Source organism: Arachis hypogaea, chromosome 2 (genome assembly GCF_003086295.3).
Source record: "Arachis hypogaea cultivar Tifrunner chromosome 2, arahy.Tifrunner.gnm2.J5K5, whole genome shotgun sequence".
NCBI classification, from domain to species: Eukaryota; Viridiplantae; Streptophyta; class Magnoliopsida; order Fabales; family Fabaceae; genus Arachis; species Arachis hypogaea.
Genome location: NC_092037.1, coordinates 28,063,749 through 28,135,837, shown reverse-complemented (window position 1 = coordinate 28,135,837; position 72,089 = coordinate 28,063,749). Strand labels below are relative to the sequence as shown.

The following is a 72,089-nucleotide window of genomic DNA, read 5'->3' as shown; positions in this document are numbered from 1 at the left end:
GATGCATGGAATGGATAACATAAAAGAAAATGCTTCAAAAAGAAAAAAATGCATCTTAGAAGGTATACCATATTTCAGACATACATCTTCTTTATTTAATAAAACATAAAGACAAACAAGAACTTCACCACTTTAGTCTCATGTCCTTTTCCTTGCTTGATTCTCCTTGCTTTCCTTTGCCCTTTGGATCTTCTTTCTTTTTCTTTCTCAACTTCCTTGTTGCTTTTTGTTGCATCTCCTTTGGATCTTCTTTCTTTTTGCTTCTCCGTTTCCTTGTTGTTGTGTCGTTGCATCCTCTCTTCTCTTTGCCACACTCCTTGGCTTATCATTGTCTCATTTAGCCTTTGTTGATTAAATCTCACCCTTGCAAGTTCCTGCTCTTCAAATATCTTGCGAGCTTCATTAAAGGTTTTAATTTGTGGGTTGAGTAATGGGGGGTGTGGAGCAGAGGTAACTGAGCTTTTCTTGGGTGCATATATCATATTCAAGTCTGTCCTTGTGCCTGGCTTCCCTGAACATTCTGCTTTCATTGAAATCTTTGTGAAATGCATTATGTCTAGCATCCAATCTATGGAGAAGTTCTCTTTGCTGAGCTTGCTCTATCCTTAGTTGAGCTTGTTCTTGTATTACTTTCTCCATGGCTCTTTCATGTTCCATAGTTGAATTGTTGATGGCTTCCTGCATCTTGGCATATTGTTCTTGTTGTAACTCCATCATGTGTGCTTGGTATTCATTTTGTTGGTTCATCCATTGAACTTGAACCCCTCTTTGTTGGTCCATCAACTGCCAAAGGTCCCTTTGTTGTTGAGCTTGCTCCTCTTGGCTTCTTTGAATTTGTGAGTACTGCCCAGAGATTCCTTCCAAGGCGGCTTGGAGTTGATTCATGTTCAAGGTGTGGGGTTCATCCATTTCTTGAGGCTCCTCCTCTTGTCTTACTTCTTTCCTTTTCTTCCTTCTTGCTAAAGGTTGCCTTTCCAATTGGGTTGTGGTGATAAACTCCAACCTTTCTCGGGTGAGAGGCTTTCCAATAGAGACCAAATCAGTTTCTCCAAATTCTTCAAGAGGCACTCCAGCTTCTTCACATAGGCGCAGAATAGTACTAGGATATCCTAGCCAGCTGTCTGTTTGACTTTTTGAGCTATGTCAATTATGTTCTTGGCTATAATGTCTCCAACATTGATTTCCCCTCCTTTCATTATGCAATGGATCATTATTGCTCTATTCACCGTTACCTCAGAATTATTTGAAGTGGACATCAATGATCTCCTCACTATGTCATGCCATCCTTTTGTTTGAGGTATGAGATCACCTCTCCGAAGCTTGAGTGGTTGTCCATGTGAATCCAACACCCAATCCGTGCCTATTCTGCATAAGTCACTCACCACATCCACATATCTTGGGTTATTTTCAACCCTTTCTTCATAGCTAGCTCGTTTGAACTGTTTTGCCTTGACCTTTAGCACCCTGTTGATGGTGTCCGGGCTGAAATCAACACTCACACCTCTTACATAACTCATGTATGGTTCTTCATCATCATATTCTCTTATCACATTAGTGTAGAACTCATGGATGAGAAGCATGCTCACTTCTTGAGGTTGGTCACAGAGAAGCTCCCATCCCCTTTTTCTGATTATTTTTTGTATCTCAGGGTATTCATCTTTCTTTAGCTTGAAAGGTAACTCCGGAACAACATCTTTGCTTGACATCCAACTAAAGATGCGCTCATTATGCTTGGATTTGAATCTTCTTTCATCAAAGGTGTCTTGTCCTTCATCTCCTCTCCTATCCCTTGATGATGAGGCTATTGACATTCACTTGCAAGGGTTGAATCTTCCACACCAAACTTAGATGAATGCTTGTCCTCAAGCACAAGGAAAATGGTTGTGAATGGGAGAGATGTATGGCCACAACGTGACTTAGGCAAGCTAGACAATGATGGTGAGGGGAGGTGGAGTGTTTCGGTTATGTGAGGGGGTGTAGTGCTTCATGAGTTTTGTTGGGTAAAGATGAGGTTTAAGGCTAGAATTTGTGAAACATGGAATAGGTTGGAGGTTGAGTATGAGTTCGGGTAGTGAAATGAGGTTATGGGGGTAGAAGAATGAGTGATGAAGAATGAGGTTTGATGAATGTGGTTGAAGTATTTAAAGTGAACTTTGGTGAGGATGTATGGTTTTAATGGCATTTAAGGCTCGGTCATGGCGTGGGGAGAATGCTTCCTTGTGCCCAATGCATGTTAAGTTCACATCTTTCCAATGCACAATGTTCAAAACTCATGTGACTTCCCTTCCTTGTGTATCCGTGACTTCACTCACCAAGATTCCCCATCATTTCTTTCTTTCTTTCATTATGTGCTTCCAAGATTCCCCATCACTTCTTTCTTTCTTTCCTGCAACAGAATTCCAAAAGCTTGAGATTCTTAAAGTGACATTAATAGCTAAAAGCTTATGATGATATTCCTATGTACAATTTACTAAACTAAAATTAAAATTTATGAATGGATTCCCTAATCTAATCTTTTTTAGCATTAATAATGCAAGTAAAGACACCAAACTTAGTTTGTGACTAAGTGTTCTATGGAATTAATTCCAAAGATAGCCACATCAAACTTAGTATTCTACCTTCATTACATGCTATTTCACGTTTTTTTTTTAATTAAAATAAATGATTATACTTCCATAGTCTAGCATTTTCGTGTATGTATGGACACCAAACTTAGTTTGTGGCTAAGTGTTGTGGAACACACATTTGCCATTACTTCAAGGTTGGCCACACCAAACTTAGTGCCTTACATACACCATGTACTAGTCTACTTAATCATTATTGGTTACTCAATTACGAAAATAAAAGACTCCCTGTGCATGGGTTGCCTCCCATGAAGCGCTTTGTTTATTGTCCTTAGCTCGACATTGCAACTTCTTTGCTCATGTTAAGAGTTGCACACTCTCTTCCTTGCTCCAAGGGCCACCAAAATAGTGCTTCACCCTATGTCCATTAGCTGTGAAAGTTTGCTTTGAGGCTTCATCAAGTAATTCAACATAGCCATGAGGTGATACTTTGGTGATGGTGTATGGACCAGTCCATCTAGACCTCAGCTTCCCAGGAAAGATCTTCAATCTTGAGTTGAATAGCAACACCTTTTGGCCTGGTTCAAATGTTCTTTGAGAGATCCTCTTATCATGCCATCTCTTTGCTCTCTCTTTGTATATTTTGGCATTGTCATATGCCTCCAATCTGAACTCCTCAAGTTCATTGAGTTGTAGCAACCTCTTCTCTCCTGCTGCTTGAGCATCTAAATTCAGAAGTTTGGTGGCCCAAAAGGCCTTATGTTCAAGCTCCACAGGGAGGTGGCATGCCTTTCCATACACCAACTGAAATGGAGATTTTCCTATGGGTGTCTTGAAGGCTGTCCTATATGCCCAAAGTGCATCATCCAGCTTCTTAACCCAATCCTTTCTTGTTGTTCCCACAGTTTTCTCCAAGATCCTTTTTAGCTCTCTGTTGGCAAGTTCAGCTTGTCCATTGGTTTGTGGGTGATATGGGGTAGCTACTTTGTGTGTAACACCATACTTGTGGAGTAAGGAATTTAATTGCTTGTTGCAGAAGTGGCTTCCCCCATCACTTATAAGTCCCTTGGGCACTCCAAATCTAGTGAAGATGTTCTTCTTGAGGAATTGCAAGACCACGTTGGTATCACATGTGGTGGTGGCTATTGCTTCTACCCATTTGGAGACATACTCTACTGCTACCAAGATGTATTTGAATGTGTAAGATGGAGGAAAAGGTCCCATGAAATCTATTCCCCACAAATCAAAGAGTTCCACTTCCAAAATAAACTTTTGAGGCATCTCATTTTTCTTTGACAAACCCCCTGTTCTTTGACATTCATTGCATTGGCTCACAAACTCCCTAGCATCCTTGAAGATTGAAGGCCAATAGAAACCACTTTGAAGGACCTTTGCAGCAGTTCTTTCAGCCCCAAAATGACCACCATAGCTAGAGTTGTGACAATGCCATAGTATGTCCTTCATCTCACCTTCTGGCACACATCTTCTTATCATTCCATCTGGGCATCTTTTGAACAAGAATGGTTCATCCCAGAAGAAGAACTTAGCCTCATGTAGCAGCTTCTTGACTTGTTGTTTTGTGTACTCTTGTGGAATGATTCTCCCCGCCTTGTAGTTGGCCATATCTGCAAACCAAGGGACATGTTGAATGTGCAAGAGGTGTTCATCTGGAAATTCTTCATTTATTGATGGAAGGTTGTCTTGGCATGCATCTTGTGGCACCCTTGATAAGTGATCAGCAACTTGATTTTCACTGCCCTTTCTATCTTTGATCTCAATGTCAAACTCTTGTAGGAGTAGCACCCATCTGATTAGCCTTGGTTTGGCATCCTGTTTTGACATAAGATACTTAATAGCAGCATGGTCAGTATACACTAAGACTTTAGATCCAATCAAATATTGTCTAAACTTATCAAAAGCATATACCACGGCTAGTAACTCTTTCTCTGTTGTGGTGTAGTTTCTTTGAGTTTCATTCAATACCTTACTTGCATAGTAGATAACATGAAGCTTCTTTTCCTTCCTCTGCCCCAACACAGCACCAATTGCAAGGTTACTTGCATCACACATGAGTTCAAAAGGTAGTCCCCAACTTGGGGGTGTGATGATTGGTGCTGTGGTGAGCTTAGCCTTTAGAGTTTCAAAAGCATGTTTGCATTCATCATCAAAGATAAAAGGATTGTCTACCACCAACAAATTGCTTAGTGGCTTTGCTATTTTTGAAAAATCTTTGATGAATCTCCTATAGAAACCAGCATGTCCTAAGAAACTTCTAACGGCTTTCACACTAGTTGGCAAAGGAAGTTTTTCTATAATTTCTACTTTTGCCTTGTCAACTTCTATACCCTTTCTTGAAATTTTGTGACCAAGAACAATGCCTTCGGGTACCATGAAATGGCACTTCTCCCAATTCAAAACTAAATTGGTTTCTTGGCACCTTTTCAAGACTAGGGTAAGATGATGCAAGCAAGTATTGAAGGAATCACCAAAAACAGAGAAATCATCCATAAAGACTTCAATAAATTTTTCTACCATGTCCGAGAAGATTGATAGCATGCACCTTTGAAAGGTAGCTGGGGCATTACACAGTCCAAATGGCATTCTCCTATATGCAAAGACTCCAAAGGGACAAGTAAAGGAAGTCTTCTCTTGATCCATGGGGTCAACCACAATCTGATTATACCCAGAATATCCATCAAGAAAACAGTAATAGGCATGGCCAGCCAACCTTTCAAGCATCTGATCAATGAAAGGTAGAGGGAAGTGATCTTTCCGTGTGGCATCATTCAGCCTCCTATAGTCTATGCACATCCTCCACCCTGTCACTGTTCGTGTTGGAATAAGCTCATTCTTCTCATTAACAATGACAGTCATGCCTCCTTTCTTAGGTACTACTTGCACTGGACTAACCCATGGGCTGTCAGATATAGGGTAGATGATCCCAGCCTTGCACAACTTCAGAACTTCCTTTTGAACAACCTCCTTCATTGTGGGATTCAATCTTCTTTGAGGTTGTACCACCGGTTTGGAACCCTCCTCTAAGAGTATCTTGTGCATGCATACAGCAGGGCTTATGCCTTTCAAGTCATCAATGGTCCATCCCAACGCCTCTTTGTGAACTTTCAAAACCACAAGGAGCTTTTCTTCTTCCTCTGCATTCAATGTGGAATTGATGATCACTGGGAAGCTATCCTTATCTCCAAGGAATGCATATTTAAGGTGAGGGGGTAGTGGTTTCAACTCTTGTTGTGGTGCCTCTTCTTTGGTAGCTTCACTTGGTTCCTTTGATGCTTCCAGTTTGTTCTCCTCTTGTTCCTTGATGTTATGGACTTCCTCTTGTTTTATTTGATGGTTTGTGTCAAGTACTTCTTCAACCAAAGAATCTACTACATCAATCCTCATGCAATTTTCTTTCTCAACAGGGTGTTGCATTGCTTTGAAGACATTTATGGTCATTTGCTCATCATGCACTCTGAAAATCATCTCTCCTTTTTCCACATCAATGATTGTTCTAGCTGTAGCCAAAAAGGGTCTACCAAGAATGACTGAATTGTTTCCCTCTTCATCCATGTCTAGGACCACAAAATCAGCTGGGAATATGAAATTTCCCACTTTCACCAAGAGGTTCTCAACTACTCCATTTGGTACTTTGATGGATCTGTCAGCAAGTTGGAGTGACATCCTTGTGGGTTTAAGCTCTTCAATCATCATTTTCTTCATCATGGTAAGGGGCATTAGGTTAATGCTTGCTCCCAGGTCACAAAGTGATTTGTCAACGGCCATGCTCCCAATCGTGCAAGGTATGAGGAAGCTGCCAGGGTCTTTGAGTTTTGGGGGTAGCCCTTGTTGAATGATGGCACTACACTCTTGATTGAGAATCACCGTTTCTTTTTCTTGCCAACTTCTCTTCTTGGTGATCAATTCCTTAAGAAACTTTGCATATAATGGCATCTGTTCCAGAGCTTCTGCTAATGGGATGTTGATTTCAAGTTTCTTGAAGATTTCTAAGAACCTTGGGAATTGTTGGTCTTTTGCTCCTTTGTGTATCCTAGTTGGGTATGGAAGCTTGGGTACATAAGCTTTCACTCCTTCATTTTTGTTTTCTTTTTGTGGATTCACACTCTCCTTGCCATCACGGTTGCCTCCTTGACTTGGTGGATTGCCTTGTGGCTTGATAACCTCCTTGCCTTTGTTAGATGTTGAAGCCTTTTCTTCATCTTGCCTCTCCACTGTGTCTTGCTCTTTGGGTTTTGTTGCTTCTTTATTTGAACTTTCACCAACTACCTTGCCACTCCTTAACTGCAGAGCCTTACATTCTTCTCTTGGGTTGGGTATTGTGTCACTTGGAAGGACATTGGTTGGTCGCTCGGCTTGTTTGGCTAACTGTCCCACTTGTCTCTCAATGTTCTTCATGATGACCTCATGTTCCTTGTGTCCCTTAGCTAAGGCTTGAGTGGTTTGAGCAAGTGCTTGCAAGGTTGCTTCAAGACTTGAGATTCTAGTTTCATGATGGTCAATTGGGGGTATGATGGGGGTTGATTGTTGTTGGAAGTTGTTGGGTGGATTAGTGTGGTAATTTTGTGAGTTGGATGATGGTGCAGAGAAGTTATTTTGGTGGGTTTGTGAGTTATGATGGGGTGGTTGATATGTGTTTTGTGTTTTTCTATATTGGTTAGTGTTGTTGGCATGGTGATTTTGGTTGCTTGTGTGACGGTTTTGATTGTGGTTGCTATTCTTTTGCCAATGGTTTTCACCCCACTTAAGATTGGGATGATTTTTCCAAGATGGGTTGTATGTATCACCATGAAATTCATCCTGAGAATTTGAAGTGTTCTGCATGTATTGAACTTGTTCTTGTGGTTGTTCAACATTGGTCCCTTCACCTTGGTTCCATTCAAGCAATGGTTGATTTGTTGTGTTCACTGCTGCAAGTTGCAAACCATCCATTCTCTTTGTTATCATCTCCATTTGTTGTTGGATTTGTTGGTGCATTAACTTGTTTTGTGCCAAGATAGCATCAATACCTTCAAGCTCCATTACACCTTTCTTTGGGGTCGGATTGTGCTGCCTCTCTGATGAGTAATAATATTGATTGTTTGCCACAATCTCAATGAGGTCTTGGGCCTCCTCGGCAGTTTTCATCATGTTGAGTGATCCTCCTGATGAGTAATCTAGTCCCTTCCTTGCTTCGAAGCTTAAGCCTTCATAGAAGTTTTGGAGCTTAACCCAATCACTAAACATGTCAGGGGGACATCTTCTCATTAGTGCTTTATACCTTTCCCATGCTTCATACAATGACTCCCCTTCCAATTGCCTAAAAGTCTGAACCTCTGTCTTCAACTTGATGATCTTTTGAGGTGGGTAGAACTTTGCTAGAAATTTGCCCATCACTTCATTCCAATCATTGAGGCTTTCCTTGGGGAATGATTCTAGCCATTGAGTGGCTTTATCCCTCAAAGAGAATGGAAATAGCAACAACTTGTAGACATCTGGATGCACTCCATTTGTCTTCACTGTATTGCATATCCTCAGAAAAACAGAGAGATGTTGATTTGGGTCTTCAAGAGGCCCCCCTCCATAAGAGCAATTGTTCTGTACCAAAGTGATGAGCTGAGGTTTTAACTCAAAGTTATTGGCCTGAACATTTGGTGTAGCAATACTACTCCCACAATGTCTTGGGTCAGGGATGGTGTACGAGGATAACACCCTTCTAGCTTGTCCACCATTATTGTTGACCCCTCCAGGAGGATTTTGCATCTCATCATCCATGGTTTGATCTTCTCCCTCTGATTCCTCTGACCCTTCTTCACCGACTATGAACTTTCCTCTTTCTGCTCTCCTTATCCTTCGGCGGGTTCTCTCGTCCTCAATATTATGTCTATTGGCTCCTGACATACACAAACAAAACCAAATTCACAAGTGAAATACTCTAGAACTAGAGTGAAATTGGGGTTAGTGAAACAAAGTATCAAACAGTTAGTGGGCTTAACAAAAACATAAAAGAAAATGCTTAATCTAAACCACCCTTTCACTTACTCATTGTCAATCTTTCCAATCCCCGGCAATGGCGCCAAAAACTTGATACGTAAAATTTAGATTTCACGTACAACCGGCAAGTATACCGGGTCGTATCAAGTAATAAAACTCACAAAGAGTGAGGTCGATCCCACGGAGATTGGTAGATTAAGCAACTTTAGTTAAATGGTAGATTTAGTCAAGCAAACATAGTTTTGATTTCATGAGCATTTTGATTTTTGAACATAATTGCAAGAATTTAAATGGCAAAGAATGTAAAGAACGAGAAGAGAGAAATAAAGTGGAAGTAAATAACTGAAACTTAAATTGCAAGAAACTTAAATAACATCAAAGATAAATGGCAAGGAATTAAAGGGTGCAGAAATTTAAAGAACATAAGAGTAAATGGCAAGAATTGAAAGAACAAAATGTAGATGACAAGAATAATAAATTGACAGAATGTAAAAGGGAATTGGGTTATGGGTAATCAAACAACTAGAAGTAAAAGAAATAAGAATTGATGATGGAGAAGATCATTAGGGATCAGAGATGTTAGTTTTCATGAATTGATGTTAGTCAAATCTTCCTCAATCATGGGTATAGATCCATGGCAAATGGGTGATTGAATCCCAATCTCTTGGTGATTCAATCTCTCTCAACATAGCCAATTGCCACTCTCGTGATCTAATTGTTCATGAGAAGAGATGAAGCTCAATTTTAATCCAGCCACACAATTTCCAAAATCTCAACCAAGGAGAGTTACATCTCACATACTAACCAAGGTATATTGATTGAGGAAATCATGAAAGGATGAACTCTAAACTGAATTATGTGGCTCATTCATCAAATTCACCACACAATTCATATAGATTAACCCCTCTCTCGATGGTGGTTGAATCTTTGAAGAACAAGAGTTCCCTCTTTAGATCAACCACTAAAATTGAGAAAGAGAAGATGGGTTCACCAATTCATTCCAACCAACAGAGCTCCTCCCCCTAATGAAAGTGGGGTTTAGTGAATCATAGCTCCAATCTCAACAACAATTGCCATCAACCAAAATTAAACTAAGTGCAAAGAAAGATGAAGAAGAATAGTGAAATGCTTAAAGATTAAGAAAATGAAGAAGAGAAGTTCCAAGATGAACCAAGATTATCTCTCTGGGTCTCCTCTCGGAAGTACCAAAAGAGTTCTCAAATACAAGTCCTAAAAAGTGTAAAAATGTCTAAGTGTCTAAAATCAAGTAAAAAGTCCCTTCAAGTACAAACTCAATCTCTATTTATACTAGTCCTAAAACTCTTTCAAAGATCTTCAAGTGGGCTAGCAATGTGGGCTTTCTCATTGTTGCATTCTTGGTTCAATTGAAGAAGTTTTGGCCTTTGTGATGAATAGGGGAAGTAGAGCAAGTTGGCATCAATTCTGGCCCATTGAGGGGCGTTGTTGGCAATAACTCCAGGCATAATGCACGTTGGCAACGTGCATGGCATTTTCCTGGGAGTGAGCTTTGAGACTTGGGCGTTGCTAGCCCAAGTTATTGCAAACAACGTGCTACTCCTCTTCTTGGCTCTATTTTCATGCTAAATGTAGCCCAGAATTTGAGTGTCAATCCTCTGCTTCCATATGGACTATCATACATCATTGGAAAGCTCTTGATGTCTTCTTTCCAATGCCACTGAAATCACCTCATTTGGATTTTCCTAGCTCAAGTTATGCCTCCTCAAAGAAAGTAAGGTTAAGCTGCCAAGTTGTTGCCAAAAACGCACCTTCAATCCCAAGTTGGCAACGTGCTCGTGCCTAGCCTCCCAAGGCAGGGGCTTGGGGCTGGCGTTGTTGCAAAACACGCCCCCTTAATGCACGTTGGCAACGTGCTCGTGCCCCCCCTCCAGGGCTCATCTCTAGCTCCCTTGAATTTCACTTCATGTTCTTGTTTTTAGGGTTTAAAGATGACTCTGGTTTGGCCTCAATTTTGTGCTCCACCATAGACTATTATATATGGTTGGAAAGCTCTGAATGTCAGCTTTCTAACGCAACTGGAAGCACTCAATTTGAATCTCTGTAGCTCAAGATATCTTCCATTGAAGTGGACATGGTCAGGCTGCCTTGTTGGAGTTGTTGTGAATAACGCCCCATATATTCCAAGTTAGCAACGTGCATTACAATTTCCTGGCGTTGTTGATGAACACTCCTTCTCTTCAGCACGTTGGCAACGTGCTCGAGCCTTTCTCAAGGCTCCAAGTTTGCTTCCTGGCGTTGGCAACGTGCATACCAAGGCTAATGGGCGTTGGCAACGTGCATGGTGCCTTTCCTGGCATTGGCAACTTGAATGGTGCCTCTCCCTGGCGTTAGCAACGTGAATGGTGAGGCTTGGCGTTGGCAACTTGATTCTGGCGTTGGCAACTTGGCTGGCAGCACCATTTGGCGTTAGCAACCTGGCTGGCAGCACCATTTGGCGTTGGCAACCTGGCTGGCAGCACCATTTGGCGTTGGCAACCTGGCTGGCAGCACCACTTGGCGTTGGCAACTTGGTTGGCACCAAGACTTGGTGCCTAGCCAAGCAACCATTCCTGGTGTTGTTGCCAAACACGCCAATGCTTCCTAGCTCAAACAACGTGCTCGAGCTCCCCTTTGGTGCCAAAATTGCTTGTGTGTGGCGTTGGCAACGCCCTCCTCAAGTTGGCAACGTGCTTCACTTCATCCAGGGCCAAGCTTGTGTGTGGCGTTGGCAACGCCCTCCTCAAGTTGGCAACGTGCTTCACTTCATCCAGGGCCAAAATTGCTTGTGTGTGTGGCGTTGCCTTCAACAACGCCTATAGTTCTTGGCGTTGGCAACGCCCTCGACACTCCTTCATGGCTCAAGTTCCTTGCTTGTGTGGGCGTTGGCAACGTGGTTCTAGAGTTGGCAACGCCAGCTCTTCCTCCAGGGCCAAGTTCCTTGCTTGTGTGGACGTTGCCTTCAACAACTCAGCCTATTCTTCAAGTTGGCAACGCCAACTTTGCTTCCAAGGCTGCCTGGCGTTATCCTCAACAACGCCCTCTATTCTCAAGTTGGCAACGCCAACTTTGCTTCTTGGTTGCCTGGCGTTGCCTTCAATAACGCAGCCCTCTTCCAAGTTGGCAACGCCAACTCCTTCTTGCCCAGCTTGCATCCTTCTTGCTTCCATGCTTCCTTGTTTCATCACCTATCATCAACAAAGGAAATAGCTTCAAAGTCTTACCAATTCATGCACAAATTCCATGAGATTCATTCATACTCATTCATGTATATATTCATTAAATCATTTGCATGAATTTGGCTAGAATCAACATGTTCTTTAGTATTCTCATGCATGAAAACAAACTCATAAAAGGACTTGTTTATTTAGAGAAAATGAGTGAAATCAAGCTAAAATCAACTAAACTAACTAGCTAATATATCAAATATGCAATTGCATCACAACACCAAACTTAAAGTGTTGCTTGTCCTCAAGCAAAATATAAAAGCTTTGTCTCAAATGAGTGGATATAGATCATGATTATGATCAAGTTTATAATGAGTATAACTCGAGTTGGGGATGCGTGACAGAGGGACAGTCCAATGGTTAGCGACCAAGACTTGTTGGGTTGGCTCTATAACTGACAAGATGATATCATTAGCCACTAGGGACAGGCATTCATCATATGCATACTATATGAATTGTTTGAGATTGCCTATTTGACTGCATATTACTTGCTAATTGTTTAACTGCCTTATTTGTCCCTATTTGTATATTTCTTGTCTGATATAACTGTGTTTGCTACATTATACTCCTGCTGGTGGTTGGGAGGTGAGAAGGAATTGGAAAGGGAAGTATTAGTTAGACTGAAGAATCTTTAGTCAGATACCCTTATATGGTTTAGCTTGTTTATAAGCTTGAATTATCTGGAGGAAGTTCTAGGATTGCCTTCGGCTTTCCTCTATTATTATGTATTATATATGTGGACGCTGTTACCATGCTGGGGACCTCTGGTTCTCACCCATGCGGATTTTGTGGTTTTCAGATGCAGGACGTGAGGTTTCCCGCTGAGGCATGCTGGAGACTTCTAGATTTGCGAAGATCCTTTGTTCTCGGGACTATGTTTTGGTTTATCTGTTTTGCTTTGATACTTTTATCTCCATTAAATAATACAAACTGTGATGACTCCTCTTATGGGAGATTTTGGAGAATAGGTTTTATGTATTTGTGTCCCTTTGGGTTTCTTTTAGGGTTTTCCTTATTTTATCATATGTATATATTGTTATGCTCGGACCGGTTATCTTGGCAGCCGGATCTTATGTAAAACCCGGTTAATTAACGACTAATTAACCCATAAATGAGAATTTATTCTAGAAAGCCAAAAATGTTATTTTTATGGCTAAATGTGATAGAGGAGATTGAGACGAGAATTTCGATACCAATTTTATAGAAATCGGACCAAGATTAGACCGAACGGGCCAAATCGGGCCAACCGGACCCAAAGTGGGCCCTTGGCCCAACTAAACTAAACCAAAACCCTAGTTTTCAGCACTCTCTCTCCTCACAACACACTCAAACACGCTGAAATGGTGGAGAGGAAGGGAAGAACTCTCTCTCAACTTCTTTCTCTCACTTGATCTTCAAACCACCATAACTTTTGATCTAGAGCTCCGATCGCCGCTCCGTTTGCGGCCACACGTTCACCGTGGAGAGCTCTACAAAACCCATACAATTAATCTTGAGGTAAGCCACGTTTTTCTCTTCGAAATTCCAGCCTTGTTTTCGAGTTTTATGAGCAAAAATGTTGAGATTTTGGGCTCTTTGATGTTATAGGACCCAACTCTCTTGAAGGAGAAGGTTAATCTTATCTCCTTGGACCTTGGGTGTGGTAAGATTCTCAACCCTAGCATAATTTGTTGTTCTATGATGTTTGGGTATTGAGATGTTGTGTGTGGGTATGATGGTTGTGGCTTAGGTTGTGTATGTGTGAATATTAGAGCTTGATCGGTGATTTTGAAAAGCTTGAAAAAGGGATTTAGTGGTGAAAATTCTATTCTTGGAGGTGTTGAGGCCTTGAGAGCTTGTGGATAAGTGATTTGGAAGTGCTCCAGTTGAGCTTGGGAAATCGGCTAAGGTATGGTTTCGATTTCCCGTATCTAATATGTAATGTGGTAGGAAATACTTAGGCTAGAGGCCCTAAGATAGGCATTGAATTGTTGATGTTGTTCAATGGTTGATATATATGATGTGGTCATATATGTGATGATGATTAATGATTCCTTGATGGTATGATGTATGAGAAATATGCATGTTGTAATATATGCTTGTTGATTGGTTATGGTTGAATTGTGGGTTGAAACATGTTGATGGTGAGTACGATATTAATTGTGTACAATGATGATTTATTGGAATTGGTGTTGTTGAGAATTGGCATGAGGAAGAGTATATGATATGTCAATGTGTTTGGGTTTGAGCCACTTGGGTGAAGTGGGTTAAAATGATGAGATAGTGATTTTGGTAATTTGTGGTAAAGTGTCAACGTGTGAGTTGAGGAGGCTTGATGTTGAATTTGATATATTTTGATTGATTTCAAAGAAAAGGGATGAAATTGGCATGTTTTGATTGATTTTGAAATGAGTTGGAAATGGCTTGTTTTGAAATGGCACTTTGTGGTTTTGTATGAAAAATATGATTTTTGGGCATATTTTGACGGGACATAACTTGGACTACGGATCTCTGTTTTGTGTCAAATTTATTTAGAAATGAAATTGGATCCGGGATGTCCATGCCGTTTGAAGAACGGGTGAAAAACAATTTAAAATGAGGAAGTTATGTCCGTTGGAAGATTGGGGTTTAAATCTGTGAATTCTGCAGCTTTTAACTTAGAAAAATTTTAAGCAAAATGACCCCTTGCGCGTGGGCGCACTTGGCGCGTGCGCGCCGTTCTTCCAGAAAGCGCCATCCACCCGTGCGCGTGATGTGCGCGGGCGCGCCGATTGTGCTGCACCCAATGCCCAGCCATTTTCCAGAGAGTTATGCCAGAACTGTGCCGGTGTTGTGCCTGGGGCACGAGAACACCCACGCGTACGCATGGTTGACGCGTGCGCGTCGATTGGCAAATTTTTAATCCACGCGTTAGTGTGCATGACGCTTGCGCGTCGATGAGTTTTCGAGGCCATCTACGCGTGCGCGTGGAGTGCGCGTACGCGTGGCCCTGTTTTCATCCCAAAGTTGATTTTTGAGTTTTAAAAGCCAAATCTCATACTTCTAAGCCTCTGATCTCACCACTTATGTCTTAAATCATTATGATATGCCTAGCTATTAGGAAAGGAGCTAGTGAATGTGGTAACTTGCGAGTGAAACAAGGAAAAAAATGAATGATCAATGAGGATCAAGCATGATTATGTGAGAGGCGGAGGATGGTGGTGGAAGTGCTTGTTATGCCATGGGCCGAAAGGCTGTGATTGATAATGAAACGGCTGGTTATGGATTTAACCGTGAGCCGGGTGGCTGGTTATGGATTTAACCATGAGCCGGATGGCTGGATTATTGCCGTGTTACGGCGGAGCCATGATTATGGCTAAGCATATATATGCTGTTGAATGAATTGTGAGTGTTGCACTTCTATTATCGGAGATGAGAGTTTCCCTGGGAGAAAGCTGTGGCTAGCCACCACATGCTCCAGGTTGAGACTTGAAGCTCTTTTGACCCTATGTCGTCAGGGTGGCCGGGCACTATGAAAGCCCCGGATGAGCTCACCCCCATAAATATTCACCAGTGAAGGTGATGGATATGGATCATGATTATGATCAATTTTATATTGAGTATAACTCGAGTTGGGGAGACACGACAGAGGGAAAGTCCAATGGTTAACTGCCAGGACTTGTCGGGTTGGCTCTGTAACTGACAGATGATATCATCGGCCAATAGGGATACGCATTCATCATATGCATACTATATGAATTGTTTGAGATTGCCTATTTGACTGCATATTACTTGCTAATTGTCTAAATGCCTTAATTGTTCCTATTTGTATATTCCTTGTTTGATATAACTGTGTTTGCTACATTATACTCCTGCTGGTGGTTGGGAGGTTTGAAGGAATTGGAAAGGGAAGTATTAGTTAGACTGAAGGATCTTTAGTCATATGCCCTTTTATGGTTTAGCTTGTTTATAAGCTTTGATATTATCTGGGGGAAGTTCTAGGATTGCCTTTGGCTTTCCTCTATTATTATGTATTATATATGTGGAAGCTGTTACCATACTGGGGACCTTTGGTTCTCACCCATGCGGATTTTGTGGTTTTCAGATGCAGGACGTGAGGTTTCCCGTTGAGGCATGCTGGAGACTTCTAGATTTGCGAAGATCCTTTGTTCTCAGGGCTATGTTTTGGTTTATATGTTTTTCTTAGATAATTTTATCTCCATTAAATAATACAAACTGTGATGACTCCTCTTATGGGAGATTTTGGAGAATAGGTTTTATGTTTTTGTGTCCCTTTGGGGTTTTTCTTATTTTTATCATATGTATATATTGCTATGCTCAGACCGGTTATCTTCGCAGCTGGATCTTGAGTCTTGATATTCCTGTTGTTGACACTCCTTTGTATATATATAATCTCGCATTGGTTTATCCTTATTCGTTACGTTATCGATCGGAGTGTTGCCTTATGAGTTGCGATTTTTGTTTACCCCTTTTTCTACAAAGGCTCCTTGTTATAATCAGTCATTCATACTACTATACGTACTAATTTTTTAATTTTTGAGGTCGTAATACCTTGCCATCTTTGAATTATGACTTAAGCATAAGACTCTGTATGGTAGAGTGTTACATCTTGAGTCTTGATATTCCTGTTTTTGACACTTGATGACAAGTCATCATATACCCATTTTTCAAGCTAATTTCACTTGTTTTATTAGTCTTTATACACTTTCTTGCATCCTAAGTAAGTGATTTGGAGTGAAAATGCATAACTTCTTTAAATCAAGCAACCACCATGAAATTAATGTTAACTCACGAGGTTTAAGCTAATTTTAATTGAATTTTAATTGATTTATAAGCCTTATGAATTTGTGATACTTGGAGTGGTTGTTTTGGTTTATTTTAGGTGAAGAAAAGAATAAAAGAGAAAAGCGTGGCCTAAGAAAGCGTGACCCAAGGAGAAGGAAGCGTGGTCAAAGGAAGGAAAAGTGTGCCGCATGCAATAGGGGAGGCAAGCATTGCCCTCCACAAGGGCACACTGCCCTCTAGGAGGGCAACATAAGGCACCAAAGCATGAAAGGCAACTCTGCCCTGCCCACTACAAGGGCAGAGCACAAATTTGTGCCTTGGAATCAAGAAGAAGAAAATGTTACCCTGCCCTCCACAAGGGCAGTATCGGGCTCACCAAGGAAGAAAATCAAAGGAAAAATGCCTATAATGCTTGCTACAAGTCTCGAACGCGGAACAAGAAGGAAGCAAGGAACTAGGCTTCATTATGGTGCCAAGAAAGCCAAGGAAATTAAGTAGCGTGTGTTTCGGCCATGATTCGAACTCGGGACATCAAAGTGAAAACACTGCCCTGCCCTCCGCGAGGGCAGGGCAGCATTTTGTTGTGGCATGAATCTGGCGCACCAAGGCTCAATTCTGGCGCACCACGGCATGATTCTGGCAGCACCAGCACGCACCATCACAATTCTGGCACACCAACTTTTTCTGCCCTGACCTCTGCGAGGGCAGGGCAGCATCCTACACACCAAGGCACCCCTCTGGCGCACCGCAGCATCATCTGGCAGCACCAGCAGCGCACCACGGCACGTTTCTGGTGCACCAATTTTTTCTGCCCTGCCCTCCGCGAGGGCAGGGCAGCGTTCTGCGCACCAAGACCGCACCAGCTCGCACCAAGCCGCACCACACATCAATTTTCTGCCCTGCCCTCCACAAGGGCAGGGCAGCCTCCTGGAAGCTATTATTTTGGGCCGAAAATTTAATTAAAATTCCAATTCAATTCATTTCTTCACCAAATCAAAAGCCCATCCAAATCCCAAAATCCAAGAATAGAAAGTGTATAAATAGGAGCTAGTTTGATGTAATTAGGGACCTTTTGCTTTGCTTTTGAATTTTTCACTTTCTTTGAGCTTTGAATTTTATTTTTGCACTTTGGAGCTTCTCTTGGTGTCTTCACTGAGATTTCAGAGAATTGGGGAGGAGAATTGATCTCTCTTCTTCCTCGTTCTTGCTTGGGCATTTTTAATTTCCTTGTTTTGAGTTTTGGGTGTGAAGAATTGAGGAAATTCTGTCTCAATCTCCATTCAAAATCTCTTTAAACATCTTTCTGCACAATTGAGTTTAATTTCAATTTCCTTCACTGCTTCTTCTTCATTTTCTTGTCAATTGCTTTGAGAACTTGGATCTAGGAAGGTAATTGAGATCTAGGCTCTGCTACCTAGTCTCTGGAGTCCTGAGATCCCAATTCACTTTTGGTTCTTCTATGAACCCTGCTGCACTTTCCTTTCAATTTCTGTTTGAATTCTCATTGCTCCCAATTAAATTTCTGCTATATAAATTGTGGCAATTCAATTTCTCTTTGTTTATATTCTGCAATCCCAGTCCTCGAATCCCTTTTATATTCAAGCAATTTACATTCCTTGCCATTTAAGTTACTGCAATTTACATTTCTTGCACTTTAAGTTTCAGTCATTTACTTTTTTGTTCTTTAAGATTCAGCAAGTTTATTTTCCTGTTCTTTAATTTACTGCAATTCTCCCTTCTCCCTTTATATTCCAAGCAATTTAGCATCTGTTAAAATACAACCCACTCAACTAAAACTTGATTCGCTTGACTAAATCAACCACTAAACTAAAATTGCTCAATCCTTCAATCCCTGTGGGATCGACCTCACTCATGTGAGTTATTATTACTTGATGCGACCCGGTACACTTGCCGGTGAGTTTTGTGTTGGATCGCTTTCCACACATCAACACTCCTTTGTATATATATAATCACGCGTTGGTTATCCTTGTTCATTACGTTATCGATCGGAGTGTTGCGCTTTCGAGTTGCGATTTTTGTTTACCCCTTTTTCTACAAAGGCTCTTAGTTATAATCAATCATTCATACTACTATACGTACTAAATTTTTATTTTAGAGGTCGTAATACCTTGCCATCTCTGAATTATGACTTAAGCATAAGACTCTGTATGGTAGGGTGTTACACTAACAAATTATTATCAAATAAGGTTTAGTATCACTAATAATGTTTAATATACTTTTACATTTAATTTGATATATACATAAAACTGAAGAAAAATATTTTACTTCAATAAAATACACATTTTTAGAAATTGAGAAAAATATCATGATATAACAAATTCTGGAACTTGTCTATCAAAACATCAACAAAAATTTAAGATAATAATAATATAAGCTTCGAGAAAAGCAATTAGCAATTTCACCATCCGCAGTAGCACCCAGGCGATTTCAATGATGAGAACATCCGGGTTCAACTCCCGGCTGCGGAAAATATTTTTGTTTCGGACCAAAATCCAACTTCCTAGCGTCTTATATTTTTATACTCACTTGTGTGAAGAACGGACGAATTTATTCATTGTTAACAATAACGGTTATTTATTCCCATTACAATATTAATTTTGACCTTACTCTAACAAATTATTATCAAATAAGGTTTAGTATCACTAATAATGTTTAATATGCTTTTACATTCAATTTGATATAGACATAAAACTGAAGAAAAATATTTAACTTCAATAAAATACTCATTCTTAGAATTGGAGAAAAATATCATGATATAGCAAATTCTGGAACTTGTCTATCAAAACAACAATCAAAATTTAAGATAATAATAATATAAGTTTCGAGAAAAGAAATCAACAATTTCACCATCCGCAGTAGCACCCAGGCAATTTCAATGATGAGAACTTCCGGGTTCAACTCCCGGTTGCGGAAAATATTTTAGTTTCGCACCAAAATCCAACTTTTTGGCGTCATATATTTTTATACTCAGTTATGTAAAGAATGAACGAATTTATTCATTGTTAACAATAATGGTTAGTTATTCCCATTACAATATTAATTTTGACCTTACTATAACAAATTATTATCTAATAAGGTTTAGTATCGCTAATAATGTTTAATATACTTTTCATTCAATTTGATATATACATAAAACTGAAGAAAAATATTTTACTTCAATAAAATACACATTTTTAAAATTGAAGAAAAATATCATGATATGACAAATACAAGAACTTGTCTGTCAAAACATCAACCAAAATTTAAGATAATAATAATATAAGTTTCGAGAAAAGCAATCAGCAATTTCACCATCTGCAGTAGCACCCAGGCGATTTCAATGATGAGAACTTCCGGGTTCAACTCCTGAATGCGGAAAATTTTTTAGTTTCGGACCAAAATCCAACTTCCTGGCATCTTATATTTTTATACTTACTTGTGTGAAGAACGGACGAATTTATTCATTGTTAACAATAATGGTTAGTTATTCCCATTACAATATTAATTTTGACCTTACTCTAACAAATTATTATCAAATAAGGTTTAGTATCACTAATAATGTTTAATATACTTTTACATTTAATTTGATATATACATAAAACTGAAGAAAAATATTTTACTTCAATAAAATACTCATTTTTAGAAATTGAGAAAAATATCATGATATAACAAATTCTGGAACTTGTCTATCAAAACATCAACCAAAATTTAATATAATAATAATATAAGTTTCGAGAAAAGCAATCAGCAATTTCACCATCCGCAGTAGCACCCAGGCGATTTCAATGATGAGAACTTCTGGGTTTACCTCCCGGCTGCGGAAAATTTTTTAGTTTCGGACCAAAATCCAACTTCCTGGCGTCTTATATTTTTATACTCACTTGTGTGAGGAACGGACGAATTTATTCATTGTTAACAATAATGGTTAGTTATTCCCATTACAATATTAATTTTGACCTTACTCTAACAAATTATTATCAAGTAAGGTTTAGTATCACTAATAATGTTTAATATACTTTTACATTTAACTTGATATAGACATAAAACTGAAGAAAAATATTTAACTTCAATAAAATACTCATTTTTAGAATTGGAGAAAAATATCATGATATAACAAATTCTGGAACTTGTCTATCAAAACAACAACCAAAATTTAAGGTAATAATAATATAAGTTTCGAGAAAAGAAATCAACAATTTCACCATCCGCAGTAGCACCCAGGCGATTTCAATGATGAAAACTTCCGAGTTCAACTCCCGGCTGCGGAAAATATTTTAGTTTCGCACCAAAATCCAATTTTTTGGCATCATATATTTTTATACTCAGTTGTGTGAAGAATGAACGAATTTATTCATTGTTGACAATAATGGTTTGTTATTCCCATTACAATATTAATTTTGACCTTACTATAACAAATTATTATCTAATAAGGTTTAGTATCGCAATTAATGTTTAATATACTTTTCATATAATTTGATATATACATAAAACTGAAGAAAAATATTTTACTTCAATAAAATACTCATTTTTAGAATTGAAGAAAAATATCATGATATAACAAATACTGGAACTTGTCTATCAAAACATCAACCAAAATTTAAGATAATAATAATATAAGTTTCGAGAAAACGAATCAGCAATTTCACCATCCGAAGTAGCACCCAGGCAATTTCAATGATGAGAACTTTCGGGTTCAACTCCCGGCTACGGAAAATATTTTAGTTTCGCACCAAAATCCAACTTTTTGGCGTCATAGATTTTTATACTCGGTTGTGTGAAGAATGAACGAATTTATTCATTGTTAACAATAATGGTTATTTATTCCCATTACAATATTAATTTTGACCTTACTTTAACAAATTATTATCTAATAAGGTTTAGTATCGCTAATAATGTTTAATATACTTTTCATTTAATTTGATATATACATAAAACTGAAGAAAAATATTTTACTTCAATAAAATACTCATTTTTAGAATTGAAGAAAAATATCATGATATAACAAATACTGGAACTTGTCTATCAAAACATCAACCAAAATTTAAGATAATAATAATATAAGTTTCGAGAAAAGCAATCAGCAATTTCACCATCCGCAGTAGCACCCAGGCGATTTCAATGATGAGAACTTTCGGGTTCAACTCCCGCTGCGGAAAATTTTTTAGTTTCGGACCAAAATCCAACTTCCTGGCGTCTTATATTTTTATACTCACTTGTGTGAAGAACGGACGAATTTATTCATTGTTAACAATAATGATTAGTTATTCCCATTACAATATTAATTTTGACCTTACTCTAACAAATTATTATCAAATAAGGTTTAGTATCACTAATAATGTTTAATATACTTTTACATTTAGTTTGATATATACATAAAACTGAAGAAAAATATTTTACTTCAATAAAATACTCATTTTTAGAAATTGAGAAAAATATCATGATATAACAAATTCTGGAACTTGTCTATCAAAACATCAACCAAAATTTAAGATAATAATAATATAAGTTTTGAGAAAAGCAATCAGCAATTTCACCATCCGCAGTAGCACCCAGGCAATTTCTATGATGAGAACTTCCGGGTTCAACTCGCGGCTACGGAAAATATTTTAGTTTCGCACCAAAATCCAACTTTTTGGCGTCATAGATTTTTATACTCGGTTGTGTGAAGAATGAACGAATTTATTCATTGTTAACAATAATGGTTATTTATTCCCATTACAATATTAATTTTGACCTTACTTTAACAAATTATTATCTAATAAGGTTTAGTATCGCTAATAATGTTTAATATACTTTTCATTTAATTTGATATATACATAAAACTGAAGAAAAATATTTTACTTCAATAAAATACTCATTTTTAGAATTGAAGAAAAATATCATGATATAACAAATACTGGAACGTGTCTATCAAAACATCAACCAAAATTTAAGATAATAATAATATAAGTTTCGAGAAAAGCAATCAGCAATTTCACCATCGCAGTAGCACCCAGGCGATTTCAATGATGAGAACTTTCGGGTTCAACTCCCGCTGCGGAAAATTTTTTAGTTTCGGACCAAAATCCAACTTCCTGGCGTCTTATATTTTTATACTCACTTGTGTGAAGAACGGACGAATTTATTCATTGTTAACAATAATGGTTAGTTATTCCCATTACAATATTAATTTTGACCTTACTCTAACAAATTATTATCAAATAAGGTTTAGTATCACTAATAATGTTTAATATACTTTTACATTTAATTTGATATATACATAAAACTGAAGAAAAATATTTTACTTCAATAAAATACTCATTTTTAGAAATTGAGAAAAATATCATGATATAACAAATTCTGGAACTTGTCTATCAAAACATCAACCAAAATTTAAGATAATAATAATATAAGTTTCGAGAAAAGCAATCAGCAATTTCACCATCTGCAGTAGCACCCAGGCGATTTCAATGATGAGAACTTCCGGGTTTACCTCCCGGCTGCGGAAAATTTTTTAGTTTCGCACCAAAATCCAACTTCCTGGCGTCTTATATTTTTATACTCACTTGTGTGAGGAACAGACGAATTTATTCATTGTTAACAATAATGGTTAGTTATTCCCATTACAATATTAATTTTGACCTTACTCTAACAACATATTATCAAATAAGGTTTAGTATCACTAATAATGTTTAATATACTTTTACATTTAACTTGATATAGACATAAAACTGAAGAAAAATATTTAACTTCAATAAAATACTCATTTTTAGAATTGGAGAAAAATATCATGATATAACAAATTCTGGAACTTGTCTATCAAAACAACAACCAAAATTTAAGGTAATAATAATATAAGTTTCGAGAAAACAAATCAACAATTTCACAATCCGCAGTAGCACCCAGGCGATTTCAATGATGAAAACTTCCGGGTTCAACTCCCGGCTGCGGAAAATATTTTAGTTTCGCACCAAAATCCAATTTTTTGGCGTCATATATTTTTATACTCAGTTGTGTGAAGAATGAATGAATTTATTCATTGTTGACAATAATGGTTTGTTATTCCCATTACAATATTAATTTTGACCTTACTATAACAAATTATTATCTAATAAGGTTTAGTATCGCTAATAATGTTTAATATACTTTTCATTTAATTTGATATATACATAAAACTGAAGAAAAATATTTTACTTCAATAAAATACTCATTTTTAGAATTGAAGAAAAATATCATGATATAACAAATACTGGAACTTGTCTATCAAAACATCAACCAAAATTTAAGATAATAATAATATAAGTTTCGAGAAAACGAATCATCAATTTCACCATCCGCAGTAGCACCCAGGCAATTTCAATGATGAGAACTTTCGGGTTCAACTACCGGCTACGGAAAATATTTTAGTTTCGCACCAAAATCCAACTTTTTGGCGTCATAGATTTTTATACTCGGTTGTGTGAAGAATGAACGAATTTATTCATTGTTAACAATAATGGTTATTTATTCCCATTACAATATTAATTTTGACCTTACTTTAACAAATTATTATCTAATAAGGTTTAGTATCGCTAATAATGTTTAATATACTTTTCATTTAATTTGATATATACATAAAACTGAAGAAAAATATTTTACTTCAATAAAATACTCATTTTTAGAATTGAAGAAAAATATCACGATATAACAAATACTGGAACTTGTCTATCAAAACATCAACCAAAATTTAAGATAATAATAATAATATAAGTTTCGAGAAAAGCAATCAGCAATTTCACCATCCGCAGTAGCACCTAGGCGATTTCAATGATGAGAACTTTCGGGTTCAACTCCCGCTGTGGAAAATTTTTTAGTTTCGGACCAAAATCCAACTTCCTGGCGTCTTATATTTTTATACTCACTTGTGTGAAGAACGGACGAATTTATTCATTGTTAACAATAATGGTTAGTTATTCCCATTACAATATTAATTTTGACCTTACTCTAACAAATTATTATCAAATAAGGTTTAGTATCACTAATAATGTTTAATATACTTTTACATTTAATTTGATATATACATAAAACTGAAGAAAAATATTTTACTTCAATAAAATACTCATTTTTAGAAATTGAGAAAAATATCATGATATAACAAATTCTGGAACTTGTCTATCAAAACATCAACCAAAATTTAAGATAATAACAATATAAGTTTCGAGAAAAGCAATCAGCAATTTCACCATCCGCAGTAGCACCCAGGCAATTTCTATGATGAGAACTTCCGGGTTCAACTCCCGGCTACAGAAAATATTTTAGTTTCGCACCAAAATCCAACTTTTTGGCGTCATAGATTTTTATACTCGGTTGTGTGAAGAATGAACGAATTTATTCATTGTTAACAATAATGGTTATTTATTCCCATTACAATATTAATTTTGACCTTACTTTAACAAATTATTATCTAATAAGGTTTAGTATCGCTAATAATGTTTAATATACTTTTCATTTAATTTGATATATACATAAAACTGAAAAAAAAATATTTTACTTCAATAAAATACTCATTTTTAGAATTGAAGAAAAATATCATGATATAACAAATACTGGAACTTGTCTATCAAAACATCAACCAAAATTTAAGATAATAATAATATAAGTTTCGAGAAAACGAATCATCAATTTCACCATCCGCAGTAGCACCCAGGCAATTTCAATGATGAGAACTTTCGGGTTCAACTCCCGGCTACGGAAAATATTTTAGTTTCGCACCAAAATCCAACTTTTTGGCGTCATAGATTTTTATACTCGGTTGTGTGAAGAATGAACGAATTTATTCATTGTTAACAATAATGGTTATTTATTCCCATTACAATATTAATTTTGACCTTACTTTAACAAATTATTATCTAATAAGGTTTAGTATCGCTAATAATGTTTAATATACTTTTCATTTAATTTGATATATACATAAAACTGAAGAAAAATATTTTACTTCAATAAAATACTCATTTTTAGAATTGAAGAAAAATATCACGATATAACAAATACTGGAACTTGTCTATCAAAACATCAACCAAAATTTAAGATAATAATAATAATATAAGTTTCGAGAAAAGCAATCAGCAATTTCACCATCCGCAGTAGCACCTAGGCGATTTCAATGATGAGAACTTTCGGGTTCAACTCCCGCTGCGGAAAATTTTTTAGTTTCGGACCAAAATCCAACTTCCTGGCGTCTTATATTTTTATACTCACTTGTGTGAAGAACGGACGAATTTATTCATTGTTAACAATAATGGTTAGTTATTCCCATTACAATATTAATTTTGACCTTACTCTAACAAATTATTATCAAATAAGGTTTAGTATCACTAATAATGTTTAATATACTTTTACATTTAATTTGATATATACATAAAACTGAAGAAAAATATTTTACTTCAATAAAATACTCATTTTTAGAAATTGAGAAAAATATCATGATATAACAAATTCTGGAACTTGTCTATCAAAACATCAACCAAAATTTAAGATAATAATAATATAAGTTTCGAGAAAAGCAATCAGCAATTTCACCATCCGCAGTAGCACCCAGGCAATTTCTATGATGAGAACTTCCGGGTTCAACTCCCGGCTACGGAAAATATTTTAGTTTCGCACCAAAATCCAACTTTTTGGCGTCATAGATTTTTATACTCGGTTGTGTGAAGAATGAACGAATTTATTCATTGTTAACAATAATGGTTATTTATTCCCATTACAATATTAATTTTGACCTTACTTTAACAAATTATTATCTAATAAGGTTTAGTATCGCTAATAATGTTTAATATACTTTTCATTTAATTTGATATATACATAAAACTGAAAAAAAATATTTTACTTCAATAAAATACTCATTTTTAGAATTGAAGAAAAATATCATGATATAACAAATACTGGAACTTGTCTATCAAAACATCAACCAAAATTTAAGATAATAATAATATAAGTTTCGAGAAAAGCAATCAGCAATTTCACCATCCGCAGTAGCACCCAGGCGATTTCAATGATGAGAACTTTCGGGTTCAACTCCCGCTGCGGAAAATTTTTTAGTTTCGGACCAAAATCCAACTTCCTGGCGTCTTATATTTTTATACTCACTTGTGTGAAGAACGGACGAATTTATTCATTGTTAACAATAATGGTTAGTTATTCCCATTACAATATTAAATTTGACCTTACTCTAACAAATTATTATCAAATAAGGTTTAGTATCACTAATAATGTTTAATATACTTTTACATTTAATTTGATATATACATAAAACTGAAGAAAAATATTTTACTTCAATAAAATACTCATTTTTAGAAATTGAGAAAAATATCATGATATAACAAATTCTGGAACTTGTCTATCAAAACATCAACCAAAATTTAAGATAATAATAATATAAGTTTCGAGAAAAGCAATCAGCAATTTCACCATCCGCAGTAGCACCCAGGCGATTTCAATGATGAGAACTTCCGGGTTTACCTCCCGGCTGCGGAAAATTTTTTAGTTTCGGACCAAAATCCAACTTCCTGTCGTCTTATATTTTTATACTCACTTGTTTGAAGAACGGACGAATTTATTCATTGTTAACAATAATGGTTAGTTATTCCCATTACAATATTAATTTTGACCTTCCTCGAACAAATTATTATCAAATAAGGTTTAGTATCACTAATAATGTTTAATATACTTTTACATTTAATTTGATATAGACATGAAACTGAAGAAAATTTTTTAACTTCAATAAAATACTCATTTTTAGAATTGGAGAAAAATATCATGATATAACAAATTCTGGAACTTGTCTATCAAAACAACAACCAAAATTTATGGTAATAATAATATAAGTTTCGAGAAAAGAAATCAACAATTTCACCATCCGCAGTAGCACCCAGGCGATTTCAATGATGAAAACTTCCGGGTTCAACTCCCGGCTGCGGAAAATATTTTAGTTTCGCACCAAAATCCAATTTTTTGGCGTCATATATTTTTATACTCAGTTGTGTGAAGAATGAATGAATTTATTCATTGTTGACAATAATGGTTTGTTATTCCCATTACAATATTAATTTTGACCTTACTATAACAAATTATTATCTAATAAGGTTTAGTATAGCTAATAATGTTTAATATACTTTTCATTTAATTTGATATATACATAAAACTGAAGAAAAATATTTTACTTCAATAAAATACTCATTTTTAGAAATTGAGAAAAATATCATGATATAACAAATTCTAGAACTTGTCTATCAAAACATCAACCAAAATTTAAGATAATAATAATATAAGTTTCGAGAAAACGAATCAGCAATTTCACCATCCGCAGTAGCACCCAGGCGATTTCAATGATGAGAACTTCTGGGTTCAACTCCCGGCTACGGAAAATATTTTAGTTTTGCACCAAAATCCAACTTTCTGGCGTCATATATTTTTATACTCAGTTGTGTGAAGAATGAACGAATTTATTCATTGTTAACAATAATGGTTATTTATTCCCATTACAATATTAATTTTGACCTTACTTTAACAAATTATTATCTAATAAGGTTTAGTATCGCGAATAATGTTTAATATACTTTTCATTTAATTTGATATATACATAAAACTGAAGAAAAATATTTTACTTCAATAAAATACTCATTTTTAGAATTGAAGAAAAATATCATGATATAACAAATACTGGAACTTGTCTATCAAAACATCAACCAAAATTTAAGATAATAATAATATAAGTTTCGAGAAAAGCAATCAGCAATTTCACCATCCGCAGTAGCACCCAGGCAATTTCAATGATGAGAACTTTCGGGTTCAACTCCCGGCTACGGAAAATATTTTAGTTTCGCACCAAAATCCAACTTTTTGGCGTTATATATTTTTATACTCGGTTGTGTGAAGAATGAACGAATTTATCCATTGTTAACAACAATGGTTATTTATTCCCATTACAATATTAATTTTGACCTTACTTTAACAAATTATTATCTAATAAGGTTTAGTATCGCTAATAATGTTTAATATACTTTTCATTTAATTTGATATATACATAAAACTGAAGAAAAATATTTTACTTCAATAAAATACTCATTTTTAGAATTGAAGAAAAATATCATGATATAACAAATACTGGAACTTGTCTATCAAAACATCAACCAAAATTTAAGATAATAATAATATAAGTTTCGAGAAAAGCAATCAGCAATTTCACCATCCGCAGTAGCACCCAGGCAATTTCAATGATGAGAACTTCCGGGTTCAACTCCCGGCTACAGAAAATATTTTAGTTTCGCACCAAAATCCAACTTTTTGGCGTTATATATTTTTATACTCGGTTGTGTGAAGAATGAACGAATTTATCCATTGTTAACAATAATGGTTATTTATTCCCATTACAATATTAATTCTGACCTTACTTTAACAAATTATTATCTAATAAGGTTTAGTATCGCTAATAATGTTTAATATACTTTTCATTTAATTTGATATATACATAAAACTGAAGAAAAATATTTTACTTCAATAAAATACTCATTTTTAGAATTGAAGAAAAATATCATGATATAACAAATACTGGAACTTGTCTATCAAAACATCAACCAAAATTTAAGATAATAATAATATAAGTTTCGAGAAAAGCAATCAGCAATTTCACCATCCGCAGTAGCACCCATGCAATTTCAATGATGAGAACTTCCGGGTTCAACTCCCGGCTACGGAAAATATTTTAGTTTCGCACCGAAATCCAACTTTTTGACGTCATATATTTTTATACTCAGTTGTGTGAAGAATGAACGAATTTATTCATTGTTAACAATAATGGTTATTTATTCCCATTACAATATTAATTTTGACCTTACTTTAACAAATTATTATCTAATAAGTTTTAGTATCGCTAATAATGTTTAATATACTTTTCATTTAATTTGATATATACATAAAACTGAAGAAAAATATTTTACTTCAATAAAATACTCATTTTTAGAATTGAAGAAAAATCTCATTATATAACAAATACTGGAACTTGTCTATCAAAACATCAACCAAAATTTAAGATAATAATAATATAAGTTTCGAGAAAAGCAATCAGCAATTTCACCATCCGCAGTAGCACCCATGCAATTTCAATGATGAGAACTTCCGGGTTCAACTCCCGGCTATGGAAAATATTTTAGTTTCGCACCAAAATCCAACTTTTTGGCGTCATATATTTTTATACTCAGTTTTGTGAAGAATGAACGAATTTATTCAGTGTTAACAATAATGGTTACTTATTCCCATTACAATATTAATTTTGACCTTACTTTAACAAATTATTATCTAATAAGGTTTAGTATCGCTAATAATGTTTAATATACTTTTCATTTAATTTGATTTATACATAAAACTGAAGAAAAATATTTTACTTCAATAAAATACTCATTTTTAGAAATTGAGAAAAATATCATGATATAACAAATTCTGGAACTTGTCTATCAAAACAACAACCAAAATTTAAGATAATAATAATATAAGTTTCGAGAAAAGCAACCAATAATTTCACCATCCGCAGTAGCACCCAGACGATTTCAATGATGAGAACTTCCGGGTTCAACTCCCGGCTGCGGAAAATTTTTTAGTTTCGGCCAAAATCCAACTTCCTGGCGTCTTATATTTTTTACTCACTTGTGTGAAGAACGGACGAATTTATTCATTGTTAACAATAATGGTTAGTTATTCCCATTACAATAATAATTTTGACCTTACTCTAACAAATTATTATCAAATAAGGTTTAGTATCACTAATAATGTTTAATATACTTTTACATTTAATTTGATATAGACATAAAACTGAAGAAAAATATTTAACTTCAATAAAATACTCATTTTTAGAATTGGAGAAAAATATCATGATATAACAAATTCTGGAACTTGTCTATCAAAACAACAACCAAAAATTAAGATAATAATAATATAAGTTTCGAGAAAAGAAATCAACAAGTTCACCATCCGCAGTAGCACCCAGGCGATTTCAATGATGAGAACTTCCGGGTTCAACTCCCGGCTGCGGAAAATATTTTAGTTTCGCACCAAAATCCAACTTTTGGCGTCATATATTTTTATACTCAGTTGTGTGAAGAACGGACAAATTTATTCATTGTTAACAATAATGGTTAGTTATTCCTGGTGCACGAATTTGCAATCCGTACAACTAACCAGCTAGTGCACTGGGTCCGTCCATGTAATACCTTACGTAAGTTAGGGTCGATCCCACGGAGATTATTGGTTTGAAACAAGCTATGTTTATTTTATTAATCTTAGTTAGGATGCCAATAAGATTATTTGGATTTAATTGTAAGAAGTAAAAGTGTTTGGAATAAGTAATTGTTACTTTAATAATGGTGGATATGTTGGAGTTTTGGAGATGCTTTGTCCTCTGAATTTCTGCAATGTAATATTCAACTCAATTGTTTGTAAAGTTCCATTCATGGCAAGCTGTTTGTAGGGTGTCACCATTGTCAGTGGCTACTTCCCATCCTCTCAGTGAAAACGGTCTAGATGCTCTGTCACAGCACGGCTAATCAGCTGTTGGTTCTCGATCATGTTGGAATAGGATCCATTGATCCTTTTGCGTTTGTCATCACGCCCAGCAATCATGAGTTTGAAGCACGTCACAGCCATTCAATCCTTGAATCCTACTCGGAATACCACAGACAAGGTTTAGACTTTCCAGATCCTTAAGAGTGGCCGCCATCAGTTCTAGCTTATACCACGAAGATTCTGATTAAGGAAGCTAAGAGATGCTCATTCAATCTGATGTAGAACGGAGGTGTTTTTCAGGCACACGTTCATGGATTGAGGAAGGTGATGAGTGTCACGGATCATCACCTCCTTCACAATTAAGCACGAATGAACATCTTAGATAGGAACACACACACGTTTAAATGGAGAAATAGAAACAATTGCATTAATTCATTGAGACGCTGCAGAGCTCCTCACCTCTAACAATGGAGTTTAGAGGCTCATGCCGTCAAACTGTATAAAATTCAGATCTGAAAATGTCATGAGATACAAAATAAGCCTCTAAAAGTTGTTTAAATAGTAAACTAGTAACCTAGGTTTACAGAATATGAGTAAACTAAGATAATTGGTGCAGAAATCCACTTCTGGAGCCCACTTGGTGTGTGCTGGGGCTGAGACTTAAGCCTCTCACGTGCTTGGGCTGTTTCTGGAGCTGAACGCCAGGTTGTAACGTGTTTTGGGCGTTGAACTCCAACTTGTAACCTGTTTCTGGCGCTGGACGCCAGACTGCAGCATGGAACTGGAGTTGAACGCCAGTTTACGTCATCTATCTTTGCGCAAAGTATATACTATTATATATTGCTGGAAAGCCCTGGATGTCTAATTTCTAACCCAATTGAGAACGCATCAATTGGACTCCTGTAGCTCAAAAAAATCCATTCCGAGTGCAGGGAGGTCAGGATCCAACAGCATCAGCAGTCCTTTTTCAGCCAAACTCAGATTTTTGCTCAACTCTCTCAATTTCAGTCAGAAAAATACCTGAAATCACAGAAAAACACAAAAACTCATAGTAAAGTCCAGAAATATGATTTTGGCCTAAAAACTAATAAAATTATATTAAAAACTAATTAAAAAATGCTAAAATCTACATGAAAATACCCCAAAAAACGTATAAAATATCTTCTCATCAATTCCCATTACAATGTTAATTTTGACCATACTTTAACAAATTATTATCAAATAAGGTTTAGTATCACTAATAATGTTTAATATACTTTTACATTTAATTTGATATATACATAAAACCATGGTTCTGAAAACCGGACCAGACCTGCCGGTTCAACCGGAAAAACCGGGAACCGGTCAGTTAACCGGTCCGGATAAGCTCAAAAACCGGCTAGCAAAAAACCGGTAAAAAACCGGTCGAACCGGCCGGTTAACCGGTAAACCGATCGAACCGGCCGGTTTTTTAACGGTTTTTTAACGGTTTTTTATTAAATTAATATATTTAAAATTATTTTTAGCTTTTTTAATAATTTTATTTAATATTTAATTAAACCGGTTGAACCCCGATTGAACCCTGTAAGACCTAGAATATTTGAAAAAGTCTTATTATGATCAAGTCTCAAATTCTATGGTTATTTATAGCCTTAATTTCAGAGATTATTTTATTAAAGATAATTAAGGCAAGTTTTGATTTATTGGATTTGAGATAAGTTATGATTTTTATCCAATTTCACAATTGTTGGATTATTTTCTATATTCAAATTTATAAAGTTGGTAGTCATGAAATAATAAGGATTTTATATGATTTGGATTAAATAAGTAATATTTTAAATATTATTACTACTATTTTGGAAAATGAAGAAATTAAGTATACCATTTCTAATTTTTAGATTTGGGCATTTTATTGAAAATAATTTGTGAAATTGATGAGCAAATAGTATTTTCTATGTACAAATAGTGTTGGATTTAATTTGAGTTTCAATTACTATATTATTCCTAATTTTATGTGAAATTACCATAATGCCCTTAACCCTAATTTTCAAAAATGAAACCCTAACCTTGGAAACCCTAACCCGACCCGGTTTCCCCCAACTGCTGCCGCCCCTCTCTTCTAACAGCAGCAGCAACACTTCTCCTTCCTCAAACCAACACACTCAACAGTAGCAGATTTTCCCCAATCGTCCTCACCGCACCCCACAACGAGCTGCGTTCCCTAGCCACCCGTTGCATCCTCCCTGTGCCGTTCTTCACGCCATCGCGTTCCTTCGTCGCCGCCGCCGTTGACAGAAGAGGGAGTTTGATCCGAGAGCGCAGTGAGGGAAGGGCGTCGCCGGAGGAGAGCCTGGCACAGCCGCCGCCACTGTTCGCCGCGCCGTCATCTCTAGCCTGCGCCGTTGCTAGTCGCGCGAGGGGGAGACGCGCCGTGAGGGAGATCCGTCACGTTTCTGCCGTCGCCGATTCACACGCCGCCGTTGTGCTCCTTGCCGCAGCGCCGCTGCTGGAAGAGGAGAGCTCGCCAGTTCTGTCTCTCACTACCGTCTCCGTCGGAGCTGCCGCCACGGTCGCCGGAGCTTCTGGCCGAGCCTCAACTGCCGGGAAACCGTTACTGGAGCCTGTGTCATTTGGATTTCATCGCGAGTTACCTCCATTAGAAACCACCGCTGTGATTCTGATCACCGGGGACGACTCTGTGACTTTCGGGATCACCGCTGAAGCTCCAGGCAGAGTTTCTGCCGCTTGAGACCTTGCTGTTGTCGCCGGAAAATTTTGCCGGTAAGCGTTTTAAGTTTGATTTCAGTTCTTTTGGAATTTCGAGAAGGTTTGATGCTGTGTGGTTTTTATAGTTGATCCACCGGAGCTTCTGGCCGCCGCCGGAGCTGTGCCGGGGCCGGTTCGAATCCGCAGCTGCTTCGTGTTGTTATTCCGGTAAGAAATTATGTTTTGAAAGCCCTACGTTAGTGTCCCGTACGTGTATTAAAGCCTTTATGGTATTAATGTTCCTAGAGTTAGTAACTGAGGTTGCTTGTAATTTAGAGTTGTTTATGCTGCTGCGAAAATGTGTGGGGTTGTGCTTTGAAGCTGCCTTTGATTTTGAGTTGAGGCGGAAAGGACTTGATGATACGTTTGGGTTATGGAATTTTGTGTTTTGAGGTAGGGGCGCTTTCCAAAAAACTATGTTTTGTGTATTGGAATTATTACATATGGATACTGATGTGAGATATTGTGTATTTAGTGATTGTATCTGCCTTATGTATTATTTGATTGACTCGAACGATTATGGATGTTGGTTTGGCTGAATTTGTTGTGTGGCTTGTGAAATGTAATGTTTGAAGTTGATTCTTTAAAGATTTGAATCTGAGTTTAATCCGTTGAGGATTGATTTGATTTGAGCCAATTATTTTAATGATGTGAAAAGTCGAATGCACTTTTGAATTCAGCACGGTTTATTTTAATTGATTTGGTTTTGGACAAATGATTTGTTATTGAGCCGTTCCTTTAAAGCTTTGGAAATGAGTTATATCGATTGATATTGAGTTGATTTGAAATGGTATCCTTGAGATACGCCACTGAGGCGATTGTTGGATTTAGCTTGCTTTAAATTGATTTCTGGTTTTGAGCTGTTGAAAAGGAATGAGAAATGGTTTAGTTGGGACCCGAACCGGGTGGCAAAAGTCCAAGTTTTAGGGGAGGTGCTGCCGAAATTTCTATAAAATCCTACACTTGTTTGTAAGGTTATTTAAAAAGGGTTGGATTTGAGAAATTGTATTAATTGATTTATTAAAAGGATATTTATGTTTTCAAGCTTAATTTATTTGATGAACCTTATACGTTGAGTTCGGCTTATTTAAAACTGAACTATTTTTACCGTTTGAATCACTGAAGGAAAGAATGATGCTTTAATATTGATTTCAATATAAAAAGGAGTTTTTAGTGATTTCAAAGGAACCTAGACTTTTGATTGATTAATCAAGTTTGAGGCATTTTGGAAGAGTTAGAACAATGGGTTCTAAAAAGAAACTTGAAAGTGGTTTGATTCAAATGAACCGGTTTCGTTTCAAATGAGTTGATTTTTGGACCGGGTTGGAACTTGTGATTTTGTATGGCCGGTTTTATAGTAAATTCAGTTTTATTTACTTGAACCGAGAAATCTATGATTTTAAGAGTTTCAATGAATTTTAAGGAATTTATATAAGTTGACCTTCCCTAAAGACTTGGGACTCTGCCGAGAAACTTTTGTTATAAAATCCCATTGTTGGATGGGTGATTTTGAATGCTTTGAAATAAATCCTTAACTTGCCATGGTTTTGGAAGTTTTGGAAAGAGAATGCCGAGAGTGGCTTTGTTTTAAAAAGGGAACTCACTTTGAGTAAAATTTGGCTTATGAGCCTGAGATGATTTGAGAAATGAGATCTTCAAAGCCAAGGCTGAAAAGAGTTAAAAATTTGATTTCAAAGTGAAATGGCTTGAGAAAAGTGAGTTATGGCTTAAATGCCGGTTTTATGAATTTGATGATGTTGAATGATGGAAGTACTGTTTTTGTTATGGGCCGGAATGGCTGTGTGTGATATTGACTTATGGCTGATTGCCGAATGAGTTATAAGCCGTATGGCTGGCTATGAATTATGAATTTAAGCCGAGGGACTGTATTTATTGATAAATTGGTTGGTTCTGAATTGAACCGTGAGCCGGATGGCTGAGATGGATGGTGATCCATGATTGAATATAAATGCATGTATGCAATTGAATGATTTGTGGATTTAAGCCGAATGGCTGAGATGAAAGTTGTAAGCGAGTATGCTTGTGTTTTTCTCTCTGTTGTAAGGGTGACAGGGCACCGATACCCTCTAATGGCGACAGGGCGCATATACCCTCTAATGGCGACAGGGCGCATATACCCTCTAATGGCGACAGGGCGCATATACCCTCTAATGGCGACAGGGCGCAGATACCCTCTAATGATAATAATGCACAACAGAGAGACTGTGTCCGGGTTAGCTACCGGACACGTCGGGTTGGCTTGGTAACCGACAGATGATATCATCAGCCATTAGGGACAGGCATGCATCATATGCATCTATGTGACATTGTTTGGGTATGCATATTGTACTTGGTTTGCCTATGTGATTAATTGCTAATTGTTCTACTTGCAATAACTGTTTGTTTGTGCTTGCATCTTCCTATCTGTGTTTGCAACTGGAACTCTGTTGGATTGTGGTGATTGGTTGAAGGTTGGATTGTTTGTGCCTAGGGCCGTGGTTGGATTGATTGGGCCTAGGGCCGTGGTTGGAATGAGATGAACCGATGGTTGATTTCGGTTTTGGGTTTCTGGTTTGGAATAAAATGTGAAAGGCTACTTTGGTTCAGTATAGATAAACCATTTTGAAAGGCTTTGATGTTTTGAGAATTGAATGGTTCCTCTTTCAGAAAAGATTTCCGACTTTACTTTATTGTAAACTGTTGTTTTTGAAAAGAGGCATAAGTCAGTTATTAATCACTGGTACGATTTATCTTCATGTATCCTATTACAGTAATTCCCAAAAACCCTCTACTGAGAACCCTTTCGAGGATGATGTTCTCACCCCTTACATTTTTCCCCTTTCAGGATATGGGCGCAGAAGTTACGAAGAATTTATTTAGTTATTGTTGTGATGTTCTGTATTGCTTTGGACTATTATTATTGTACCCTCGCCTTTATCTTGATATATTCTATAAGAGGGATAGGGATTGTATTGGTTAATGTCTGTAATATTATTTATATATATATGTATGTATATATATGGATGTACTCTTTATGAGTTTTTGTAAGTTGTATGGTTTCTATGGATGTACGTTATCGAACAAAAGCATTTTTGGGAACGGTATTTGCGGTTTAAAGTTTTTTTAAACAGGCTCATATTTTAGTATTAAATAGTATAAGTGTCGTCGTAATGTCCGAGCTATCAGAGTTGCGCAGCCGGAAGCGTGAGCTTTGGTAGTTAGGGTATTACATTATGGTATCAGAGCAGTCCTTCCTGTAGAGCCTAAGGAATGGACCGACTATGCTTCAGTTGCATACTCTGAGTGTTTGTCATGTAATAGGTCTTGTCGAATGACGAGAATTAGAGCTTTATGCACATGACGATCTATTGATTTAACGCTGTTAGTCTTGCATTGCATAACTCCTAATATTAAGTTTGGCCGGCTTAATACTAGTGACTTGTGTATATGAAAGCACTAATGGTTATCATAGATGAAATACGAGTTTTGAGTAAAGCGAATCGCGGGTTTTGGGAACGCTAGAAACTATTTCTCGAGGCTGCTCAGTTATGTGTCTTGGATTTTGTTCAAGTCGACCTGTTCTTTCATGTTCTAACTTGAAGTTCTTGTTGCTAGTTCTTTTGAAAAGTAGCTTGATTTATCAACTTCATTCTTCTATTCATATGCATTCTTGTTTGATCCTAAGTGCATATGCTTGTTTGAGATCCTTGTTGTATCTATCTTCCTCTGTTTGAGTTCTTCTTGATTCAAGTATTCTTCGATATAGCCTTGAACTTGTCTTAATGTGCTATGACTTTAACTTCGGGTTCCGATTCATTCTTAAAGAATTTGTTGATTCAGCTTTCCTCTTATTTGACAGTTATTACAGCTAATTTTGAGATTTTCACAAAGTTGCTGTTGATTTGATATATACTTATCTACACATTTGGAACTTGAAGATTTCTCATACAGTTTAATGATTATTTATTTCTAATACATCGCCTGTGCGTTTACTGGTTTACGGAACTACATTTACCTTAAATTACAATTTGACTTTCTAGTAATTTTACTATAGTTCCAATGCACATCTTCATTTGATTATGTATTTGGATATTTTCCGAAATTCTGGAAAGGAAGGATTTTTTGCTTTTATTCCGGTCGAGTTTTGTTTGATAAACTTCACTTAATTCATTTTGATTTGAGTCTGGTTTAGCATACTACATGGTTTATGCCACTATTGTTCTTTTGAAAATGTTGGACTCATAGCTTTGTTCATTATGAACGGACTAAATTCTTTGTTAAACCTATCATCTCTATGAATGTCATACTTGACTTTGTTTTTAACTAATTTCTTACATCTTGTGAGCATTACCATTAATCTTGGTTTGTCCTTTCTGGTGAACCTCATCCGTACGTGAGTCAGTTTGATTTGTTTCAAATTAGTGCATTGTTTATTCTCTCATTTTCTCTACAAGAGTTTTTAGTTAAAGATTTATTCTTGAGAAATTACTAATGATTGAGTTGTCTTTTCCTACGACTTTTCTTTTGGGTCAATTGGAAGCTTGTTGGATGTTTCACGACTAGTAAATCTTGTTTGAACTACCTTGATTTAAAACCCTCTCTTTTGCATGGCCTGACTCTTTTAAGTACATCATAATTTCTTGAATATCCTTCTGAGATGGTGATTTCAAGTATACTTTTGGAGTCTTGTTTTGAACCTTTTAAAGAAGTTTTGAATTCTCTTTGAAGAAGTTCTAAATGGAATTTATTTTCTATTGCTTGATTGAGATTGAAACCATTGTTCGATTTTTGACAAAATTATTTTAAAATTGACATGCTCTATTTTAAATGAGGTTCTAAAAAGTTCCTTGTTTAATGGAAACCTGTTTGTTTGTAACACACCACTTGTTTCCTTACCAGATTGTAAGCAAAATTTTTACCTCGGGATTTCTTTTCTAAAAGAGTTTAACTTCTTCTTTTGTTCTCGCTATAAATGTTATACACGCTTGTTTGAATATGGATTTTAAGGATTTTTGAACGAGCATTTGATTTCTCTTCCGAGTTTTATGATTGCTTTTGATTAAGATTGTACACCTAACTATCTTCCAAAATAGTTGAGGAAATACTTTTGCTCTTAGCCAAAACCTGTGTACAGTTTGTTTTAAAATTCTACATGATCTGTTTCAACATGAAATTGTATTAAAGCAAAGCCACATTTATGTTTTTGTTACTCTTTTGAAGGATGTTTATTGCTTAACCTTCTTTTAAACTGCGAGGCGACCTTCTTGCAAGTTTTCGATTCTTTTAAAAACAATGTATTCGAAAGTATTTGTAATCGTGCTCTTGAGTTCTGTGAGCTTTGTCTTGGGTTTGAAATATTATCTTCTGTAAACCTCATATTTCATCGACTCAGTTTAAGTTTGTTTCAAACTGATGCGCTGGTTTTCTTGTTGATCCTATTGAACTTCTTTGATCCAAGGGTTATCTTTGAAGTTGTCAATTGATTTATTTCTAGCAAACTTCATTACTTGAGCATCCTTGTTTATTTGGAATTGGATATATTCTTTCTAATCTATGAGTACTATCCTTGATATCATTTCTCCTTGCTAGAATCTTGTATCCTTCTGAGTAGACTCGAGAATTATTTTGATATCACGTGCGACTTATAGACGTAGTGACGCGATGCGTTAGTTCTTTAAGACGTGATATGTGTATATGGAAGTTGAAACGGTAGGTGTGCAGCGTTACAAGTGATGGGTGTTTTGTTCCTTGCGAACGGGTTTGTGGTTGTCAGGCTTGTGATCGAAATTTGGGATTGTAAAGTGCTTGATGGAATTGGAAGGTTGAAACTTTGAGGTTGGTATGAGATTAGTGTGCGGAGGATAAACACGTCGTTTTAACTCCATCCTGTTTGATAGCCTTTGATGCCTTGCCCTTCTATCGCATGATTGACCCATGTTATCTTTTGCATTGAGCCTACCTTGTAATGTTTGCTTTGCAATCACACTCCTACCTTTGTATCTTTATGCATACGACCATCCAAGTATTTGAAAACCGTATATATGTTTATATGTTAAGATATTTTTACTTTTTCCTTAAATGTGTTTAAGGGTGAACTGTTATGAAATTCCTTTCGTTTTGTATCAATTTTCGAGGGCGAAAATTTTTATAAGGTGGGTAGAATGTAAGACCTAGAATATTTGAAAAAGTCTTATTATGATCAAGTCTCAAATTCTATGGTTATTTATAGCCTTAATTTCAGAGATTATTTTATTAAAGATAATTAAGGCAAGTTTTGATTTATTGGATTTGAGATAAGTTATGATTTTTATCCAATTTCACAATTGTTGGATTATTTTCTATATTCAAATTTATAAAGTTGGTAGTCATGAAATAATAAGGATTTTATATGATTTGGATTAAATAAGTAATATTTTAAATATTATTACTACTATTTTGGAAAATGAAGAAATTAAGTATACCATTTCTAATTTTTAGATTTGGGCATTTTATTGAAAATAATTTGTGAAATTGATGAGCAAATAGTATTTTCTATGTACAAATAGTGTTGGATTTAATTTGAGTTTCAATTACTATATTATTCCTAATTTTATGTGAAATTACCATAATGCCCTTAACCCTAATTTTCAAAAATGAAACCCTAACCTTGGAAACCCTAACCCGACCCGGTTTCCCCCAACTGCTGCCGCCCCTCTCTTCTAACAGCAGCAGCAACACTTCTCCTTCCTCAAACCAACACACTCAACAGTAGCAGATTTTCCCCTTTCCCCAACAGCTTGCAACACTCATGGCTTCCCATTGCCATGAAAGAAACCGAAATTAGAAGCAGAGGATGGAGAGGGAGTCAGAGTCGCCCGTCAGGGGAAGAGAAGAGGGAGAGGCGAGCCAGCAGCGGTGGGCCTCGCCGTCGCCGCCCTTCTGCTCGCCGTTCGCCACCAACGTCGAAGAAGAAGGAGATCAGAATCGGAAGTGAAGAGGGTCGCGTTTCACGCCGTGCAGTCGCGTTGCCCTCACCGCGTCGTGTCGCCGCGCCGCCAATCGTCCTCACCGCACCCCACAACGAGCTGCGTTCCCTAGCCACCCGTTGCATCCTCCCTGTGCCGTTCTTCACGCCATCGCGTTCCTTCGTCGCCGCCGCCGTTGACAGAAGAGGGAGTTTGATCCGAGAGCGCAGTGAGGGAAGGGCGTCGCCGGAGGAGAGCCTGGCACCGCCGCCGCCACTGTTCGCCGCGCCGTCATCTCTAGCCTGCGCCGTTGCTAGTCGCGCGAGGGGGAGACGCGCCGTGAGGGAGATCCGTCACGTTTCTGCCGTCGCCGATTCACACGCCGCCGTTGTGCTCCTTGCCGCAGCGCCGCTGCTGGAAGAGGAGAGCTCGCCAGTTCTGTCTCTCACTACCGTCTCCGTCGGAGCTGCCGCCACGGTCGCCGGAGCTTCTGGCCGAGCCTCAACCGCCGGGAAACCGTTACTGGAGCCTGTGTCATTTGGATTTCATCGCGAGTTACCTCCACCAGAAACCACCGCTGTGATTCTGATCACCGGGGACGACTCTGTGACTTTCGGGATCACCGCTGAAGCTCCAGGCAGAGTTTTTGCCGCTTGAGACCTTGCTGTTGTCGCCGGAAAATTTTGCCGGTAAGCGTTTTAAGTTTGATTTCAGTTCTTTTGGAATTTCGAGAAGGTTTGATGCTGTGTGGTTTTTATAGTTGATCCACCGGAGCTTCTGGCCGCCGCCGGAGCTGTGCCGGGGCCGGTTCGAATCCGCAGCTGCTTCGTGTTGTTATTCCGGTAAGGAATTATGTTTCGAAAGCCCTACGTTAGTGTCCCGTACGTGTATTAAAGCCTTTATGGTATTAATGTTCCTAGAGTTAGTAACTGAGGTTGCTTGTTGTAATTTAGAGTTGTTTATGCTGCTGCGAAAATGTGTGGGGCTGTGCTTTGAAGCTGCCTTTGATTTTGAGTTGAGGCGGAAAGGACTTGATGATACGTTTGGGTTATGGAATTTTGCGTTTTGAGGTAGGGGCGCTTTCCAAAAAACTATGTTTTGTGTATTGGAATTATTACATATGGATACTGATGTGAGATATTGTGTATTTAGTGATTGTATCTGCCTTATGTATTATTTGATTGACTCGAACGATTATGGATGTTAGTTTGGCTGAATTTGTTGTGTGGCTTGTGAAATGTAATGTTTGAAGTTGATTCTTTAAAGATTTGAATCTGAGTTTAATCCGTTGAGGATTGATTTGATTTGAGCCAATTATTTTAATGATGTGAAAAGTCGAATGAACTTTTAAATTCAGCCTGGTTTACTTTAATTGACTTGGTTTTGGACAAATGATTTGTTATTGAGCTGTTTCTTTAAGGCTTTGGAAATGAGTTAAAACGGTTGATATCGAGTTGATTTTGAAATGATTTCCTTGAGATATGCCACTGAGGCGACTGTTGGATTTAGCTTGCTTTTGAATTGATTTCTGGTTTTGAGCTGTTGAAAAGGAATGAGAAACGGTTTAGCAGGGACCCGAACCGGGTGGCAAAAGTCCAAGTTTTAGGGGAGGTGCTGTCGAAATTTCTACAAAATCCTAACCTTGTTTGAAAAGTTATTTAAAAAGGGTTGGATTTGAGAAATTGTATTATTTGACTTATTAAGAGAATATTTATGTTTTCAAGCTTAATTTATTTAATGAACCTTATACTTTGAATTCGGCTTATTTAGAAATGAACTATTTTTACCATTTGAATCACTAAAGGAAAGAATGATGCTCTAGCATTGATTTCAATATAAAAAGGAGTTTTTAGTGATCTTTAAAGGAACCTAGACTTTTGATTGAGTAATCAAGTTTGAGGCATTTTGGAAGAGTTGGAAAAATGGGTTCCAAAAAGAAATCTGAAAGCGGTTTGATTCAAATGAACCGGTTCCGTTTCAAATGAGTTGATTTTTGGACCGTGTTGGAACTTGTGATTTTGTATGGTTCGGTTTCATAATAAATTCAGTTTTATTTACTTGAACCGAGAAATTCTGATTTTAAGAGTTTCAATGAATTTTAAGGAATTGATGTAAGTTGGCCTTCCCTAAAGACTTGGGACTCTGCCGAGAAACTTTTGTCATAAAATCCCATTGTTGGATGGGTGGTTTTGAATACTTTGAAATAAATCCTTAACTTGCCATGGTTTTGGAAGTTTTGGAAAGAGAATGCCGAGAGTGGCTTTGTTTTAAAAGAGAAATCACTTTGAGTAAAATTGGCTTATGAGCCTGAGATGATTTGAGAAATGAGATCTTTAAAGCCAAGGCTGAAAAGAGTTAAAAATTTGATTTCAAAGTGAAATGGCTTGAGAAAAGTGAGTTATGGCTTAAATGCCGGTTTTATGAATTTGATGATGTTGAATGATGGAAGTACTGTTTTTGTTATGGGCCAGAATGGTTGTGTATGATTATGAATATTGGCTGGTTCTGGATTGAACCGTGAGCCGGAATGGCTGCGCGTGATATTGACTTATGGCTGATTGCCGAATGAGTTATAAGCCGTATGGCTGGCTATGAATTATGAATTTAAGCCGAAGGGCTGTATTTATTGATAAATTGGTTGGTTCTGAATTGAACCGTGAGCCGGATGGCTGAGATGGATGGTGATCCATGATTGAATATAAATGCATGTATGCAATTGAATGATTTGTGGAATTAAGCCGAATGGCTGAGATGAAAGTTGTAAGCGAGTATGCTTGTGTTTTCTCTCTGTTGTAAGGGTGACAGGGCACCGATACCCTCTAATGGCGACAGGGCGCAGATACCCTCTAATGGCGACAGGGCGCAGATACCCTCTAATGGCGACAGGGCGCAAATACCCTCTAATGATAATAATGCGCAACAGAGAGACTGTGTCCGGGTTAGCTACCGGACACGTCGGGTTGGCTTGGTAACCGACAGATGATATCATCAGCCACTAGGGACAGGCATGCATCATATGCATCTATGTGTCATTGTTTGGGTATGCATATTGTACTTGGTTTGCCTATGTGATTAATTGCTAATTGTTCTACTTGCAATAACTGTTTGTTTGTGTTTGCATCTTCCTACTTGTATTTGCACCTGGAACTCTGTTGGACTGTGATGATTGGTTGTGGTTGGATTGTTTGGGCCTAGGGCCGTGGTTGAATGAGATGGACCGATGGTTGATTTCGGTTTTGTGGTTCTGGTTTGGAATAAGATATGAAAGGTTATTTTGGTTCAGTATAGATAAACCTTTTTGAAATGTTTTGATGTTTTGAAAATTGAACGGTTTCTCTTTCAGAAAAGATTTCTGACTTTACTTTATTTGTAAACTGTTGTTTTTGAAAAGAGGCATAGGACAGTTATTAATCACTGGTGCGGTTATCTTCATGTATCCTATTACAGTAATTCCTAAAAACCCTCTACTGAGAACCCTTTCGAGGATGATGTTCTCACCCCTTACAATTTTTCCCCTTTCAGGATTTGGGCGCAGAAGTTATGAAGAGTTTATTTAGTTGTTGTTGAGATACTCTGTATTGCTTTAGATTATTATTTTTGTACCCTCGCCTTTATCTTGATATATTCTATAAGAGGGATAGGAATTGTATTGGTTAATGTCTGTAATATTATTTGTATATGTATGTATATATATGGATGTACTCTTTATGAGTTTTTGTAAGTTGTATGGTTTCTTTGGATGTACGTTATCGGACGAAAGTATTTTTGGGAATGGTGTTTGCGGTTTAAAGTTTCAAACAGGCTCATATTTTAGTAATAAATAGTATAAGAGTCGTCGTAATGTCCGAGCTATCAGAGTAGCGCAGCCGGAAGCGTGAGCTTTGGTAGTTAGGGTGTTACATTATGGTATCAGAGCAGTTCTTCCTGTAGAGCCTGAGGAATGGACTGACTATGCTTCATTGCATACTCTGAGTGTTTGTCATGTATTAGGTCTTGTCGAATGACGAGAATTAGAGCTTTATGCACATGACGATCTATTGATTAACGCTGTTAGTCTTGCATTGCATAATTCTTGGTATTAGGTTTGGCCGGCTTAATACTTGTGAATTATGTATATGAAAGTACTGATGGGTTATCATAGATGAAATTCGAGTTTTGAGTAAAGCGAATCGCGGGTTTTGGGAACGTTAGAAACTATTTCTCGAGGCTATTCAGTTGTGTGTCTTGAAATTCTATTCGAGTCGACCTGTTCCTTCATATCCTAATTTGAAGTTCTTGTTTGCGACTCCTTTCGAAAAGTAATTTGATGTTTCCACTCTATTTCTCTATTCATATGCATTCTTGTTTGATCTCAATTGCATATGCTTGTTTGGAATCCTTGTTGCATCTGTCCTTCTCTGTTTGAGTCCTTCCTGATTCCAATATTACTTGATATAGCTTTGAACTTGTCTTGATGTGCTGTGACTTTTAACTCCGGGTTTTGATTTCATTCTTTGAGAAATTGTTGATTCAATTTTTCTCTTACTTGACAGTGATCATAGCCAATTTTGAGATTTTATAAATTGCCGTTGATTAGATATATGCTTTTCTATATATGATACTTTGAAATTATTTATACAGTTTAACAACTATTTATTTCTAATACCTCGCCTGTACTTTTACTGGTTTACGGAACTGCATTTACTTTAAAATTACAATTTGGCTTTCTAGTAATTTTACTATAGTTTCAATGCACATTTTCATTTGATTAGGTATTTGAATATTTTTCAAAATTTTGAAAAGAAAGGATTTTCCACTTTTATCCCAGTTGAGTTTCATTTGATGAGCTTCACTTAACTTATTTTGAATTGAGTTTGATTTAGCATGCTATATGGTTTGTGCCATTGATCTTGGTTTTTATTTTCTTGTGAATCTTATCCTTATATGAGTCAACTTGATTTGTTTCAATTTTGTGCATTGTTTATTCCCTCATTGTCTCTACAAGAGTTTTTAGTCAAAGATTTAATTTTGAGAAATTGCTGATGATTGAGTTGTCTTTTCCTTATAACTTTTGTATTCTTTTGGATCAATTGAAAGCTTGTTTGATGACTCATGCCTAGTGAATCTTGTTTGAACTACCTTGATTTAAAACCCTCTCTTGCATGGCCTGACTCTTTTTAAGTACAACCTAATTTTCTTGAACATCCTTCTGAGATGGCGATTTCAAGAACACTTTTGGCGCCTTGTTTTGAACCTTTTAAAGAAGTTCTGAATTCTCTTGTAAAAAGTTTCAAACGGAATTTGTTTTCTGTTGCTTGATTGAGATTGAAACCATTGTTCAATTTTTGACAAAATTGTTTTAGAGTTGACATGCGCTATTTTAAATGAGGTTTTGAAAAGTTTCCTTGTTTAATGGAAAACATGTTCGTTTGTAACGCACCACTTGTTTCCTTACCAATTGTAAGCAAATTTTTACCTCAGAATTTCTTTTCTAAAGAGGATTTAACTTCCTCTTTCGTCCTTGCTATGAATGTTATACACGCTTGTTTGAATATGGACTTTGGAAATTTTTGAACAAGCATTTGATTCTTCTTCCGAGTTCTATGAACTGCTTTTGGTTAAGTTGTGCACCTAACTATCTTTCTAAAATAGTTGAGGAAATATTTTTGCTCTGAGCTAAATCTGTGTACATTTGCTTTTAAAATTCTACATGATCTGTTTAAACATGAAGTTGTATTACAGCAAAGCCACATTTATGCTTTTGTCGCTCTCTTGAAGAATGTTTATTACTTGACTTTCTTCTAAACTGCGAAGTGATTTTTTCTTCAAATTTTCGATTCTTTTATGAACAATGTATTCGGGAGTATTTCTAATCGTGCTCTTGAGTTCTGTGAGCTTTGTCTTGGGTCTGAGATATTCTTTTCTATAACCTCTTACTTCTTCGACTCATCTTGAAATTGTTTCAAACTAATGCGCTAATTCTCCTTCCTATTGATCCTACTGAATTTCCTTGATCCAAGGGTTATCTTGAAGTTGTCAATTGAATTGAGTCTAGCAAACTTCATTGCTTGAGTGTCTTTGTTTACCGGGATTGGATACATTCTCCCAAATCTATGAGTACTACCCTTGACATTTGACTCTCCTTTCTATGATCTTGTATCCTTCTGAGTAGACTCGAGAATTGTTTTAATATCACGTGCGACTTGTAGACGTAGTAGCGCGATACGTTAGTTCTTTAAGACGTGATACGTATATACGGAAGTGGAAACGGTAGGTGTGCAGCGTTACGAGTGGTGGGTGTTTTGATCCTTGCGAACGGGTTTGTGGTTGCCAGGCTTGTGATTGAATTTGGGGTTTGTAAAGTGCTTGATGGAATTGGAAAGTTGAAACTTTGAGGTTGATATGAGATTAGTGTGCGGAGGTTAAACACGTTGTTTTAACTCCATCTTGTTTAATAGCCTTTGATGCCTTGCCCTTCTATCACATGATTGACCCATGTTATCTTTTGCATTGAGCCTACCTTGAAACGTTTGCTTTGCAATCACACTCCTACCTTTACATCCTTATGCTTATGACAATTAAAGTATTTGAAAATCGTATATATGATTATATTTTGAGATATTTTTGCTTCTTCCTTAAATGTGTTCAAGAGTGAACTGTTATGAGATTTCTTTCGTTTTGTATCAATTTTCGAGGGTGAAAATTTTTATAAGGTGGGTAGAATGTAAGACCCAAAACCATTGAAAAGTATTTTTATGAGTAAGTCTCAAATCATATAGTTATTTATAGCCTTAATTTCAGAAATTATTTTATTAAAGATAATTAAGGCAAGTTTTGATTTATTAAATTTGAGACGAGTTATGATTATTATCCAATTTTATAATTATTGGATTATTTTCTATATTCAAATTTATAAAGTTGGTAGTTATGAAATAATAAGGATTTTATAAGATTTGGATTAGATAAGTAATATTTTAAATATTATTACTGCTATTTTGGAAAAATGGATAAATTAAGTATATTATTTCTAATTTTTGGATTTGGGCATTTTATTGAAAATAATTTGTGAAATTGATGAGCAAATAGTATTTTCTATGTACAAGTAGTGTTGGATTTAATTTTGGTTTTCAATTACTATATTATTTCCAATTTTATGTGAAATTACCATAATGCCCTTAACCCTAATTTTCAAAAATGAAACCCTAACCCAATGACCCGTTACCCGACCCGGTTCCTTCACCCACACTCAGCAGCAGCAGCTGCTGCCCCTCTACCCTTGACACACACACACACCCGCAGAGACAACAGGGAAAGGAAGAACGAAAAACAAACAAAGGGGAAGGGGGATAAGCAAGGGAAGCGATCAGTGGAGAGGGAGACAGGGAACTGCGGCGGGAGAAGGACTTGGCACCGCCGCTGTTTCTGTGTTCCCCAACGGCGCTGCTGCACACCAGCCGGAGAAGCTCGTCCCTGCTGAACCGCCGCCACCACCACAAGGGTTTTGTTGCCGCCACTTGTGCCACCGAGGGCGATCACGAAGAGAGAGAGAGAAGGAGATCGGGCAGGAACAGGGGACCGAGGGCGGGGGAGCGCAACAGGGGAGGCCATTGCCGCCTGTCACCGTCGCGTGCCTCTGCTGCGTCACCACCGCGCCTTGCCTCGCCGCCGTTGACCTCTCCAGAGTCCACTGCCGTCGGAGCTCATGCCATCGCCGATTGAGCACCACGAAGAACAGCGCCGCGTGAATCAGAGAAAGGAGATGCCTTTCTGTCTCTGCTCCTGGGTTTTGGATTCTGACCAGGCGCCACTGCCGCTGTGGAGTTAGTGTTGCTCTGGTTTTGTCCTGACTCCATTGGAACCGCCGTGCCCAGACAAGCCGCCGCTGTGCTCCTTGCTGCAGTATCGCTGCTGTTGCTCATCTTCCGGAGCTGCAGCTGCTGGGGTTCTGCCACCGGTCTGATCTGAGGGAGAGGAGAAGCGATCAGAAGAGCAGGCACGGAGCTATTGCCGCTGCTGCCAGCTCCTGGATGCCATTCAAGCCGCCGCTCCTGCCGCCGTTGCTGGAGAAGTATGCCGGTAAGGGTTTTAATTTGCGGTTTTGGTCATTTTGGATCTTGAGGAGGTTTTGATGCTGCGCGATTTTTATAGTTGATCCACCGGAGCTTCTGGCCGCCACCAGAGCTGTTGCCGGGGGCCGGTTCAAAATCGCAGCTGCTTTGTGTTGTTATTCCGGTAAGAGATTATGTTTCGAAAAGCCTCGTGTTAGTATTTTGTTGTGTATAGTTGATGAATATGAATTCTAATAGCGTGGGGTCGAGTTCTGATTATTGTATGTTGCGATTAGTGTTGCTATGGTTATTGCGAATGTGGCTTGAAGCTGAGGTTGCAGTTGTTGTTGATTTCGGGTTGAGGCGGAAAGGACTCTGTGACGCGTTTGGGTTATGGAATTGCGTTTTGAGGTAGGGGCGCTTTCCAAAAACTATGTTTTATGTATTGGAATTATTACATATGGATACTGATGTGAGATAATGTATTTGGTGATTGTATAATCCTTATGTGATGTTGATTATCCTGGATGAATGTAATTATATGTTGAACGGATTATTATTTGGTTTTGATGAATGGATTGTTGCGTGGTTTTGTGAAACGAGATGCTTTTGAAGTTGATTCTTTTAAAGCTTTGAAATCTGGTTTAATCCGTTGTGAATTGATTTGAGTTGAGTTGATTTTCTGGGTAATGTGGAAAGTAGAACGCACTTTTAAATTCAGCCTGGTTTACTTTAATTGACTTGGTTTTGGACAAATGATTTGTTATTGAGCTGTTTCTTTAAGGCTTTGGAAATGAGTTAAAACGGTTGATATCGAGTTGATTTTTGAAATGATTTCCTTGAGATATGCCACTGAGGCGACTGTTGGATTTAGCTTGCTTTTGAATTGATTTCTGGTTTTGAGCTGTTGAAAAGGAATGAGAAACGGTTTAGCAGGGACCCGAACCGGGTGGCAAAAGTCCAAGTTTTAGGGGAGGTGCTGTCGAAATTTCTACAAAATCCTAACCTTGTTTGAAAAGTTATTTAAAAAGGGTTGGATTTGAGAAATTGTATTATTTGACTTATTAAGAGAATATTTATGTTTTCAAGCTTAATTTATTTAATGAACCTTATACTTTGAATTCGGCTTATTTAGAAATGAACTATTTTTACCATTTGAATCACTAAAGGAAAGAACGATGCTCTAGCATTGATTTCAATATAAAAAGGAGTTTTTAGTGATCTTTAAAGGAACCTAGACTTTTGATTGAGTAATCAAGTTTGAGGCATTTTGGAAGAGTTGGAAAAATGGGTTCCAAAAAGAAATCTGAAAGCGGTTTGATTCAAATGAACCGGTTCCGTTTCAAATGAGTTGATTTTTGGACCGTGTTAGAACTTGTGATTTTGTATGGTTCGGTTTCATAATAAATTCAGTTTTATTTACTTGAACCGAGAAATTCTGATTTTAAGAGTTTCAATGAATTTTAAGGAATTGATGTAAGTTGGCCTTCCCTAAAGACTTGGGACTCTGCCGAGAAACTTTTGTCATAAAATCCCATTGTTGGATGGGTGGTTTTGAATACTTTGAAATAAATCCTTAACTTGCCATGGTTTTGGAAGTTTTGGAAAGAGAATGCCGAGAGTGGCTTTGTTTTAAAAGAGAAATCACTTTGAGTAAAATTGGCTTATGAGCCTGAGATGATTTGAGAAATGAGATCTTTAAAGCCAAGGCTGAAAAGAGTTAAAAATTTGATTTCAAAGTGAAATGGCTTGAGAAAAGTGAGTTATGGCTTAAATGCCGGTTTTATGAATTTGATGATGTTGAATGATGGAAGTACTGTTTTTGTTATGGGCCAGAATGGTTGTGTATGATTATGAATATTGGCTGGTTCTGGATTGAACCGTGAGCCGGAATGGCTGCGCGTGATATTGACTTATGGCTGATTGCCGAATGAGTTATAAGCCGTATGGCTGGCTATGAATTATGAATTTAAGCCGAAGGGCTGTATTTATTGATAAATTGGTTGGTTCTGAATTGAACCGTGAGCCGGATGGCTGAGATGGATGGTGATCCATGATTGAATATAAATGCATGTATGCAATTGAATGATTTGTGGAATTAAGCCGAATGGCTGAGATGAAAGTTGTAAGCGAGTATGCTTGTGTTTTCTCTCTGTTGTAAGGGTGACAGGGCACCGATACCCTCTAATGGCGACAGGGCGCAGATACCCTCTAATGGCGACAGGGCGCAGATACCCTCTAATGGCGACAGGGCGCAAATACCCTCTAATGATAATAATGCGCAACAGAGAGACTGTGTCCGGGTTAGCTACCGGACACGTCGGGTTGGCTTGGTAACCGACAGATGATATCATCAGCCACTAGGGACAGGCATGCATCATATGCATCTATGTGTCATTGTTTGGGTATGCATATTGTACTTGGTTTGCCTATGTGATTAATTGCTAATTGTTCTACTTGCAATAACTGTTTGTTTGTGTTTGCATCTTCCTACTTGTATTTGCACCTGGAACTCTGTTGGACTGTGATGATTGGTTGTGGTTGGATTGTTTGGGCCTAGGGCCGTGGTTGAATGAGATGGACCGATGGTTGATTTCGGTTTTTGTGGTTCTGGTTTGGAATAAGATATGAAAGGTTACTTTGGTTCAGTATAGATAAACCTTTTTGAAATGTTTTGATGTTTTGAAAATTGAACGGTTCCTCTTTCAGAAAAGATTTCTGACTTTACTTTATTTGTAAACTGTTGTTTTTGAAAAGAGGCATAGGACGGTTATTAATCACTGGTGCGGTTATCTTCATGTATCCTATTACAGTAATTCCTAAAAACCCTCTACTGAGAACCCTTTCGAGGATGATGTTCTCACCCCTTACAATTTTTCCCCTTTCAGGATTTGGGCGCAGAAGTTATGAAGAGTTTATTTAGTTGTTGTTGAGATACTCTGTATTGCTTTAGATTATTATTTTTGTACCCTCGCCTTTATCTTGATATATTCTATAAGAGGGATAGGAATTGTATTGGTTAATGTCTGTAATATTATTTGTATATGTATGTATATATATGGATGTACTCTTTATGAGTTTTTGTAAGTTGTATGGTTTCTTTGGATGTACGTTATCGGACGAAAGTATTTTTGGGAATGGTGTTTGCGGTTTAAAGTTTCAAACAGGCTCATATTTTAGTAATAAATAGTATAAGAGTCGTCGTAATGTCCGAGCTATCAGAGTAGCGCAGCCGGAAGCGTGAGCTTTGGTAGTTAGGGTGTTACACTAACAAATTATTATCAAATAAGGTTTAGTATCACTAATAATGTTTAATATACTTTTACATTTAATTTGATATAGACATAAAACTGAAGAAAAATATTTAACTTCAATAAAATACTCATTTTTAGAATTGGAGAAAAATATCATGATATAACAAATTCTGGAACTTGTCTATCAAAACAACAACCAAAATTTAAGATAATAATAATATAAGTTTCGAGAAAAGAAATCAACAATTTTACCATCCGCAGTAGCACCCAGGCGATTTCAATGATGAGAACTTCCGGGTTCAACTCCCGACTGCGGAAAATATTTTAGTTTCGCACCAAAATCCAACTTTTTGGCGTCATATATTTTTATACTGAGTTGTGTGAAGAATGAACGAATTTATTAATTGTTAACAATAATGGTTAATTATTCCCATTACAATATTAATTTTGACCTTACTGTAACAAATTATTATCTAATAAGGTTTAGTATCGCTAATAATGTTTAATATACTTTTCATTTAATTTGATATATACATAAAACTGAAGAAAAGCATTTTACTTCAATAAAATACTCATTTTTAGAATTGAAGAAAAATATCATGATATAACAAATACTGGAACTTGTCTATCAAAACATCAACCAAAATTTAAGATAATAATAATATACGTTTCGAGAAAAGCAATCAGCAATTTCACCATCCGCAGTAGCACCCAGGCAATTTCAATGATGAGAACTTCCGGGTTCAACTCCCGGCTCCGGAAAATTTTTTAGTTTCAGACCAAAATGCAACTTCCTGGCGTCTTATATTTTTATACTCACTTGTGTGAAGAACGGACGAATTTATTCATTGTTAACAATAATGGTTAGTTATTCCCATTACAATATTAATTTTGACGTTACTCTAACAAATTATTATCAAATAAGGTTTAGTTCACTAATAATGTTTAATATACTTTTACATTTAATTTGATATATACATAAAACTGAAGAAAAATATTTTACTTCAATAAAATACTCATTTTTAGAAATTGTGAAAAATATCATGATATAACAAATTCTGGAACTTGTATATCAAAACATCAACCAAATTTTAAGATAATAATAATATAAGTTTCGAGAAAAGCAATTAGCAATTTCACCATCCGCAATAGCACCCAGGCGATTTCAATGATGAGAACTTTCAGGTTCAACTCCCGGCTGTGGAAAACTTTTTTTGTTTCGGACCAAAATCCAACTTCCTGGCGTCTTATATTTTAATACTCACTTGTGTGAAGAACGGACGAATTTATTCATTGTTAACAATAATGGTTAGTTATTCCCATTACAATATTAATTTTGACCTTACTCTAACAAATTATTATCAAATAAGGTTTAGTATCACTAATAATATTTAATATACTTTTACATTTAATTTGATATAGACATAAAACTAAAAAAAAATATTTAACTTCAATAAAATACTCATTTGTAGAATTGGACAAAAAATATCAAGATATAACAAATTCTGGAACTTGTCTATCAAAACAACAACCAAAATTTAAGATAATAATAATATAAGTTTCGGGAAAAGAAATCAACAATTTCACCATCCGTAGTAGCACCCAGGCGATTTCAATGATGAGAACTTCCGGGTTCAACTCCCGGCTGCGGAAAATATTTTAGTTTCGCACCTAAATCCAGCTTTTTGGCGTCATATATTTTTATACTCAGTTGTGTGAAGAATGAACGAATTTATTCATTGTTAACAATAATGGTTAGTTATTCCCATTACAATATTAATTTTGACCTTACTATAACAAATTATTATCTAATAAGGTTTAGTTTCGCTAATAATGTTTAATATACTTTTCATTTAATTTGATATATACATAAAACTGAAGAAAAATATTTTACTTCAATAAAATACTCATTTTTAGAATTGAAGAAAAATATCATGATATAACAAATACTGGAACTTGTCTATCAAAACATCAACCAAAATTTAAGATATTAATAACATAAGTTTCGAGAAAAGAAATCAACAATTTCACCATCTGCAGTAGCACCCAGACGATTTCAATGATGAGAACTTCCGGGTTCAACTCCCGGCTGCGGAAAGTATTTTAGTTTCGCACCAAAATCCAACTTTTTGGCGTCATATATTTTTATACTCAGTTGTGTGAAGAATGAATGAATTTATTCATTGTTAACAATAATGGTTAGTTATTCCCATTACAATATTAATTATGACCTTACTATAACAAATTATTATCTAATAAGGTTTAGTATCGCTAATAATGTTTAATATACTTTTCATTTAATTTGATATATACATGAAACTGAAGAAAAATATTTTACTTCAATAAAATACTCATTTTTAGATTTGAAGAAAAATATCATGATATAACAAATACTGGAACTTGTCTATCAAAACATCAACCAAAATTTAAGATAATAATAATATAAGTTTCGAGAAAAGCAATCAGCAATTTCACCATCCGCAGTAGCACCCAGGCGATTTCAATGATGAGAACTTCCAGGTTCAACTCCCGGCTGCGGAAAATTTTTTAGTTTCGGACCAAAATCCAACTTCCTGGCGTCTTATATTTTTATACTCACTTGTGTGAAGAACGGACGAATTTATTCATTGTTAACAATAATGGTTAGTTGTTCCCATTACAATATTAATTTTGACCTTACTCTAACAAATTATTATCAAATAACGTTTAGTATCACTAATAAAGTTTAATATACTTTTACAATTAATTTGATATATACATAAAACTGAAGAAAAATATTTTACTTCAATAAAATACTCATTTTTAGAAATTGAGAAAAATATCATAATATAACAAATTCTGGAACTTGTCTATCAAAACATCAACCAGAATTTAAGATAATAATAATATAAGTTTCAAGAAAAGCAATCAGCAATTTCACGGTCCGCAGTAGCACCCAGGCGATTTCAATGATTAAAACTTACTCCTTGCTGCGGAAAATTTTTTAGTTTCGGACCAAAATCCAACTTCCTGGCGTCTTATATTTTTATACTCACTTGTGTGAAGAACGGACGAATTTATTCACTGTTAACAATAATGGTTAGTTATTCCCATTACAATATTAATTTTGACCTTACTATAACAAATTATTATCTAATAAGGTTTAGTATCGCTAATAATGTTTAATATACTTTTCATTTAATTTGATATATACATAAAACTGAAGAAAAATATTTTACTTCAATAAAATACTCATTTTTAGATTTGAAGAAAAATATCATGATATAACAAATACTGGAACTTGTCTATCAAAACATCAACCAAAATTTAAGATAATAATAATATAAGTTTCGAGAAAAGCAATCAGCAATTTCACCATCCGCAGCAGCACCCAGGCGATTTCTATGACGAGAAACTCCCGGCTGCGGAAAATTTTTTAGTTTCGGACCAAAATCCATCTTCCTGGCGTCTTATATCTTTATACTCACTTGTGTGAAGAACGGACGAATTTATTCATTGTTAACAATAATGATTAGTTATTCCCATTACAATATTAATTTTGACCTTACTCTAACAATTTATTATCAAATAAGGTTTAGTATCACTAATAATGTTTAATATACTTTTACATATAATTTGATATAGACATAAAACTGAAGAAAAATATTTAACTTCAATAAAATACTCATTTTTAGAATTGAAGAAAAATATCATGATATAACAAATACTGGAACTTGTCTATCAAAACATCAACCAAAATTTAAGATAATAATAATATAAGTTTCAAGAAAAGCAATCCGCAATTTCACCATCCGCAGTAGCCCCCAGGCGATTTCAATGATGAGAACTTCCGGGTTCAACTCCCGGCTGCGGAAAATTTTTTAGTTTCGGACCAAAATCCAACTTCCTGGCGTCTTATATTTTTATACTCACTTGTGTGAAAAACGGACGAATTTATTCATTGTTAACAATAATGGTTAGTTATTCCCATTACAATATTAATTTTGACCTTACTATATCAAATTATTATCTAATAAGGTTTAATATCGCTAATAATGTTTAATATACTTTTCATTTAATTTGATATATACCTAAAACTGATGAAAAATATTTTACTTCAATAAAATACTCATTTTTAGAATTGAAGAAAAAAATCATGATATAACAAATACTGGAACTTGTCTATCAAAACATCAACCAAAATTTAAGATATTAATAACATAAGTTTCGAGAAAAGAAATCAACAATTTCACCATCTGCAGTAGCACCCAGGCGATTTCAATGATGAGAACTTCTGGGTTCAACTCCCGGCTGCGGAAAGTATTTTAGTTTCGCACCAAAATCCAACTTTTTGGCCTCATATATTTTTATACTCAGTTGTGTGAAGAATGAATGAATTTATTCATTGTTAACAATAATGGTTAGTTATTCCCATTACAATATTAATTTTGACCTTACTATAACAAATTATTATCTAATAAGGTTTAGTATCGCTAATAATGTTTAATATACTTTTCATTTAATTTGATATATACATGAAACTGAAGAAAAATATTTTACTTCAATAAAATACTCATTTTTAGATTTGAAGAAAAATATCATGATATAACAAATACTGGAACTTGTCTATCAAAACATCAACCAAAATTTAAGATAATAATAATATAAGTTTCGAGAAAAGCAATCAGCAATTTCACCATCCGCAGTAGCACCCAGGCGATTTCAATGATGAGAACTTCCAGGTTCAACTCCCGGCTGCGGAAAATTTTTTAGTTTCGGACCAAAATCCAACTTCCTGGCGTCTTATATTTTTATACTCACTTGTGTGAAGAACGGACGAATTTAATCATTGTTAACAATAATGGTTAGTTGTTCCCATTACAATATTAATTTTGACCTTACTCTAACAAATTATTATCAAATAAGTTTAGTATCACTAATAAAGTTTAATATACTTTTACAATTAATTTGATATATACATAAAACTGAAGAAAAATATTTTACTTCAATAAAATACTCATTTTTAGAAATTGAGAAAAATATCATAATATAACAAATTCTGGAACTTGTCTATCAAAACATCAACCAGAATTTAAGATAATAATAATATAAGTTTCAAGAAAAGCAATCAGCAATTTCACCGTCCGCAGTAGCACCCAGGCGATTTCAATCATTAAAACTTACTCCTTGCTGCGGAAAATTTTTTAGTTTCGGACCAAAATCCAACTTCCTGGCGTCTTATATTTTTATACTCACTTGTGTGAAGAACGGATGAATTTATTCACTGTTAACAATAATGGTTAGTTATTCCCATTACAATATTAATTTTGACCTTACTATAACAAATTATTATCTAATAAGGTTTAGTATCGCTAATAATGTTTAATATACTTTTCATTTAATTTGATATATACATAAAACTGAAGAAAAATATTTTACTTCAATAAAATACTCATTTTTAGATTTGAAGAAAAATATCATGATATAACAAATACTGGAACTTGTCTATCAAAACATCAACCAAAATTTAAGATAATAATAATATAAGTTTCGAGAAAAGCAATCAGCAATTTCACAATCCGCAGCAGCACCCAGGCGATTTCTATGACGAGAAACTCCCGGCTGCGGAAAATTTTTTAGTTTCGGACCAAAATCCAACTTCCTGGCGTCTTATATTTTTATACTCACTTGTGTGAAGAACGGACAAATTTATTCATTGTTAACAATAATGGTTAGTTCTTCCCATTACAATATTAATTTGACCTTACTCTAACAAATTATTATCAAATAAGGTTTAGTATCACTAATAATGTTTAATATACTTTTACATTTAATTTGATATATACATAAAACTGAAGAAAAATATTTTACTTCAATAAAATACTCATTTTTAGAAATTGAGAAAAATATCATGATATAACAAATTCTGGAACTTGTCTATCAAAACATCAACCAAAATTTAAGATAATAATAATATAAGTTTCGAGAAAAGCAATCAGCAATTTCACCATCCGCAGCAGCACCCAGGCGATTTCTATGACGAGAAACTCCCGGCTGCGGAAAATTTTTTAGTTTCGGACCAAAATCCAACTTCCTGGCGTCTTATATTTTTATACTCACTTGTGTGAAGAACGGACAAATTTATTCATTGTTAACAATAATGGTTAGTTTTCCCATTACAATATTAAATTTGACCTTACTCTAACAAATTATTATCAAATAAGGTTTAGTATCACTAATAATGTTTAATATACTTTTACATTTAATTTGATATATACATAAAACTGAAGAAAAATATTTTACTTCAATAAAATACTCATTTTTAGAAATTGAGAAAAATATCATGATATAACAAATTCTGGAACTTGTCTATCAAAACATCAACCAAAATTTAAGATAATAATAATATAAGTTTCGAGAAAAGCAATTAGCAATTTCACCATCCGCAGTAGCACCCAGGCGATTTCAATGATTAGAACTTCCGGGGTCAACTCTCGGCTGCAGAAAATTTTTTAGTTTTGGATCAAAATCCATCTTCCTGGCGTCGTATATTTTATACTCACTTGTGTGAAGAACGGACGAATTTATTCATTGTTAACAATAATGGTTAGTTATTCCCATTACAATATTAATTTTGACCTTACTCTAACAATTATTACAAATAAGGTTTAGTATCACTAACAATGTTTAATATACTTTTACATTAATTTGATATAGACATAAAACTGAAGAAAAATATTTAACTTCAATAAAATACTCATTTTTAGAATTGGAGAAAAATATCATGATATAACAAATTCTAGACTTGTCTATCAAAACAACAACCAAAATTTAAGGTAATAATAATATAAGTTTCGAGAAAAGAAATCAACAATTTTACCATCCGCAGTAGCACCCAGGCGATTTCAATGATGAGAACTTCGGGTTCAACTCCCGGCTGCGAAAATATTTTACTTTCGGACCAAAATCCAACTTCCTGGCGTCTTATAATTTTATACTCACTTGTGTGAAGAACGGAAGAATTTATTCATTGTTAACAATAATGGTTAGTTATTCCATTACAATATTAATTTTGACCTTACTCTAACAAATTATTATCAAATAAGGTTTAGTATCACTAATAATGTTTAATATACTTTTACATTTAATTTGATATAGACATAAAACTGAAGAAAAATATTTAACTTCAATAAAATACTCATTTTTAGAATTGGAGAAAAATATCATGATATAACAAATTCTAGAACTTGTCTATCAAAACAACAACCAAAATTTAAGGTAATAATAATATAAGTTTCGAGAAAAGAAATCAACAATTTCACCATCCGCAGTAGCACCCAGGCGATTTCAATGATGAGAACTTCGGGTTCAACTCCCGGCTGCGGAAAATATTTTACTTTCGGACCAAAATCCAACTTCCTGGCGTCTTATAATTTTATACTCACTTGTGTGAAGAACGGATGAATTTATTCATTGTTAACAATAATGGTTAGTTATTCCCATTACAATATTAATTTTGACCTTACTCTAACAAATTATTATCAAATAAGGTTTAGTATCACTAATAATGTTTAATATACTTTTACATTTAATTTGATATAGACATAAAACTGAAGAAAAATATTTAACTTCAATAAAATACTCATTTTTAGAATTGGAGAAAAATATCATGATATAACAAATTCTAGAACTTGTCTATCAAAACAACAACCAAAATTTAAGGTAATAATAATATAAGTTTCGAGAAAAGAAATCAACAATTTCACCATCCGCAGTAGCACCCAGGCGATTTCAATGATGAGAACTTCCGGGTTCAACTCCCGGCTGCGGAAAATATTTTACTTTCGGACCAAAATCCAACTTCCTGGCGTCTATAATTTTATACTCACTTGTGTGAAGAACGGACGAATTTATTCATTGTTAACAATAATGGTTAGTTATTCCCATTACAATAATAATTTTGACCTTACTCTAACAAATTATTATCAAATAAGGTTTAGTATCACTAATAATGTTTAATATACTTTTACATTTAATTTGATATATACATAAAACTGAAGAAAAATATTTTACTTCAATAAATACTCATTTTTAGAATTGAGAAAAATATCATGATATAACAAATTCTGGAACTTGTCTATCAAAACATCAACCAAAATTTAAGATAATAATAATATAAGTTTCGAGAAAAGCAATCAGCAATTTCACCATCCGCAGTAGCACCCAGGCGATTTCAATGATGAGAACTTCCGGGTTCAACTCCCGGCTGCGGAAAATTTTTTATTTTCGGACCAAAATCCAACTTCCTGGCGTCTTATAATTTTATACTCACTTGTGTGAAGAACGGACGAATTTATTCATTGTTAACAATAATGGTTAGTTATTCCCATTACAATATTAATTTTGACCTTACTCTAACAAATTATTATCAAATAAGGTTTAGTATCACTAATAATGTTTAATATACTTTTACATTTAATTTGATATAGACATAAAACTGAAGAAAAATATTTAACTTCAATAAAATACTCATTTTTAGAATTGGAGAAAAATATCATGATATAACAAATTCTAGAACTTGTCTATCAAAACAACAACCAAAATTTAAGGTAATAATAATATAAGTTTCGAGAAAAGAAATCAACAATTTCACCATCCGCAGTAGCACCCAGGCGATTTCAATGATGAGAACTTCCGGGTTCAACTCCCGGCTGCGGAAAATATTTTACTTTCGGACCAAAATCCAACTTCCTGGCGTCTTATAATTTTATACTCACTTGTGTGAAGAACGGATGAATTTATTCATTGTTAACAATAATGGTTAGTTATTCCCATTACAATATTAATTTTGACCTTACTCTAACAAATTATTATCAAATAAGGTTTAGTATCACTAATAATGTTTAATATACTTTTACATTTAATTTGATATATACATAAAACTGAAGAAAAATATTTTACTTCAATAAAATACTCATTTTTAGAATTGAGAAAAATATCATGATATAACAAATTCTGGAACTTGTCTATCAAAACATCAACCAAAATTTAAGATAATAATAATATAAGTTTCGAGAAAAGCAATCAGCAATTTCACCATCCGCAGTAGCACCCAGGCGATTTCAATGATGAGAACTTCGGGTTCAACTCCCGGCTGCGGAAAATTTTTTACTTTCGGACCAAAATCCAACTTCCTGCGTCTTATAATTTTATACTCACTTGTGTGAAGAACGGACGAATTTATTCATTGTTAACAATAATGGTTAGTTATTCCCATTACAATATTAATTTTGACCTTACTCTAACAAATTATTATCAAATAAGGTTTAGTATCACTAATAATGTTTAATATACTTTTACATTTAATTTGATATAGACATAAAACTGAAGAAAAATATTTAACTTCAATAAAATACTCATTTTTAGAATTGGAGAAAAATATCATGATATAACAAATTCTAGAACTTGTCTATCAAAACAACAACCAAAATTTAAGGTAATAATAATATAAGTTTCGAGAAAAGAAATCAACAATTTCACCATCCGCAGTAGCACCCAGGCGATTTCAATGATGAGAACTTCCGGGTTCAACTCCCGGCTGCGGAAAATATTTTACTTTCGGACCAAAATCCAACTTCCTGGCGTCTTATAATTTTATACTCACTTGTGTGAAGAACGGATGAATTTATTCATTGTTAACAATAATGGTTAGTTATTCCCATTACAATATTAATTTTGACCTTACTCTAACAAATTATTATCAAATAAGGTTTAGTATCACTAATAATGTTTAATATACTTTACATTTAATTTGATATATACATAAAACTGAAGAAAAATATTTTACTTCAATAAAATACTCATTTTTAGAATTGAGAAAAATATCATGATATAACAAATCTGGAACTTGTCTATCAAAACATCAACCAAAATTTAAGGTAATAATAATATAAGTTTCGAGAAAAGCAATCAGCAATTTCACCATCCGCAGTAGCACCCAGGCGATTTCAATGATGAGAACTTCCGGGTTCAACTCCCGGCTGCGGAAAATATTTTACTTTCGGACCAAAATCCAACTTCCTGGCGTCTTATAATTTTATACTCACTTGTGTGAAGAACGGACGAATTTATTCATTGTTAACAATAATGGTTAGTTATTCCCATTACAATATTAATTTTGACCTTACTCTAACAAATTATTATCAAATAAGGTTTAGTATCACTAATAATGTTTAATATACTTTTACATTTAATTTGATATATACATAAAACTGAAGAAAAATATTTTACTTCAATAAAATACTCATTTTTAGAATTGAGAAAAATATCATGATATAACAAATTCTGGAACTTGTCTATCAAAACATCAACCAAAATTTAAGATAATAATAATATAAGTTTCGAGAAAAGCAATCAGCAATTTCACCATCCGCAGTAGCACCCAGGCGATTTCAATGATGAGAACTTCCGGGTTCAACTCCCGGCTGCGGAAAATTTTTTACTTTCGGACCAAAATCCAACTTCCTGGCGTCTTATAATTTTATACTCACTTGTGTGAAGAACGGACGAATTTATTCATTGTTAACAATAATGGTTAGTTATTCCCATTACAATATTAATTTTGACCTTACTCTAACAAATTATTATCAAATAAGGTTTAGTATCACTAATAATGTTTAATATACTTTTACATTTAATTTGATATAGACATAAAACTGAAGAAAAATATTTAACTTCAATAAAATACTCATTTTTAGAATTGGAGAAAAATATCATGATATAACAAATTCTAGAACTTGTCTATCAAAACAACAACCAAAATTTAAGGTAATAATAATATAAGTTTCGAGAAAAGAAATCAACAATTTCACCATCCGCAGTAGCACCCAGGCGATTTCAATGATGAGAACTTCCGGGTTCAACTCCCGGCTGCGGAAAATATTTTACTTTCGGACCAAAATCCAACTTCCTGGCGTCTTATAATTTTATACTCACTTGTGTGAAGAACGGATGAATTTATTCATTGTTAACAATAATGGTTAGTTATTCCCATTACAATATTAATTTTGACCTTACTCTAACAAATTATTATCAAATAAGGTTTAGTATCACTAATAATGTTTAATATACTTTTACATTTAATTTGATATATACATAAAACTGAAGAAAAATATTTTACTTCAATAAAATACTCATTTTTAGAATTGAGAAAAATATCATGATATAACAAATTCTGGAACTTGTCTATCAAAACATCAACCAAAATTTAAGTAATAATAATATAAGTTTCGAGAAAAGAAATCAACAATTTCACCATCCGCAGTAGCACCCAGGCGATTTCAATGATGAGAACTTCCGGGTTCAACTCCCGGCTGCGGAAAATATTTTAGTTTCGGACCAAAATCCAACTTCCTGGCGTCTTATATTTTTATACTCACTTGTGTGAAGAACGGATGAATTTATTCATTGTTAACAATAATGGTTAGTTATTCCCATTACAATATTAATTTTGACCTTACTCTAACAAATTATTATCAAATAAGGTTTAGTATCACTAATAATGTTTAATATACTTTTCATTTAATTTGATATATACATAAAACTGAAGAAAAATATTTTACTTCAATAAAATACTCATTTTTAGAATTGGAGAAAAATATCATGATATAACAAATTCTAGAACTTGTCTATCAAAACATCAACCAAAATTTAAGATAATAATAATATAAGTTTCGAGAAAAGCAATCAACAATTTCACCATCCGCAGTAGCACCCAGGCGATTTCAATGATGAGAACTTCCGGGTTCAACTCCCGGCTGCGGAAAATTTTTAGTTTCGGACCAAAATCCAACTTCCTGGCGTCTTATATTTTTATACTCACTTGTGTGAAGAACGGACGAATTTATTCATTGTTAACAATAATGGTTAGTTATTCCCATTACAATATTAATTTTGACCTTACTCTAACAAATTATTATCAAATAAGGTTTAGTATCACTAATAATGTTTAATATACTTTTACATTTAATTTGATATATACATAAAACTGAAGAAAAATATTTACTTCAATAAAATACTCATTTTTAGAATTGGAGAAAAATATCATGATATAACAAATTCTGAACTTGTCTATCAAAACAACAACCAAAATTTAAGGTAATAATAATATAAGTTTCGAGAAAAGAAATCAACAATTTCACCATCCGCAGTAGCACCCAGGCGATTTCAATGATGAGAACTTCCGGGTTCAACTCCCGGCTGCGGAAAATATTTTACTTTCGGACCAAAATCCAACTTCCTGGCGTCTTATATTTTATACTCACTTGTGTGAAGAACGGACGAATTTATTCATTGTTAACAATAATGGTTAGTTATTCCCATTACAATATTAATTTTGACCTTACTCTAACAAATTATTATCAAATAAGGTTTAGTATCACTAATAATGTTTAATATACTTTTACATTTAATTTGATATATACATAAAACTGAAGAAAAATATTTAACTTCAATAAAATACTCATTTTTAGAATTGGAGAAAAATATCATGATATAACAAATTCTAGAACTTGTCTATCAAAACAACAACCAAAATTTAAGGTAATAATAATATAAGTTTCGAGAAAAGAAATCAACAATTTCACCATCCGCAGTAGCACCCAGGCGATTTCAATGATGAGAACTTCCGGGTTCAACTCCCGGCTGCGGAAAATATTTTACTTTCGGACCAAAATCCAACTTCCTGGCGTCTTATAATTTTATACTCACTTGTGTGAAGAACGGATGAATTTATTCATTGTTAACAATAATGGTTAGTTATTCCCATTACAATATTAATTTTGACCTTACTCTAACAAATTATTATCAAATAAGGTTTAGTATCACTAATAATGTTTAATATACTTTTACATTTAATTTGATATATACATAAAACTGAAGAAAAATATTTAACTTCAATAAAATACTCATTTTTAGAATTGGAGAAAAATATCATGATATAACAAATTCTAGAACTTGTCTATCAAAACAACAACCAAAATTTAAGGTAATAATAATATAAGTTTCGAGAAAAGAAATCAACAATTTCACCATCCGCAGTAGCACCCAGGCGATTTCAATGATGAGAACTTCCGGGTTCAACTCCCGGCTGCGGAAAATATTTTACTTTCGGACCAAAATCCAACTTCCTGGCGTCTTATAATTTTATACTCACTTGTGTGAAGAACGGATGAATTTATTCATTGTTAACAATAATGGTTAGTTATTCCCATTACAATATTAATTTTGACCTTACTCTAACAAATTATTATCAAATAAGGTTTAGTATCACTAATAATGTTTAATATACTTTTACATTTAATTTGATATAGACATAAAACTGAAGAAAAATATTTAACTTCAATAAAATACTCATTTTTAGAATTGGAGAAAAATATCATGATATAACAAATTCTAGAACTTGTCTATCAAAACAACAACCAAAATTTAAGGTAATAATAATATAAGTTTCGAGAAAAGAAATCAACAATTTCACCATCCGCAGTAGCACCCAGGCGATTTCAATGATGAGAACTTCCGGGTTCAACTCCCGGCTGCGGAAAATATTTTACTTTCGGACCAAAATCCAACTTCCTGGCGTCTTATATTTTATACTCACTTGTGTGAAGAACGGACGAATTTATTCATTGTTAACAATAATGGTTAGTTATTCCCATTACAATATTAATTTTGACCTTACTCTAACAAATTATTATCAAATAAGGTTTAGTATCACTAATAATGTTTAATATACTTTTACATTTAATTTGATATAGACATAAAACTGAAGAAAAATATTTAACTTCAATAAAATACTCATTTTTAGAATTGGAGAAAAATATCATGATATAACAAATTCTAGAACTTGTCTATCAAAACAACAACCAAAATTTAAGGTAATAATAATATAAGTTTCGAGAAAAGAAATCAACAATTTCACCATCCGCAGTAGCACCCAGGCGATTTCAATGATGAGAACTTCCGGGTTCAACTCCCGGCTGCGGAAAATATTTTACTTTCGGACCAAAATCCAACTTCCTGGCGTCTTATAATTTTATACTCACTTGTGTGAAGAACGGACGAATTTATTCATTGTTAACAATAATGGTTAGTTATTCCCATTACAATATTAATTTTGACCTTACTCTAACAAATTATTATCAAATAAGGTTTAGTATCACTAATAATGTTTAATATACTTTTACATTTAATTTGATATATACATAAAACTGAAGAAAAATATTTACTTCAATAAAATACTCATTTTTAGAATTGGAGAAAAATATCATGATATAACAAATTCTAGAACTTGTCTATCAAAACACAACCAAAATTTAAGGTAATAATAATATAAGTTTCGAGAAAAGAAATCAACAATTTCACCATCCGCAGTAGCACCCAGGCGATTTCAATGATGAGAACTTCCGGGTTCAACTCCCGGCTGCGGAAAATATTTTACTTTCGGACCAAAATCCAACTTCCTGGCGTCTTATATTTTATACTCACTTGTGTGAAGAACGGATGAATTTATTCATTGTTAACAATAATGGTTAGTTATTCCCATTACAATATTAATTTTGACCTTACTCTAACAAATTATTATCAAATAAGGTTTAGTATCACTAATAATGTTTAATATACTTTTACATTTAATTTGATATATACATAAAACTGAAGAAAAATATTTAACTTCAATAAAATACTCATTTTTAGAATTGGAGAAAAATATCATGATATAACAAATTCTAGAACTTGTCTATCAAAACACAACCAAAATTTAAGGTAATAATAATATAAGTTTCGAGAAAAGAAATCAACAATTTCACCATCCGCAGTAGCACCCAGGCGATTTCAATGATGAGAACTTCCGGGTTCAACTCCCGGCTGCGGAAAATATTTTACTTTCGGACCAAAATCCAACTTCCTGGCGTCTTATAATTTTATACTCACTTGTGTGAAGAACGGACGAATTTATTCATTGTTAACAATAATGGTTAGTTATTCCCATTACAATATTAATTTTGACCTTACTCTAACAAATTATTATCAAATAAGGTTTAGTATCACTAATAATGTTTAATATACTTTTACATTTAATTTGATATATACATAAAACTGAAGAAAAATATTTAACTTCAATAAAATACTCATTTTTAGAATTGGAGAAAAATATCATGATATAACAAATTCTAGAACTTGTCTATCAAAACAACAACCAAAATTTAAGGTAATAATAATATAAGTTTCGAGAAAAGAAATCAACAATTTCACCATCCGCAGTAGCACCCAGGCGATTTCAATGATGAGAACTTCCGGGTTCAACTCCCGGCTGCGGAAAATATTTTACTTTCGGACCAAAATCCAACTTCCTGGCGTCTTATAATTTTATACTCACTTGTGTGAAGAACGGAGAATTTATTCATTGTTAACAATAATGGTTAGTTATTCCCATTACAATATTAATTTTGACCTTACTCTAACAAATTATTATCAAATAAGGTTTAGTATCACTAATAATGTTTAATATACTTTTACATTTAATTTGATATAGACATAAAACTGAAGAAAAATATTTAACTTCAATAAAATACTCATTTTTAGAATTGGAGAAAAATATCATGATATAACAAATTCTAGAACTTGTCTATCAAAACAACAACCAAAATTTAAGGTAATAATAATATAAGTTTCGAGAAAAGAAATCAACAATTTCACCATCCGCAGTAGCACCCAGGCGATTTCAATGATGAGAACTTCCGGGTTCAACTCCCGGCTGCGGAAAATATTTTACTTTCGGACCAAAATCCAACTTCCTGGCGTCTTATAATTTTATACTCACTTGTGTGAAGAACGGACGAATTTATTCATTGTTAACAATAATGGTTAGTTATTCCCATTACAATATTAATTTTGACCTTACTCTAACAAATTATTATCAAATAAGGTTTAGTATCACTAATAATGTTTAATATACTTTTACATTTAATTTGATATATACATAAAACTGAAGAAAAATATTTAACTTCAATAAAATACTCATTTTTAGAATTGGAGAAAAATATCATGATATAACAAATTCTAGAACTTGTCTATCAAAACAACAACCAAAATTTAAGGTAATAATAATATAAGTTTCGAGAAAAGAAATCAACAATTTCACCATCCGCAGTAGCACCCAGGCGATTTCAATGATGAGAACTTCCGGGTTCAACTCCCGGCTGCGGAAAATATTTTACTTTCGGACCAAAATCCAACTTCCTGGCGTCTTATAATTTTATACTCACTTGTGTGAAGAACGGACGAATTTATTCATTGTTAACAATAATGGTTAGTTATTCCCATTACAATATTAATTTTGACCTTACTCTAACAAATTATTATCAAATAAGGTTTAGTATCACTAATAATGTTTAATATACTTTTACATTTAATTTGATATAGACATAAAACTGAAGAAAAATATTTAACTTCAATAAAATACTCATTTTTAGAATTGGAGAAAAATATCATGATATAACAAATTCTAGAACTTGTCTATCAAAACAACAACCAAAATTTAAGGTAATAATAATATAAGTTTCGAGAAAAGAAATCAACAATTTCACCATCCGCAGTAGCACCCAGGCGATTTCAATGATGAGAACTTCCGGGTTCAACTCCCGGCTGCGGAAAATATTTTACTTTCGGACCAAAATCCAACTTCCTGGCGTCTTATAATTTTATACTCACTTGTGTGAAGAACGGATGAATTTATTCATTGTTAACAATAATGGTTAGTTATTCCCATTACAATATTAATTTTGACCTTACTCTAACAAATTATTATCAAATAAGGTTTAGTATCACTAATAATGTTTAATATACTTTTACATTTAATTTGATATAGACATAAAACTGAAGAAAAATATTTAACTTCAATAAAATACTCATTTTTAGAATTGGAGAAAAATATCATGATATAACAAATTCTAGAACTTGTCTATCAAAACAACAACCAAAATTTAAGGTAATAATAATATAAGTTTCGAGAAAAGAAATCAACAATTTCACCATCCGCAGTAGCACCCAGGCGATTTCAATGATGAGAACTTCCGGGTTCAACTCCCGGCTGCGGAAAATATTTTACTTTCGGACCAAAATCCAACTTCCTGGCGTCTTATAATTTTATACTCACTTGTGTGAAGAACGGACGAATTTATTCATTGTTAACAATAATGGTTAGTTATTCCCATTACAATATTAATTTTGACCTTACTCTAACAAATTATTATCAAATAAGGTTTAGTATCACTAATAATGTTTAATATACTTTTACATTTAATTTGATATATACATAAAACTGAAGAAAAATATTTACTTCAATAAAATACTCATTTTTAGAATTGGAGAAAAATATCATGATATAACAAATTCTAGAACTTGTCTATCAAAACACAACCAAAATTTAAGGTAATAATAATATAAGTTTCGAGAAAAGAAATCAACAATTTCACCATCCGCAGTAGCACCCAGGCGATTTCAATGATGAGAACTTCCGGGTTCAACTCCCGGCTGCGGAAAATATTTTACTTTCGGACCAAAATCCAACTTCCTGGCGTCTTATAATTTTATACTCACTTGTGTGAAGAACGGACGAATTTATTCATTGTTAACAATAATGGTTAGTTATTCCCATTACAATATTAATTTTGACCTTACTCTAACAAATTATTATCAAATAAGGTTTAGTATCACTAATAATGTTTAATATACTTTTACATTTAATTTGATATAGACATAAAACTGAAGAAAAATATTTAACTTCAATAAAATACTCATTTTTAGAATTGGAGAAAAATATCATGATATAACAAATTCTAGAACTTGTCTATCAAAACAACAACCAAAATTTAAGGTAATAATAATATAAGTTTCGAGAAAAGAAATCAACAATTTCACCATCCGCAGTAGCACCCAGGCGATTTCAATGATGAGAACTTCCGGGTTCAACTCCCGGCTGCGGAAAATATTTTACTTTCGGACCAAAATCCAACTTCCTGGCGTCTTATAATTTTATACTCACTTGTGTGAAGAACGGATGAATTTATTCATTGTTAACAATAATGGTTAGTTATTCCCATTACAATATTAATTTTGACCTTACTCTAACAAATTATTATCAAATAAGGTTTAGTATCACTAATAATGTTTAATATACTTTTACATTTAATTTGATATATACATAAAACTGAAGAAAAATATTTAACTTCAATAAAATACTCATTTTTAGAATTGGAGAAAAATATCATGATATAACAAATTCTAGAACTTGTCTATCAAAACACAACCAAAATTTAAGATAATAATAATATAAGTTTCGAGAAAAGAAATCAACAATTTCACCATCCGCAGTAGCACCCAGGCGATTTCAATGATGAGAACTTCCGGGTTCAACTCCCGGCTGCGGAAAATATTTTACTTTCGGACCAAAATCCAACTTCCTGGCGTCTTATAATTTTATACTCACTTGTGTGAAGAACGGACGAATTTATTCATTGTTAACAATAATGGTTAGTTATTCCCATTACAATATTAATTTTGACCTTACTCTAACAAATTATTATCAAATAAGGTTTAGTATCACTAATAATGTTTAATATACTTTTACATTTAATTTGATATATACATAAAACTGAAGAAAAATATTTAACTTCAATAAAATACTCATTTTTAGAATTGGAGAAAAATATCATGATATAACAAATTCTAGAACTTGTCTATCAAAACACAACCAAAATTTAAGGTAATAATAATATAAGTTTCGAGAAAAGAAATCAACAATTTCACCATCCGCAGTAGCACCCAGGCGATTTCAATGATGAGAACTTCCGGGTTCAACTCCCGGCTGCGGAAAATATTTTACTTTCGGACCAAAATCCAACTTCCTGGCGTCTTATAATTTTATACTCACTTGTGTGAAGAACGGATGAATTTATTCATTGTTAACAATAATGGTTAGTTATTCCCATTACAATATTAATTTTGACCTTACTCTAACAAATTATTATCAAATAAGGTTTAGTATCACTAATAATGTTTAATATACTTTTACATTTAATTTGATATATACATAAAACTGAAGAAAAATATTTAACTTCAATAAAATACTCATTTTTAGAATTGGAGAAAAATATCATGATATAACAAATTCTAGAACTTGTCTATCAAAACAACAACCAAAATTTAAGGTAATAATAATATAAGTTTCGAGAAAAGAAATCAACAATTTCACCATCCGCAGTAGCACCCAGGCGATTTCAATGATGAGAACTTCCGGGTTCAACTCCCGGCTGCGGAAAATATTTTACTTTCGGACCAAAATCCAACTTCCTGGCGTCTTATAATTTTATACTCACTTGTGTGAAGAACGGACGAATTTATTCATTGTTAACAATAATGGTTAGTTATTCCCATTACAATATTAATTTTGACCTTACTCTAACAAATTATTATCAAATAAGGTTTAGTATCACTAATAATGTTTAATATACTTTTACATTTAATTTGATATATACATAAAACTGAAGAAAAATATTTAACTTCAATAAAATACTCATTTTTAGAATTGGAGAAAAATATCATGATATAACAAATTCTAGAACTTGTCTATCAAAACACAACCAAAATTTAAGGTAATAATAATATAAGTTTCGAGAAAAGAAATCAACAATTTCACCATCCGCAGTAGCACCCAGGCGATTTCAATGATGAGAACTTCCGGGTTCAACTCCCGGCTGCGGAAAATATTTTACTTTCGGACCAAAATCCAACTTCCTGGCGTCTTATATTTTATACTCACTTGTGTGAAGAACGGATGAATTTATTCATTGTTAACAATAATGGTTAGTTATTCCCATTACAATATTAATTTTGACCTTACTCTAACAAATTATTATCAAATAAGGTTTAGTATCACTAATAATGTTTAATATACTTTTACATTTAATTTGATATATACATAAAACTGAAGAAAAATATTTACTTCAATAAAATA

The 72,089-nt window shown here is 34.6% G+C and overlaps 2 protein-coding genes and 1 long non-coding RNA gene across 4 annotated transcripts; all 3 read left to right on the top strand.

The window, feature by feature from the left end:
• Window positions 1-33,687: 33,687 nt before the first annotated feature.
• LOC140178924 (uncharacterized) lies at window positions 33,688-36,726 on the top strand. Its single transcript, XR_011871967.1, has 4 exons — window positions 33,688-33,829; window positions 33,901-33,982; window positions 34,091-34,207; window positions 36,660-36,726. It is a non-coding gene; the product is annotated as an uncharacterized lncRNA (long non-coding RNA).
• A 3,752-nt stretch (window positions 36,727-40,478) lies between these two features.
• LOC112742100 (uncharacterized) lies at window positions 40,479-41,847 on the top strand. Its single transcript, XM_025791352.3, has 3 exons — window positions 40,479-41,447; window positions 41,519-41,600; window positions 41,712-41,847. The coding sequence occupies exon 1, from the start codon at window positions 40,618-40,620 to the stop codon at window positions 41,413-41,415; it is 798 nt and encodes a 265-aa protein (XP_025647137.1). The 5' UTR covers window positions 40,479-40,617; the 3' UTR covers window positions 41,416-41,447; window positions 41,519-41,600; window positions 41,712-41,847.
• Window positions 41,848-48,004: 6,157 nt separating this feature from the next.
• LOC140178923 (uncharacterized) lies at window positions 48,005-51,910 on the top strand. 2 transcript variants are annotated; one of them, XM_072216289.1, is made up of 5 exons: window positions 48,005-48,813; window positions 48,886-48,969; window positions 49,082-49,196; window positions 50,948-51,190; window positions 51,674-51,910. In XM_072216289.1, exons 1-4 carry the CDS (start codon window positions 48,765-48,767, stop codon window positions 51,120-51,122), a joined length of 423 nt encoding a protein of 140 aa, XP_072072390.1. In that variant the 5' UTR covers window positions 48,005-48,764; the 3' UTR covers window positions 51,123-51,190; window positions 51,674-51,910. The 2 variants fall into 2 exon arrangements, 1 of the variants encoding a protein (XP_072072390.1); XR_011871965.1 differs by lacking the exons at window positions 48,005-48,813; window positions 50,948-51,190 and having other exon boundaries at window positions 48,820-48,969.
• Window positions 51,911-72,089: the final 20,179 nt, after the last annotated feature.

Bases quoted from the DNA above. Each gene is read 5' to 3' on its own strand.
- LOC112742100 (XM_025791352.3), top strand. From the start codon at position 40,618: ATGAAAGAAACCGAAATTAGAAGCAGAGGATGGAGAGGGAGTCAGAGT.
- LOC140178923 (XM_072216289.1), top strand. From the start codon at position 48,765: ATGCCATTCAAGCCGCCGCTCCTGCCGCCGTTGCTGGAGAAGTATGCC. The intron at 48,814-48,885 runs GTAAGGGTTTTA...CGATTTTTATAG, and splicing joins GTTGCTGGAGAAGTATGCCG to TTGATCCACCGGAGCTTCTG. The intron at 49,197-50,947 runs GTAGGGGCGCTT...CTCTGTTGTAAG, and splicing joins TTATGGAATTGCGTTTTGAG to GGTGACAGGGCACCGATACC.